Source organism: Canis lupus, chromosome X (genome assembly GCF_011100685.1).
Source record: "Canis lupus familiaris isolate Mischka breed German Shepherd chromosome X, alternate assembly UU_Cfam_GSD_1.0, whole genome shotgun sequence".
NCBI classification, from domain to species: domain Eukaryota; kingdom Metazoa; phylum Chordata; class Mammalia; order Carnivora; family Canidae; genus Canis; species Canis lupus.
The window spans coordinates 38,134,303-38,206,391 of NC_049260.1; the positions used below are offsets into that span (position 1 = coordinate 38,134,303).

At 42.5% G+C, this 72,089-nt stretch overlaps 1 protein-coding gene and 1 non-coding gene across 2 annotated transcripts; both read right to left on the minus strand.

Annotated features, from left to right (window-relative positions):
* Positions 1-5,686: 5,686 nt before the first annotated feature.
* Positions 5,687-5,793, minus strand: LOC119868604. The gene has a single exon (XR_005386594.1). It is a non-coding gene; the product is annotated as a U6 spliceosomal RNA (small nuclear RNA).
* A 16,929-nt stretch (positions 5,794-22,722) lies between these two features.
* NDP (norrin cystine knot growth factor NDP) lies at positions 22,723-48,823 on the minus strand. The gene is made up of 3 exons (XM_038586497.1): positions 48,430-48,823; positions 33,694-34,076; positions 22,723-23,993 (listed from the first exon to the last, which is right to left on the minus strand). Exons 2-3 carry the CDS (start codon positions 33,865-33,867, stop codon positions 23,766-23,768), a joined length of 402 nt encoding a protein of 133 aa, XP_038442425.1. The 5' UTR covers positions 33,868-34,076; positions 48,430-48,823; the 3' UTR covers positions 22,723-23,765.
* Positions 48,824-72,089: the final 23,266 nt, after the last annotated feature.

Below are 72,089 nucleotides of genomic sequence, written 5' to 3' on the forward strand. Positions count from 1 at the left end.
AACCATAAGTCACTTATCTAAATGATCTTCCACAATATATACTAAAGAACCAAGACACAGCTAGAGCTATATAGTAGCCAGACATTGGTGTTGGGTCCCTGGGTTCCCCCTCTTCTGCCAGAGTTGGAATGGTTCTTTCTAGGATGAGGTTAGATGGTCCTGGAGAGATTGCCACCATATGCATCTTATGTGTAGTAAGGGACCAAGTAGGGTAATCTGAGAATATCAAAGTATCCAATTAGTCCAAAAGCATCAATCACTAACAGGAGCATTAGAGCCACTTCTTTAGAGTTAACAAGAGGGAGACATTTGTCCCCAGGAGCACCACCCAATCCAAGTGCAACCAGACCAGCAGAAAACTCAACTTATAGCTCAGTTTTACCACCTGCCACCTTGCCAAGCACATTATGACCCTAAGAGTACTTACCATAACGTCTGCTGGCTGCTCTCCATACCTCTCATGGTGCTTTCATGTTGTTTCATAATGGTTTCTTCATTTCTATTTTCTTCTTTTCATTGGGAGTAGAAGCATGTCTTATTCACCCAACATCTGTTGAAGGATCACTCAAATGTAAATTTGGGGTGCAGATAGGACTATGGTAAGAGAGAGCAAATGTAGGCATAGGGGGCACATTCTTAAGAAGGTAGATCCTAGGGAGGTGTTGCTCGGGCCTGTTAATGGCAGCATGAAAACATCGCAGATCAAATGCAGCCTGTTCCATAGTTTGCTTGGAGGACAGATAATCATATTAACTGAGCGTCTGTCGTGGGCAGGCCCGCCTTAAATTCCCTCATTTAGTCTTCCTAAAACCCCTTTGGCAGATGTATCATTATGCCCATTCGACAGATCAGAAAACTGAGACTCAGAGCAGTTCAGTAAATTACCTAAGGCCACTCAGCTAGTACATGACAGAATCAGAATAGATACCTAAAGCATGGCCTGACAACTCCACTTGCATCCTTCAAGACTGGAAAAATAATGTGGGTGTTTCTTCCATTATGTTGTCTCATCGCTTTGAACAAAGAAGCATTCATTTTCCAAAGGTTTGATACCCAAGCTTTCCTTGGCCCTTGGCCTAATAAATTTCCCAATTATCCAGTGACTGTCAGAAACAACAGCAGTTTGGAGTTTGGGCCATGACACATGACCTACCCTCTACCCTGGGCTTGAACCTTGTCATCGTTTATCAGAATTAAGAGAGGTCCTAGGAAATCAGCCATTTTGCTTGGCCTTCACTTCAAGGCTGGGGAATGGCCTCAGTGTCTCTCAAATTTTCCACTGGAGGTCTCTTCCAGGCCTCTTAAAAGAAAAGACTTTATTTCTAATGAAGATCTAAAATGCCTGCAGTTTTAACTTAAATCTATTACTGTACTTCTGTCTTCTGAGAAAATAAAGAAAAATAACCCAATTCATCCCCATGAAAATCCTATTATATTTCAAGATAGTAACGATCCCTTTGGCTCCTCTTGGCCTCCTCTACCTTCCTTAATTAGTTTTTTTGGCATTCTTTGATCCTGATCATAATCATATCTGTCCTCATCTTTAGACATTCCTTCTTTATAAGGACCAGACTGACAATCATTATTCCACTTCGTAAGAGATGAGTCTTTGAACTTTATCATGTGAAGCAATAAAAAGCAAGAGCTTGAGAGTTAAATATTCTAGGTTCAAGCTTAGAAATTATTAGCTACAGGGATGCCTGGGTGGCTCAGCGGTTGAGTGGCTGCCTTTGGCTCAGGGCGTGATCCCGGAGTCCCGGGATTGAGTCCCACATCGGGCTCCCTGCGTGGAGCCTGCTTCACCCTCTGTCTCTGCCTCTCTCTGTCTCTCATGAATAAATAAAATCTTAAAAAAATTATTAGCCACAAATTATTAGCTTATCTACCTCTGAGCTACAATTTCCTCCTCCATCTTGCATTTTATTTGTATTTTCTTTTGGGGGAGGATATACTTTGAAACTTAGGAAGTTTTATGTTTTTATTGGAACCTAAGTATTGTGATAGGCAGAATAAGGGCCCCCCAAAGGTGCTCATGTCCTAATTCCTAGAACCTATGAATACACTTTATTATAGAGCAAAGGAGAATTAAGGTTGCAGATGGAATTAGGATTGTTAATCAGCTGATCCTAAGATAAGGAGATCAGGCTGGATTATCTGCATGGGCCTGATATCATCACAAGGATCCTTAAAAGTGGAGGGAGAGGGAAGACAGAAAAGAAGGAGACAGAAAAGTCAGAGTGAGAAGGATATTTGATAAAGGAACCAAGGTCCGAGTGATATGATGTGAAAGGCACTTGACTCCCTTTGTTGGCTTTAAAAATGCAGGAAGGAAGCCATGAGGCAAAGAATGCTGCGTTCTCTAGAATCTGGAAAGGCAAGAAAAATGAATTCTCCTCCAGCACCTCCAAAAATAATGCAGTCCTACCAACACCTAAATTTTACCCTGGTGAGACCCATTTCATACTTTGGACCTCCAGAAGTATAAGATAATAAATCTGTATTGTTTAAGCCATGATATTTGTGATAATTTCTTACAGAAGCAATAGGAAACTCATTTAGTTACCTATATACTAATGCCTCTGAACATACCTTAGTCCCTTTGTTTATACTGTCTACCATGAGCAATGTTGAAATTAGTTTGTAAACACTTGCTATTCCCCATCTCTTCCCTACTGCATAATTTTTAAGTAATATCCTTTTGATCCCAACATACGTAAGGCAGTGAGCAAATTTATCCTGCTTGGTATGTACCCCATCCTTTTTCATCCAATTTTTTGAATACTACATTTACATTGTCGGATATAACCATTACAAACTACTTTCTCCCTTCTTTTCTTTTAAAGATTTATTTATTAATTTGAGAGAAAGAAGGAGCATGTATGAGCAGTGGTGGGGTCAGAGGGAGAAGGAGAAAATCTCAAGCAGACTCTCCACTAAGCGTAGAGGATCTCACAACCCTGAGATCATGACCTGAGCAGAATCAAGAGTCTGACGCATAACCAACTGAGCCACTCAGGCACCCCTTCTTTCTCCCTTCTTACCACAATTTTAGTCTTAGATAATTTCTTCAATTGGTTTTCTGAAGCTTGTTGTCTAATAGATTTTTCAGAAAGGGCTCATGAGAATAATATTCCCTGAATTCTTGTGGATTCACAACAGTTTGCCTGTAGCTTCTATATTGAAAGGTCACCAAAAAGATTCCCATTAACACCACCAAACTTCCCAATCCTCACACAATCCTTGGGTTGAGGATGCACCACTTCCCATCCCCCGATCCTCTCCGATCTCTGCTTCCTTGGTTCCTTATTCCTTGGTCCCTCCCCAGCATCTCAGGCTGAAACCACTCAGATGTCTCCTTCCATTTCCTCTTTTCTACCTGTTCCTCATAGATGGATGTTCCCAGGGTCTCCTTTGAAGTTTGCTCATTCTTGTGGCTTCCACTTATCATTTCTGGGAAGAAGACTGCAATACAGGTGTCTATGTCTGGCCTTTATCTTGCCCAGCCCAGCCCCGCACAGCACTTATAAGGCCTAGCACCCCATGCCCCATGGAATGTGCAAGGCAACTCACAAACTGGCCACTCTAGCACGGCCCTCCACATTTAACCACCTCACTGCATCTGCAAGTCACATGTCCCTTATCTCTCTACTCTTCTTCCTACAGTGTCCTCATCTAACCTGAACTATAGCCTTGATCTTCAGATATGATCATGTGACTCCATTAGTAAGCATGAGGCCTTTGCTCAAATGCCTCCTTCTCATGAGGCTCCCCTGTCCGCCCTATTTCAAACTTCTCTCACATCCCCACCAGCATCCCAATGTTCCTTGCCTTACTCTACTTTTTCTTTTTCCCATAATACTTACCACCTTCTGACATACTATCCGATTAACTCATTCATCATGTGCATTGTTTGTTGTCTGTCTCCTTGTTCAAATTAAAGCTCTGCAAGGGCAGGAACCTCTGTCTGGTTTGTTGTGTGGTGTGTCCTCAGCACTTAGAACAGTGTCAGGCACACGGTGAGCCCTCAACAATTAGCCACTGCGTGAAGAATCGAATAAAACAACAGCAGAAGAACAACTCATAAGGCATGTGGGACTTAGAAAGAGAAAAAAGATGGATGACATGATGAGGCCAGAGGACAGGGTTCAATAGTCTACCCACATATAATGTCATAGGTTCCAATGTAGGGTATTGCTGGTGGTTATGCAAAAGGGAAATATAATCAGAGGATCCAAATAGGGCCCTGTCTGATATGATAGACGAATTATTTCAGACCAGAAATTCTATGCGATATTTATTACTAGAATCTGAAATTGGTGGCTTGGTATGACAGGTGATATGGCAGGCAAAAGCAGATACAAAATGGAGGCCCTCCCAACAACTGTCTGCTTCAGCCTTGGGTGGAAGTTTCAGGATATATTAATCAAGGTTTTTCATTTTATTTTTTTTATTTTTTTACAATAAATTTATTTTTTATTGGTGTTCAATTTACCAACATACAGAATAACACCCAGTGCTCATCCCGTCAAGTGCCCCCCTCAGTGCCCATCACCCATTCACCCCCACCCCCCGCCCTCCTCCCCTTCCACCACCCCTAGTTCGTTTCCCAGAGTTAGGAGTCTTTATGTTCTGTCTCCCTTTCTGATATTTCCCACACATTTCTTCTCCCTTCCCTTATATTCCCTTTCACTATTATTTATATTCCCCAAATGAATGAGAACATATAATGTTTGTCCTTCTCCTATTGACTTACTTCACTCAGCATAATACCCTCCAGTTCCATCCACATTGAAGCAAATGGTGGGTATTTGTCATTTCTAATGGCTGAGTAATATTCCATTGTGTACATAAACCACATCTTCTTTATCCATTCATCTTTCGATGGACACCGAGGCTCCTTCCACTGTTTGGCTATTGTGGCCATTGCTGCTATAAACATTGGGGTACAGGTGTCCCGGCATTTCACTGCATCTGTATCTTTGGGGTAAATCCCCAACAGTGCAATTGCTGGGTCGTAGGGCAGGTCTATTTTTAACTCTTTGAAGAACCTCCACACAGTTTTCCAAAGACAAACTCAAAATGGATGAAAGATCTAAATGTGAGACAAGATTCCATCAAAATCCTAGAGGAGAACACAGGCAACACCCTTTTTGAACTCGGCCACAGTAACTTCTTGCAAGATACATCCACGAAGGCAAAAGAAACAAAAGCAAAAATGAACTATTGGGACTTCACCAAGATAAGAAGCTTTTGCACAGCAAAGGATACAGTCAACAAAACTAAAAGACAACCTACAGAATGGGAGAAGATATTTGCAAATGACATATCAGATAAAGGGCTAGTTTCCAAGATCTATAAAGAACTTCTTAAACTCAACAGCAAAGAAACAAACAATCCAATCATGAAATGGGCAAAAGACATGAAGAGAAATCTCACAGAGGAAGACATAGACATGGCCAACATGCACATGAGAAAATGCTCCGCATCACTTGCCATCAGGGAAATACAAATCAAAACCACAATGAGATACCACCTCACACCAGTGAGAATGGGGAACATTAACAAGGCAGGAAACCACAAATGTTGGAGAGGATGCGGAGAAAAGGGAACCCTCTTACACTGTTGGTGGGAATGTGAACTGGTGCAGCCACTCATTTTATTTTTTTAAGGAAAAAAATGTTCATCTAAAAATATGGCATCCTTCATGAATCTGTGCGTCATCCCTGTGCAGGGATCACACTAATCTTCTCTATATTCTTCCAATTTTAGTACCTGTGCTGCCCAAACAAGTACTGTGTTTTTTATTTTCTCTACCTTATGGTGCTTTGACATCTTGGGGCATTGACGACTTGGGGAGGGCCTGCCTTTTCTAGAGTTAGCTAATTCCTAGAGATAGCAAACACTTTGCTGCAAACCAACCAGTCCTGAGTCTGTATCCACCATCCCCTTCCTTTTAACGGGCTCCTGCAGTCCAGAACACTGTCCCTTTGCCCTAAATCACCCCAGAGTCAGGTACCAGCCAACTAGGGTTTGCCCTTCTAGCCCAGGGCCCGCCCCAATTATTCAAACTATTCAATCCTAGGTCTGCCCTGTTTGCCTACCCTGCTTCGCCCATTCCTTCCTGTGAAAACCAAAATAAAAGCTCAGCCCACGTTTCTGCCTCAGTTCTTCTGCCTCCTGACTGACCCTGGTGATTCTGCATGTGGCCTTACATGGCTTGGAATGCCTCCTGATTCTAGAGAACTGTGGGTAAGAACTTAATCCTTCCTGGCAGTCATGTCCATGTCTGTGTATCTTACCATACCTTGAATGAAACAAATCCCGGGTACCTTTTATTTATTTTTTAAAGAATATTTTATTTATTTATTTAAGATAGAAAGTTTGAGAGAGCATGAGCAGGGCTGGGGGAGGGGCTGGGGGAGAGGGAGGAGCAGAGAACCAGACTTGGAGCTCCATTCCAGGACCCTCAGCACCCTGAGATCATGACCTGAGCCAAAGGCAGATGCTCAACTGACTGAGCCCCCCTGGTGCTCCCCAGGGTACCTTTTAAAACAAAATAGAAACAAAGAAACAAACGAAAAAATAGAACACTTGCCCTGTGAAACTTCTGGTCAGATTTTTACAGCCCAGAATTTCAGGTTTTTTAAAAGATTTTATTTATTTATTTTAGAGAGAAAGAGAGAGAGTGAGCAAGAGTGGGAGGGGCAGAGGGAGAGAGAATCACAAGCAGACTCTGCATTGAGTGCAGAACGGAACTCGATGTGGGACTTGATCCCACGACGCTGAGATCACAAATTGAGTCAAAACCAAGAGCTGGATGCTTGGTTGGGCTCCCTGCTCAGCGAGGAGCCTGCTCCTCCTTCTCCCTCTCTTCCTCTCCCCTGACCCAGGCACCCCTGACCCAGAATTTCTGACGGAAATCTCAGCTAAACTGATCTGGTAAATGCCTTCCCCTTGCTTGACTAAGTAACACAAGGAGAGTATTAAAAACAAGAACAAAGCACAAGGGCAGCCCCGGTGGCTCAGCAGTTTAGCGCCGCCTTCAGCCCAGGGCCTGATCCTGGAGACCCGGGATCGAGTCCCACGTCAGGCTCCCTGCATGGAGCCTGCTTCTCCCTCTGCCTGTGGCTCTGCCCCTCTCTCTCTCTCTCTCTCTCTCATGAATAAATAAATAAAATCTGTAAAAAAAAAAAAAAAGAACAATGCACGAACTGTGTTGGGTCAAGTATACTGACAAGTGTTGAAAACTTGCACTGATCCAAGTAAACGTCTCTTTTCTTTTTCCCAAAGATACTTGAAAAGCTTAAAAGAATTTCATTACTGAGTTTAGGCATATTTCTCACGTAAGATTTGTGAGTCTGCCTCTGTGAATGTGAGAGAATCAAATATATTACATTTGTAAACGTCGTTTAAAAAATCTAACGTGATTCGATTGATTAAAGATGGTCCTGGTGTTAAATATTCGGGAGAATATGATCTGTCAGATTTATGAAATAAGTGCACAGTAATTAAATAACCAATTAAGTTGAAAATTATTTTTCTCATGCAGAACATCGCCAGGCTTATAAATGTAACTTAAAAGTTGAGCTTAAAATCTTAAAAGTATAGGTTTTTATTTCTATAACATGGATAAATTAAATAGTAAGACACAAGTGACCGTAAGAATGTTTTTGTGCATGAAAGCTCTTTGGGCAGAAAAGTCACTAACACCAATTTTCAGAGGCTTCACAGTGAACCTAAAATCCAGTCTAAGATTCCTAGCACAGCACAGTCCCTAGAGAGGCAAATCAGTGCCTGCCTGGCTGCTCATGCCATTTTCAGGCTCCTCCCTCGGCCATCTCACTTCCCACACCTGGTCTCCATGGCTGCCTAGCACTGGTTGCCAGATCCTCCACCCCAGCATGCACGGGGGCCATCTTGCCCCTCCTCTCCACCTGTTTTCTCCTGCTTATCCTTTGAGTCTCAGTTCGAATGTCTTTTTTTTTTTTAAGATTTATTTATTTATTTATTTATTTATTTATTTATTTATTTATTTATTTGAGAGAGAGCACAAGCAGGGGAAAGGAAGAGAGAGAGAGGGGGAGGAGCAGCAGGCTCCTCGCTGAGCAGGGAGCCCAATGAGGGGCTCGATCCCAGGACCCTGGAATCATGACCTGAGCTGAAGGCAGACACTTAATCGACTGAGCCACCCAGGCACCCCTTGAGTGTCTCTTCTGACTAAGTTGGCCTGCACTCTGAAATGAACTCACATAGTATTCTATCTTTTTTGGGTTAAATCCACGTTGGAATCCAGCATAACTTCCCCTGAGTGGTAACTTATTTGGCCAGCCCACTGATGAGTGTTTTCTGAGGCAGCAAGCAAATCCTTTGTTATCTTCTGAAATTCAGCACAAAGTTCACAAGTGACACATCAGATCTCCAGGACTAATCCTCAACCACTGACGTTTAAGGCAAGGGAATGCCATCCCTCAGCCCCTCCAATGACCACGTCCTTCTAATGCAATGCCCTCTCTGCTCGGCTCTACATCTGGGTGCAACCCTTTGGCCCAATCTCTTCATCTATGAAATTATATCTGACGATAAGCAGAGGCCTAATGTTCTAAAGAAATGGAACTATAATAATATAGGGGGAAAATGTTAAAGAAACTCGACTCCTATTTCACTGCATTCACTAAAAATTTATTTCGGGTGTAATTTTTTAAGATTTTATTTTTAAGTGATCTCTCCACCCAACACAGCTCTTGAGCTCACAACCCTGAGATCAAGAGTCGCATGCTCTACTAACTGAGCCAGGCAGGTGCCCCTATTTGGAACGTATTATAAACCTAAACGCAAAACTTAGAATTGTAAAGCTTCCAGAAGACATAAGAGGAGATTTTCATGACTTTAGGACAGGCAAACTTCACCCACAGGACACAAAAAGCCTTAACTGGTTTTCGGTGATTAAGGTTATTTATTTAAATAGGTTATTTATCCCACCACATGCCCTGAGTTGGTAAGCAATATATTGATACACTTGCCAAGCTGATATTTGGAGTTTGACATATGGTACATCCCCTTTCATTTCTGAAAATCCTAAATCTTTTTTAAAGTTTTTATTTAAATTCCAGTTAGTTAACATACAATATAATACTATTTCAGGTGTATAATATAGTGATTCAACACTTCATACAACACCTGGTGCTCATCTCAGCAAGTGCCCTCCTTAATCCCCATGCCCTATTTAACACATCCCCCTCACCCACCTCCCCTCTGGTGACCATCAGTTTGTTCTCTATAATTGAGTCCATTTATTGGCTTGTCTCCATCTCTCTTTTTCCCCTCTCCCTTTGCTCATTTGTTTTGTTTCTTATATTCCACATATGAAGGAAATCATATGGTATTTGTCTTTCTCTGACTGACTTATCTCGCTTGGCATTATACTCTCCAGCTCCATCCATGTCACTGCAAATGGCAAGATTTCATTCTTCTTTATGGCTGAGCAATATTCCATTGTCCATTCTTCTTTATCCATTCATCAATCCATGGTCACTTGGGCTTTTTCCAAAATTGGCTATTGTAGATAATGCTGCAATAAACATCAGGGTGCATGTATCCCTTTGATTTAGTGTTTTTGGATCCTTTAGGTAATTACCTGGTAGTGTGATTGCTGGTAGTTCTATTTTTAACTTCTTGAGAATCCTCCATGTTTTCCAGAGTGACCCCACCAGTGTGCATTCCCACCAACAGTGCAAGAGGGTTCCCCTTCCTCCATATCCTCACCAACACCTGTTGTTTCTTGTGTTGTTGATTTTAGCCATTTGGACAGGCGTGATGTGATACCTCATTGTGGTTTTGATTTGCATTTCCCTGCAGATCAGTGATATTGAGCATCTTTTCATGTATCTATCTGTTGGCCATCTGGATGTCTTCTTTGGAAAAATGTCCACTCATGTCTTCTGCCCATTTTTTTAATTGGGCTATTCATTTTGGGGGGTGTTGAGTTTTATAACTTCTTTACATATTTTGGATACCAACCCTTTATCAGATATGTCTTTTGCAAATATCTTCTCCCATTACACAGTTTGCCTTTTAGTTTTGTTGATTATTTCCTTCGCTGTGCAGAAGCTTTTTATTTTGATGTAGTTTATTTTACTTTTATATCCTTGCCTCAGGGAACATATCTAGAAAGACGTTGCTACAGCTGATGTCATAGAGGTTACTGCCTGTGCTCTCTTCTAGAATTTTTGTGGTTTCAGGTCTCACATTTAGGTCTTTAATCCATTTTGAATTTATTTTTGTTTAAGGTATAAGAAAGTGGTCCCATTTCATTCTTTTGCATGTTGCTGTCCAGTTTTCCCCACACCACTTGTTGAAGAGACGTTCTTTTTTCCCATTGGATATTCTTTCCTGTTTTGCCAAAGATTCATTGACCATAGAACTGTGGGTTTGTTTCTGGGTTTTCTATTCTGTTCCATTGATCTATGTGTCTATTTTTGTGCCATTATCATACTGTTTTTGATCACTATAGCTTTGTAATATAGCTTAAAGTCTGTAACTGTGATGCCTCCAGCTTTGCTTTTCTTTGAAAATCCTAAATCTTAAAATGTTCATACTTAATAACATCACCAGTAATATATCTTAATGGACCCTGGATCAGAGGAAAAAATATTGTTATGAAGAACACCCTTGGAAGATTTGCTGAAATTTGAATATGGAGTGTATAATTTTATTCCAATTACAATATCCTTACTTTTTGGCATGATAAAATATTTAGGGATATATGGATATTATAATGCCATTTACTCACAAAATTTCCTGATATTCAGGAAAATATCAATACATATATGAGCAAAAGATACATGAATGAAATGTGGAAAATATTAACAACTGAAGAATCTAGGCAAACAGGATGTGAGCATTCTTTGCACTTCTCTTGCAATGCTTCTGTAAGTTAGAATCTTTGTTTTAATTTTAAAAACTAAAAAACGTTCTTGCTGCAACCTAATTGAAATCTATCTTCCAACAATTTCTATCTCTCTAGTTCTAATTCTGCTCCTTACATGATCTTTCTGGATAAATTGATTTTTCCCCACTATAATAGAATTTCAGACATTAGAATAATGATATCATGGCTCTCCCAAATTTGTTTCCACCAGATGATCTGGATGGGATCTTTACCCCTCAACTTTCACATCTTCCTGATCTCCAATCCTCCTGTACTCAAGATGGGCAAACACACACACACACGCACACAGATGCACGCACACACGCATCCATCAGCCCCACATGTGTATATATATATATACTAAGTGTGGAGTCTTATTTTGAAAACTTCTATCAGCTCCCACATGTGCAGAGCCATCCATGTGAATGGACAAGGAGTTACTTTCTTTCTGCATAGAAAACCTCAACAATGTCCAGAGCTTCTCAATGTGACTGTGACACAGCCTGTCACCCGCTGCTTTGACATAAGAAAACTAGATAGCAAAGCATCGTCTCTTTTGGTGATACTATGAGACACACAGAGCCTTCGGGACTCGCAGCATGTGAAAAAGAGAAGAAGTAAGACATGAAAGCCTGCTGTAGAAAGGTTGCTCTGGTGTGATGTGTTTTTCCCCCACCCTTCTTTTCAGAGCCAGGGGGGGAAAAATGATGGCTTCACCAGCCCTTTCTTAAGTGAATGAATGAGGGTTTCCTGATGAAAACCATCTCACAAAATGAATGGCTCCATCACCCAATCTAGTGGCACAATCAGACCTTATGAATCAAGATCGCCACAAGTTCTCATCAATGCACAAAAACACAGGACGAATCTGAATTCAGAGGATGTGTATTCACATTTGAAGTGCTGACTGATGGCAGGGACTGCATGAGACCTGCCTGAAGCAGTCTGGTACATTCAGCATTGCCAAGACCTTGCCATGGCAGTGAAAGCCTCAGAAATGTATTTGCATCAAGATACCTCCCAAAGTGTTTGTAAGTGTGTTTTCAGGGCCTGGCACAGGACGGGTGAAATACAGCTAGCCTCTTGAGCTCTCTTCCACTTCCTTGATTTCTGAGCATCCTGTGCTTGCAGACTGTGTTACAGTAGAACATTAGCGCCATCTAAAGGCTGCTTACCAAATGTCTTGCTGGCGCGAATGTTCCTCAGAAAGCTGTTTGCTGTGATGACATAGTTCTATGGAGGACTGATGCTGTGAAAAACTTTGCCTACCTAGAATGAGGCACTGGGCCACGTCGCAAGCTATGTGGTGGTGATCTTGGCATGCTTGGAGAGGTGCATATAGTCTGCAGCACTTGCCTAGTTTGAAAGAGCAGGCCCCGTTTCTCAGAAGCTGTGTTGGCTTGCTTTCTTATATAGGTTATCTGTCATTCTTTAGCTCTGGAAATGCACCCTGCCCCTAGGCCTAGTCTGACGTTGGTGTTGAGCAGGAGCGTGGCATGGCTGGGGAGGATGGGGTTAGGGAGAGGAGGATGGGGTAGTCATCCAGTAGCCATTAGCCTTGGTTGGAGACATGGGAGCTCCGGTCCCATGTTGCTGTTTGCTAAGTTTGTGACCTAAGTTTCTCTGAGCCTCTCATGCGTAAAACAAGGCCCTTCAACTAGATTCTCTCTAGGGTTCTCTCCTGTTCTACCATCAGTGTGGTTCTGGGGAGGTGATGTAAGATGGCCTCGTCCCATACTTCTACTTCATGTCATTGCAGTGAGCAAAATAAAATGATCTAGGCAGATTTCTGTTATGGAATTCTTTCTTTAAAAAAAAAGATTTTTTAAAATTTATTCATGAGAGACAGAGAGAGTGAGGCAAAGACACAGGCAGAGGGAGAAGCAGGCTCCCAGGGGCGAGCCGCATGCGGGACTCGATCCCCCAGGGTCACGACCTGAGCCAAAGGCAGACACTCAACCACTGAGCCACTCAGGCGGCCCTCTGTTACAGAATTCTGAAGCTCAGCTGAGTTTCACCCAAATCCTTCGGATTCAAGGCCAAGGAAATTCTGATCTGAAGTTTCCTTGGCCTGTTTACAGGGCCCCCAGGGGTTAGCCGGAGTCCCTGGATTCCCTAGAAGCTCCCAAGGACCTTTTAGGAATAGGGGCTGGTCTTAAAAGGACTTGAGTGGTAGGCGGTTTTGAGAATAGACTGATCTTTGATCCTGAACCTCTGATGAGTCATCCAGTGGGAATGTGTCTGGTCTGAAGGTCAAACTTAGGTGGGTGTGGGGGCAGAGGGTGGATGGAGCAAAAATAAAAAGACACTGAAGCTTAATAGGCAGACATCTGTGGTCAGTTGGCCTCGGCTCCTTGCTGCTCAGGAGACTCAGGGGCAAGTCATCCGAACTCTCTGAGTTTTGATTTCCCCATCTGTAAAATGTCACCAACAGCAAAGTCAGGGAGAGGATTAAATTAGAGACTGCACTCAGCGAGTCTAGCACAACGCTCAATGCGGAGTCAATATTCCATGAGTGACGTCACTGGCTTGTAATTCTGAAATCACTCTCCTGTTTGAGACAGCACAGTGCACAAAGCCAGGCGTAAGCTTCCTGCACATCAGCCCAGGCCCCAACGGTAGACACCCCATCTTCGACCTCACAAATGCTGGCCAGGTTCCTCTGACACATAACTCAGGTTCTTGCTTTTGTATTTTAAAACGTCCTCTCTGCTCAGTGCTTCCTGAGTCTCTGCTGTTGGCCCTGCCTTTTCCCTGCATGATCCTGTTTCTGCTTTTAGCACAGGTAGCTTTGCCGTCAGGGTATTTGAAGTTTTCCTTTGACGGGCCTGCAACTAAGCAACTTAATTATGAATGAGCACTCTGCCTAAAAGCCTGCATTGCTCTCTTGTTTCCTCAAATACCCTTGGCGTCTATCCAGGGCCTCGACACACAAAAGCAAAAGGATGGCTGACCCATCCACCCACTACCAAACGACCCCCGATCTCTTCCCATCCATCTGCTGCTTGCTGCCTTTGTCAGAAAGGAAGAGAAAGTGAGCTAGGAGGAAAAGAAAAGGAGATGTGTAATACATTTTTCATGAAATAGACCAGATTAAAAAAAACTTAATTCTCAAAATGAACGATTCACTATGTTCTGAGACTACTCAAAGCAATATTTTAATGAGCTCGCTCTCATTTTTAATCCTTTATATAAAACAGCACCCGGCACAAGTCTTGAAAAGAAGAAAAGGCAAAATGGAGAAACTTGATAAGCAAAAATATAAGTTTTTTTAGTGGCGAAAATACAACAGAAACAGATTTATTTTATTTTATATTTTTTAAAAAGTTATGTTTTATTTAAGAGAGAGAGAGACAGTGCAGAGAGGGACAAGCAGACTTCCAGCTGAGGAGGGAGCCTGAGGTGGGGCTCGATCTCAAAACCCTGAGATCATGACCTGAGCCAAAACCAAGAGTTGAATGTCCAACTGAGTGATTCCCCCAGGCATCCCCAGGAACAGATTTTTTTTAAAGGCTCCTTTAGATTGACAGTAGCTACATTTGTGGCGAGCATAGCACAACATATAGACTTGTCAAATGACTCTGTTGTACACCTGAAATTAATGCATTATGTATCAACTATAGTTCAATTTTTTTAAAGAAAATCTTCTTTACCTTCAGAATAAGTAAGTGTTAGAGCAGGGGTGTGTGTGAGTGTGTGCATGTGTGTGTGTGTGTGTGTGTGTGTGTGTAGCTAGAGTATTCATAATGTGGGAAGAGATTTTCATAATCTGGTATGAGAATATACGTGCTGCCGAAGTGAGCACACGATAATCTGGTATGAGAAAACCCAGTAGTGCCAAGCATAAGTGATACACTCTGGATCACATAGCTGGTTAGTGGTAGAGCCAGGAGCACATTCAGGTTTCTTGACTCCTAGAGCACTGTTGAGTGAAGCCACACTGACAATAAAGTCTCTGAAATGTCCAAGCAACTGCTTTTTTAAAAAAGATGTTTTTAATTTATTCATTTTTTAATTTTTTTATCTTTTTTATTGGAGTTCAATTTGCCAACATATAGCATAACACCCAGTGCTCATCCTGTCAAGTGCCCCCCTCAGTGCCCGTCACCCAGTCACCCCCACCCCCCGGCCACCTCCCTTTCCACCACCCCTTGTTCGTTTCCCAGAGTTAGGAGTCTCTCATGTTCTCTCACCCTCTCTGATATTTCCCACTCATTTTCTCTCCTTTCCCCTTTATTCCCTTTCACCATTTTTTTATATTCCCCAAATGAATGAGACTATATAATGTTTGTCCTTCTCTGATTGACTTATTTCACTCAGCATAATACCCTCCAGTTCCATCCACGTCGAAGCAAATGGTGGGTATTTCATGAGAGACACAGAGAGAGGCAGGCAGAGACATAGGCAGAGGGAGAAGTAGGCTCCCTGAGGGGACCCCGATGTGGGACTCGATTCCAGGACCCCGGGATCATGACCTGAGCCACCCAGGTGTCCCTAAGTAATAATTTCTTGCCAGGTTCCAAGATGGCTCATTCATAATTTGAAGGCTCATCCTCGCTGCTTATGTTCTTAGACTTGCCCAGCATATCTGCCATTTTCCTCAGGGATTTCAGTACATCCATGAAATCTCAAAAATAATATATAGTTTGAATTGTCATGCACTGTGAGTGTAAAATAAACACCCAATTTTAAAGACTTGGTATAAAAAATAATGTAAAATATCTCATTAATAGGTCTTCCTATTGATTATATGACAAGATTATAATATTCAGGATATATTGGATTAAGTAAAATATGTTGTCAAAATCAATTTTATATATATATAGCTACTACAAAATTTAAAATAATTTATGTGGCTCACATTAAATTTCTATTAGGCAGTATGGATTTAGGTAATATAGACTTGTAATGTCCCAATTTTATTTTACTTTAAAGATTTTATTTATTTATTTGAGAGAGAGGGAGCCTGAATGGGGAGTGGGGCATGGGGAGAAGCAGGCTCCCCGCTGAGGAAGGAGCCGAACACCCGGCTCGATCCCAGGACCTGGGAGCATGACCTGAGCTGAAGGCAGCTGTTTAACCGACTGAGCCACCCAGGCGCCCCTACAATTTTCCAATTTTAATATGATATTCTACTCTTTGTTCAAATCCAAGACTTGCTACAAAGGTGTCTGGCTCTGGGTGAAAGGCTGCTATTTTAGAAAAATAGAAATTAACGTAAGGAATAGATGCCCGAATTTGTACTATTTACTACAGTCCTTCCTGACTTGGAATGGAACATGTAGACCGTGACTCTCTGGTGTTCCCAAATTTAAATTTAATGAAAAACGTGTCTTTCTGCGGCTCTTTCAGCAAGTCAGCACTCAGAGCACACTTTAGACAAGGCTTGTTAGCTGGAGCTGTAAGGGGAATTGTCAAGGGGGGTGGGGAGTAGAGGGAAGAAGGGAGAGAGGACAGTGTTTCTGAGAATAATTGGATAATTGGAGGATAAGAAGGCCATACACTTCTTTCAGAGCAAATTAATTTCCCAGAAGAAGTCTTGAGAAACTTGCACATTTCACTGCTTTGGTTGTTTCCATATAAGCCTGACTCAGGCTCATAGGAGGGCAAATAAAATGATCTAATAGTTTAAGCTAAAACTTCAGCGATAAAATTACAACCAGCTCTGATTTCTTTCTATCAATGTAGTACCATAACTTTACAGAAAATAAAACCTTTTTATTGTACAGTCATATAACAAGGAATCTTAAGAATGCGTACTTGTTGCTGGGGAAAGATATGGTCAAGAATAATGTCGAGCTTGGGATGCCTGGGTGGCTCAGTGGTTGAGCGTCTGCCTTCGGCTCAGGTCGTGATCCCAGGGTCCTGAGATTGAGTCCCGCATCAGGCTCCACACAGGGAGCCTGCTTCTCCCTCTGCCTGTGTCTCTGCCTATGTCTCTGCCTCTCTCATGAATAAATAAATAAAATCTAAAAAAAAAAAAAAAAAAAGAGGGGATCCCTGGGTGGCTCAGCGGTTTAGTGCCTGCCTTTGGGCCAGGGCGCGATCCTGGAGTCCCGGGATCAAGTCCCAAGTCAGGCTCCCAGCATGGAGCCTGCTTCTCCCTCCTCCTGTGTCTCTGCCTCTCTCTCTCTCTCTCTCTCTCTCTCTCTCTCTTTCTTTCTCTATGTCTATCAAGAATAAATAAATAAATCTTTTTTAAAAAGTAAATAAATAAAAATAAAAATAAAAATAATAATGTTGAGCTTAAGCAAAGCCATGTTTGAGAAGTTATGACTTGCTTGAACTATGAATGGTTCTAGGTTTCTCCACATCATCCACTAACTCATTTACTCCTCATAATGATATCATGGAATTTATACATACTTACAGAGGCCAAGGAATCCAAGGCACAAAAAGGCCAAATAACTTGCTTGAAAGTCACAAACAGCAGATCAGGGATGTGAACTCGGGCAGTCTGGCCCCAGAGTTCATGCTCTTAACATGCAACAGTGTGTGTGCCAAGCACTATGAATTAGTCAGTGAAAGTGGGCAAACAGTCAAACAAAATCTTAGGATGTGAGTTTCAACGCAACATTGGCGAGTGCTTTTGCGTTGTTCACGAGAAACTGTCTTTCCAGAAGAATCGGGAACATAGTATTAGCCAATGGCATGAGCCCTGGTTGAGAAGTCAGAAGACACGGAATCAAAAACCTCTATAAAGCGAGAGTTGAACTTCATGCCTTCCGTGTTCCTTCTCAGACTGGTGTTGATGTTAGCACTCTTGTTTCTCATGGCCTCTTCCAACAACAGGTACCTAAAAAGTCATGAATCACAAATGGAACTGTGGAATCAAATAAGGACAAGGGAATGAGATTGTCCCAATGCGAAAAAGGAAATAATTGGATGTTAGGATTATGGGAAAACACATTGCTGGTGTAGACCAAAATAGAAGAGAACGCATTGTGAAGAATTTGGTTATTTAAAACCATAAGCAGGGTTTTAGAATGCCAGCTCTTACAAGGAGAGAACTTACCTCTTGAAATGTATTTCCACAGCACATATGCATGTACAGATACTGGATATACGCTTTGCGATGATGACGACAATGTTACTTTTGGTGATGATTTTGAAGATAATAAAGAACTCTGGGATGCCAGAAAAAAGTGTGAGTGATTCAAAACCACAGCACTTATTCCTACCAACTGTAAAGTAAGGGTAATATTAACCTCAAGGTCAGGTGGGAGGATTAAATGAGATAAAGTAGAGAAAATGCTAATCACGATGTCTGCTTCATTATACGCTGTTATTCAAGGTTGACAACAATGGTGACAAAAAGATGATGATGGTGATGACACAAGTCAAACTGCTCCTAGGGAGCCCTGTCCAACTCTCAACAATTTTAAAATAGAACATTCAAGCTAACATGTTCGTCTAACACTGGAACATTGAAGCTACTCAAAAGATTATAGCCAGGGACGCCTGGGTGGCTCAGCGTTTGAGTGTCTGCCTTTGGCCCAGGGTGTGATCCCAGGGTCTGGGGATCGAGTCAGGCTCCCGGTGAGAAGCCTGCTTCTCCCTCTGCCTGTGTCTCTGCCTCTCTCTGTGCATCTCTCATGAATAAATAAATACAATCTTAAAAAAAAAATTACAGCCAAATGTGATACGATTTTAAAGTCATAAGCACAGCTTTGGCCTCATGTAATTTAATTTGGAACGTACTTATTTTCCCCAGATGTTTATATTAGAATAGTATATTCTCTGAAGTTCTACTGGGTCAAGGTCCTGTGCGCTCTGTGTACGTTCTGGAATCACAGTTTGCTAATGAGAACTGACGTGTTCTGACACAAAGTGGTTTGGAGCATCTTTCCTTCTGCCCACATGCTTTTGAAAAAAGAAAAAGGAGGCGTTTAGAAATGGCAAAGAAAGCACAAGACTTTAAGGTCAAAAGTCAACTTCCGGTTTCTTATCTGTACGATTTTTGTAATAATTAACTTATTCCATAAGGATATTCTGAAAGCCAGATGACATCCTATCTGTGCAAATGCTGTACAAATGCCGATGTTGTATCTAAAGTCACGTTTCTCCTTACTTCCAAGATGGCTGCCTTAAAGCCAAGCACACAAGACTATCTGCTCGGTTGATTATCACTTATAGTTAGCTCTCCGTCTCTCTGGCCTGGGTACCTATTAAAAGCAAGGCTATGGCTCTTTTTTTTTTTTAACCTCAGTTTCTCCAGCTCTTGGCATTCTAGCTGACGCACGGTGGGTGCTGGCATATATGTTTAAACTATGCTTTCAGAGGAAGCACAAACATTGATGTGAACCCCACGTATTATGGACCACGCATGTAATGAGATTAGATGGCTTAAACACACTTGTCTCCTTTTTTATAGGCCACTAAAAGAAGTAAGAATTACTGCCGTAGGCTTGGTTCCCAAGAGTCAGATGCTAAGGTGGAGCTTGTGGCGCAGGTATTGGCGCAGGTCAGCACCTGTGGGAGCAAGGGGTCCGGGGTGGGGGCAAGCTTGGGCCCAAAGACACATGGAGGTGGCATGCCTCAGTCAACCCAGCCTCTGGAGCTAGAACTGCCTGCTAACGTTGTCTTTCATCGAGCCAGGATGGCCAGGGTCTTAGACCCCCCAACTTCCATCAGTTTCTGGATCCGAGCCACCTCTAGAAGAACATGCCCTTGGGCAAGGTGACCCTGTAGCTGAAGCAGCTCCTGAAGGGATTGACGGCTAGAGCAACAAATCCTTCCTTGGCTCATGTCCACATTCACCGTAGTCACCAAATTTAAAAAGTTCTGTCTGCCAAGTGAGAAGATGGTATTTTTTTTTAAAGATTTTATTTATTTATTCATGAGAGACACACAGAGACAGAGAGAGGCAGAGACACAGGCAGAGGGAGAAGCAGGCTCCACGCAGGGAGCCCGATGTGGGACTTGATCCCAGGACCCCGGGATCACGCCCTGAGCTGAAGGCAGACGCTCAACCACTGAGCCACCCAGGTGCCCCCGAGAAGATGGTATTAATATCAGAGGGCACACAACGGCTCTAATCAATGAGAAATTTGAAGTGACGCTCATAATTGAATTAAAGAAAAGGCCAATGCTCTTACACATTTATGGCAGATTATACCCAAACGTTTCATTAATATAGTGAAGACTGGAGGAAAACCCTGATTTGTTGGCACGTGTTGTTCTCTCAAGAAATATCCTCCTTCTGCAAGTAGTTGCTGGACACCAGTTTGCACACTGAAACAGGCATGACTAAGCGAATGCTCCTCCCAATGTGTAATGCTACAGCCATGCACAGAACCTCTCTTTCCAGAACCAAGCCTCTCCACTGTTCTAGGTCCCGAAGGGAATGGCCATGTCTGTCCTCCACAATGTAACAGTGCCCTGGCGTCATGAAGGGAGCAGCATCAGCAGGATATGACTTGCCTCTCTGATTGATATAAGCCTCCCCAATGGCCTGACCCCCATGCATTTGGTGTTCCATATTGGGCAGCCGTCTTGCTCATGTGTGTATGTTGCAGCAGGACCTGAAGAAGTGGCCCAAAGCATGTCTGTACCGTAATTCCTCCCATGTCACAAAGAAGAAATGACATACTCGAACAGATCCCCAGATTGGTCTGGGAAACTCAAGAAAATCAATTCAGTCCGTAATCCCCTCTATCTTCCAGTGCAGTGTTAACCCATCATTATTAAATGCTTATAAATGATGAGGGTAAAATCAGTTAACAAGAGGCTTGCCCTCCACCATCATGGATTATCCTACAGAATTTGAAGATGTAAGCTACTAAGATTATAACGCATTTTCGTCTCCCTTTATTCATGCATAGCAAATGGGGAAGATGGGTGAACATTCCTCAGGCATTCCAGGAGTAGTGCTTTTAACTGATCAATGTTTTCATTTTGGTTCTCTCTCAATCCTTCGGGGTAGACATTAAAATAAGGCTAAATATGTTTAATTTTTCAAAGACATAATACAAATTCCATAGTAACTCAATATCCAATAATGTCTAAATTCTCTCCGTTCCCAGGGCTATTTTGAGGTCTTTAGGGAAAATATAATTCTTTTTCCTCTTTCTCAGCCTTGATATGCCCCCATTAAACTTTATTCTGTCTCTCTCACTCTTTTCCAGCCCATTCACTGTATTCAGGATCCAAGAGCCTGAAAAGACTGAGAATCTGTTCGCTGGTGGGGGAAGGGGAGCACCCATAGCTGTGGAGCAGGAGGCCTGGGTTCTAGTTCCAAATCCAAGACTAGGTGTGTGACTGTGGGCAAGCTCCTGGGTTTCTGCAGGTCTCCATTTGCTCATCTGCTTAGGGAGAGAAGAGGACGGGTGCTTTCTAATGACTCTCCCAATGCCACTGTTCTATGATTCTCTAGTTTTCCAAGCATATTCTCCTCATTTCTATGGGAGAAGCTTTGACAATAGATTGTAATGTATGTAATGGGATTTGAAGGAAATATTTTTTATGGTTTCCAGGGAATTTGGAAAATATGAGTCATATTAAGTGCCCCCCTCTAGTCCCAAATTGGTAATAAGGAAATAAAGACTGGAGTTTGGGGCATATGACTCTCAAAGCAAATTGGATTTTCAATGCCAGGAAGAGATATTTTAAGGCTAGAAGTATTATTTTCACTCTTTGATTAGTGACATGAAAGAATAGCTATAAATGTGACCAGCAGTTAATGCTTTCATTATCTGTTAAGGATTATAACCATTTAACTTTAGGTATTAAATTTAATTCTTTTTTATGACAAAATTTCTCTTTATGTCATGACCAAATTACCGCTTCACATTTGCCTTCAAAATGGGGAGACCTCTAATCAGTGAACTGGCTGGCTCTGTCACCATGAAGGTTAAGATCAAGGTCAAGGTTTAATAGCACTAGTTGTATTCTGTTCCAAAGTCACAAATACAAATTTAACCCTGCTGACTTTCTTTTTAAAAAACGTGTGAAAGCTATATGCTGGAGAGTGTACAAAACCATCATCTCTACAGGAAAAGTAATTCACAGGTCAACTATACGAACAGTGGGGTGCACTGTCATCTCTGGTAAACCAAGACAGCATGGTGTCAAGGTTGCCCTAGAAACTGAGTCGCCAATCTGGGGTAGTGTTGCGGTGCCTAAAGTGGGCATGGCACTATGCCAACACCATGATTATTTTTGTAATGCTCAGGAGTGTCCTATCATTGGACCTGGAGCACTAGACAGTCAATCATACAGAAACCATGGTTGGTGAATTCTTTGTCCTCCTGGTCCTTCAGACTTCACTTACGGATACTTATTCTTTTCTAAGAAAAGTGAAGAGATGACATCTATTTCATTCCATAGTGCCTAAGGAAGCCAGAATGCATCAGATCTTATGCTCATTTGATAAACTAATTTCTGAAACTAAAGATAAAATTTCCGGGGCGCCTGGGTGGCTCAGTTGGTTGAGTATTTGCCTTCAGCTCAGGTCCTGATCCCAGGGTCCTGGGATGGAGCCCCATGTCTGGCTCCCTGCTCAGTGGGGAGTCTACTTCTCCCTCTCCCTGCTCATGCTCTCTCTCACTATCTCTCTCAGTGTCTCAAATAAATACATAAAATATTTTTAAAAATAAAATAAAACAAAAAATAAGAACCAAATGTCCTAAGGCCCCTTCACCCTAGTCTACTGATTTCAAACAATGTCTTTCCCATGCATTCTAGAACCTCATCTCCCTCTTTTCCTGGAACACACACACACACACACACACACCATAGGGGATGCATTATCATAAAATATTTAGTAGGAGAAAGCAATACTTACACAGTCAAAATTTTGAAGATACTGTCTTTTTATTTCACAACATGGGAATAAGTCAAATTTTGAGTCTCAAGGACCAAAATATAGATGAGCCAAATGTTCAGAAGATGAGCCAGGCTACCATTTTGGCAGCAAGCTTCATATGGACAAGTGGATGGTAGAGAATGATGCCCGCGACATGGCTAAAGCTATAGTACACCCACAAATAGATTCATACTCGGTTGTCTAATTTGCATGCATGAGTATAGTGCGTTTTCCATGCCACTAGTACATATATGCCTTTTTCAAAGTCAGTGTAGGATCCGTATTTGTGCGGGTCTTTAAAAGTCTGCTCCCTTACAAAAATTTACCATAATTTACCTGCAAGAGCCTTCAGATGACAAATTCTTTATGCCACCTTAACTTCCCAAAAGTCATTTCTCAATAATAATTACCACTATCAGGAGTTCCAGCATCATGTAAGAGAATCCATTTGTTAGTTATTAATGTCAGTTAGCTGGCTGTGAGTGAGCCTCGCTATACATATCCACATGCTTGGTGCCTGGAATTTTGAAATTGGTAACCTTTAGCAGTGATGGCAACCTTTGGCCAAATGACAAGATCAAAACCAAACCAACCCAACCCAGAAGGTACCGCAGAAAGAGTTGGGCTTTCCTGCTTTCCAAAGTGACTGTTTCCCTAGTCTGCACCGAACAGTGACAGCCTGCCTCACTCTTGCATGGGGGCCCATTTTCCCCACTAATGCTGAATTGTTGGAAATGCAAAGAGCATTCAGCGCCAAGAGGGGACATGCCTGAATCTGAAAAGGAACCAAAAGAAATTGTACCAGGGAAAGGGGACAGGGATGGAAAACAAGTTCCCAGAGCATCTCTCAGTGTCAACAAGCATGGAGAGTCTTTATTACTAGAATATGCAAAATCCCGTGGGAATTGCTGCTTCGTTGTTGATGGTTTTTTTTTTTTCCTTGATTTTTCTTGCCAGTCCTTCCCTGACTGGTTGAACTGCCTCGGTGAGAAAAGAAGGTTGTCCCATTCAGAAGCCACTCAGCCACGGGCCTCAGGAGCTGCACTCCTCACAGTGACAGGAGAGGATGTACCGGTAGGTGGCGGTGAGCCTCATGCCCCCCGAACAGCGCAGCCGAAGTGCCTTCAGCTTGGAGGTCTGGGGCCGGCAGCAGTGACAGGAAGAGCGGAAAGGCTGCTTGAGGACAGTGCTGAAGGACACCAAGGGCTCAGAGCGTGATGCCTGGCTGCAGTGCCCCTCGCACCTGGCCAGAAGCACCATCTGGGGAGAGAAGAGATGAGGTTACCCTTGGGGATGCCAGAACCACAGCCAGGTCCCACAGCGTCCTAACACTCTTTGGCAATTGCCACTGGATTAGACCAGGGGCTCTCAACCCTGGTTGCACATTAGAATCTCCTGGAGAACTTGTTTTAAAATGTCAGCCCCCAGGGGTGCTCAGTCAGTTGAGCAACGGACTCTTGGTTTTGGCTCAGGTCACGATCGCAGAGTAGTGAGATCGAGCCCCTCATTGGGCTCTGTGCTGAGCGTGGAGAATGTTTGAGAGTCTCTGTGTCTCTTTCCCTTTGCCCATCCTCCTGCTGACACTGTCTGTCTGTCTGTCTGTCTCTGTCTCTGTCTCTCCCTCTCTCTCAAATAAAAAATTAAAATTAAAAAGAATAAGATGTCAGCATCCAGGTGCCATCTCAAACCAATGGAATTAAAATCCTTGGGGATAGAGCCCGAGCTTTCGTGGCTCTTCAGGTGATTCCAAAGAGCGCTCAGGGTGTAGAACCACTACATGAGGCCCCCCCACCATGATGTGCAAATAAAAACCAAAGAACAGGGGATACCTGGGTGGCTCAGTGGTTTAGCACCTGCCTTCGGCCCAGGGCATAATCCTGAAGTCCTGGGATCAAGTCCTGCCTCAAGCTCTTTGCATGGAGCCTGCTTCTCCCTCTGCCTGTGTCTCTGCCTCTCTGTGTGTCTCTCATGAATAAATAAATAAAATCTTTAAAAAAACCAAAGAACAAAAGCAATTTCTCGGGACAGGTGATATCCACCACCATTGGACCAATGTCAATTCGACCAGTCTCGAGATGCAGAAAGTCATTCTGAATTGAAATCAGAAGTAAATGAGGAAGGACTACAGAAAAAAGGAATTTGTTATGTGTAAGGAATTGCTCAAGAAAATGAATACAGTTCCTGAAGAAGAAAAAGAGGGTAACCTGAGTGATCAGGAAGAAATACTCTGGACACTACAACTTGAAATGAGAGGATGAAATACATCAGGGTTATACACTGAAAGAGCCTGAGATTTGTGCAGTTGAATCTTAGAGTCATTCATTCTGACCATCTCCATTTCTTTTTTTTTTTTTTTTCAATCTCCATTTCCAAAGGTAGGTTAGGATGATACTAAAGCTTGGGTTGGGAGCTCTTGGGTGGCTCAGTCGGTTAAGCATCTGACTCTTGATTTTGGCTCAGGTCCTGATCTCAGGGTTGTGAGATCCAGCCCCGAGTTGGGCTCTGCGCTCAGTGGCAAACCTGCTTGAGATTCTCTCTCCCTCTCCCTTTGCCCTTCCCCTTTGCTCGTGTTCTCTCTCTCTCTCTCTCTCTCAAATAAACAAATATTTTTTTAAAAAGTAAAGTTTGGGCTGCACTAACAGAGGCTATGTGCTTTATAGTGGCTCTTAATTTGGCTTTAGTAAACACTCTTCTTTAAGAATCCAATGCAAACTACCCAGGTTATCCCCAGAACAATGGACATAGGCACACGCTCAGTATTTTGAGTCCAGCTTAAGGGGACAGAGCAGAGGCTCATTTATGTCTCCCATACATTCATCCCAGTGTTCTTATGTACACTCAGGGACAGATAGTGGTAGGGTAGGGTAGGGTGGGCAGCTTGATTCATTAAGAATTAAAAGAAGGAAATGGCCTGTTCATCTTTCTAAAGGAAAGACAAGTTGACTTCTGGTCATTATAGGTTATTAACATCATTATCGAAGAAGATGCTGGGATGAATCCAACAATAGGATCTGAGATACTGGGGAGCAACTGGTAGGGCTTTGTGAAGTTGGAGTAGGACCTACTGATTTATTTTCTCTGAAAGATCATGGAGGCAGAGAGAAAATGGCAGCCTTAAGCCATCTTGAATTTATGAAAGCTTCAGTGCCATCCCACCTGTTCTTCGTGTTGTTAGGCAAAGGAAACATGATCTGAAATAGGTTTTGAAGATTATACCATAGATCAGCAGTCCACGGGCCAGTCCTTGGCACCCACCTCATCCCTCTGAGGAGGAGCCCAACATCTTCCCCAGTGCCTTCTCCCCACACCTGAGGGTTTGGGGGAAGAGATCCCTGGCAGCTCACTTTAGAGTAGTGTTAAATGTGCTCGTCTCTAAGGTGGGTCATCTCTTATGCAGATCAAGCAATATTCAGAGATCATCTCCCCAAATGGAGTCTTTTGAGCTCTAATTGCAGTCCAGATGAATACAGTGAACCTGTGTCAACAGAGCTAATTCAAAGGGGCATAGACATAGCAGTGCCTCTCGCCTGATGCACATGCAGGTGAGCCAGATGTAGATCTGGAATGATCCAGCAGTTAGCTGTCCATCAAACGACCAAATCAGCAGCGTTGGGCCATTTGTAGAAGCACTGACCCGATCCTGACTTCACTAAACGTTTTCAAGGTCTCAAGTACCTCCTTCAGCTCTTTCTGAAGGACAAGAACTCCAGCACTGAGGACCCTGGGTCCCTCTATCTCACGACCTGGACTTTCTGGACAAGGAGAATACATGGGCATGTACAGTCAATAAACACGTTCAGCGTCAGCATGCTGCCTTTGGCATAATGTCCAAAATCCTGAACTGGTATTAAGATCCTCCATGACCTGGATTTCACATCTTTCCCGTCTTACTTATAACTGTTCTCATTTTTGTCACTCACTCCCTTACAACTGTTCTATTTCTCGTTGCTCACTCCCTATTCCAATCGAGCTTAATCACTTAGAAGTTCATGGAATAACCCGGAATTTCCCTGCCTCTTGCCTTTGCTCATGTCTTTCCCCTTCCAGGAATGCCCTTGCCTCCTAGCTCTGCTTAATGAAATCCCAACTGTCCTCCATGGCCAACTTCAAATGCCCTCTCCTCTAAGAAGACCCTATGAAATAATTATTGGGCCCTTGACGTTCTCAACACACATATGCAAATCTCCTGTCTGGGAGATTTCTGGTATATAGACCCCATCTCGAAACTGGAAGTGGTATAAAAATCTAGCTCCAGTTTGTGAATGTGTGTTGGAGGGCTATAGCAGGGAGTTTGGAAGATAAAATCTAGAAATGAGTGTCATTAAGGAATGGAAAGGATAAATATCTGCTTTACAGGTTCACTCCTGATGTTTTATCTCTGCCATGCCTCACCTGTCTTATAGATTTAATGAACATCTTCTCACCTCTTCTAGACCAGAGCTTCTCAAACTATAACATGCATGTAAATAAGCTGGAGATCTTGTTAAAATGCAGATTGTGAGGCCAGAGATTCTGCATTTGACTCAATACTCTGGTTGATGTCAGTACCGCTAACATCCACACTTTGAGTAGCAAGGCTCTTGAACCTGTTAAAGTCTGAAGGGTTCCATTCTAGGCTGATCACTAGATAGCGATCATTAGCTAATAATAATAATGGCAGTTAACATTTATTGAGGGCTTACAACATTTAATCTCATTTAATCCTCATAACAATCTGATGGTAAAGGCACTCTTATTATCTGTACCATTATTACAGATGAGGAAGCTGAGGCTTTAGAGAGTTGAAGTAACTTGCCCAAACTCACATATCTGATAAAAGGTAGAGCTGGAATCAAACCCAGGTCGGTTCAAAACAAAGCCTCTGATCTAAATCACTATTATATCCTGTCTTCTGATATTAAAGTGTTTTCCTGAAGCATGAACTCACATCCTTCTCCAATCTACTTTGACTGGCTTCTGGGAGCCCCAACCAAATCATAACCATGCAAGCGTGTCCTTCTACTTATGAAATTCTTGGGATACATCATCACCACCTCCAAGCTTATGCAGAGCTGAATCTTGAAAGAGCACTCCTAAATGAAATCTCCACTGTCAAGACCCTCCCCCAGTGATCTGGGGACTCCCAGAGACGCCCAGAATTTCCTTGGATGGTACCACACGGGGTCTAACTCCTTAATGAATTCACCAAACACCACTTCACCTTCAAAGTTAAATTCACCTGCCAAAACCCAGTTTGTGGTCAATGCACATTCTTCGTGCCTGGGTGACTTGGCCATGCTTTACTAACGGGATGACTCCTCTACATTTTACACTGCACTTAACTGCTCTTATTTTTTAAAAAAATATTTTATTTATTTATTCATGAGAGATGCACAGAGAGAAAGAGAGAGAGGCAGAGAGAGAAGCAGGCTCCATGCAGGGAGCCCAACGTGGGACTCGATCCCGGGTTTCCAGGATCACACCCTGGGCTGAAGGCGGCGCTAAACCGCTGAGCCACCCGGGCTGCCCTTAACTGCTCTTAATAGGGAGCATCTGCACTGCTTCATTATGAAATCATACAATGAATATCTTTTGACAAAGAACCCACATGGGGCTCCATCGTCAAAGGAGCAGGTTCAACAGTTGGTTGTTACTCATTGACCTATTGACTTCTCACAGCTTAGGTGGGTGACAGATGCATGCATGTTATCTGCTTTTGATCCAGTTTAATTTTTGCTCTCTGATGTTCCCCCAAGCAATTGGCCTGATGCTAGGAAGCTAGGCAACTTCTCCAGCGGTTCCTTTGTATCCCCCCAACCTTAGAGTCACTTGGCTCCAGCTGGCTGTGAAAGTCAGCTTCTTCTAATATGAACAGAGCTGCAAGGTTCACAGAGTTTGCTCAGGGATGGGCTCCTTCATGTTCTAATCTGATTTCCACGTGCTGAGGCTAAGAATAATGAAAGGTCCTTAGGTAATAATAAAAGAATAGTAATGATGATATATAACATGTATTGAACATTTACTAGGCTACAGGCTCTGTGCCAAGCCCTTCATATGCAACCTGATTCTTAACTGCCATTTCAAAAGGTAAACTTGCCCCATTTTACAAATGAAGAAACGAAAAGGCGGAGGATGAGTCACTAGCCTGATATCACATCACTGTACAATGGAAGGCCAGAATTCTGGACTGAGGCAGCTTGACTCCTGAGCCTTCTGCCCTAACCATGACAAGTCAGCCTATCAAACCCTGGAATTTCCTAAGTTGCTCAAGCTGGTCACAGGCAAGTTCAGGCTACATTGTGAGGGTTATAGCCAGCTGTGATTCCTGGGTCCTGACCAAGGATTACACCCGGAGACCCCAGGCCCCTGCTCTCTCTGGTGACCTACCATACTTCTTAGGCAGTTATGTCTTCTGCTGCAATATACAACTATCTTCTGAGTGAGAGAAAACCCAAACACAGATGGTTTTCATCACGCCTTGTTGAAAGATTCTTACCATTGCCAGAGCCACTTTTCCTCCTCTGTCATGGGGGACCTCTGTGAATTCCTGGCTCAGGCCATGACTGACTAGATGTCTTCATCAGTATCAGAATAAAGACTCTGGCTCAGAACATCCTATCCTAGAACAGGAGTTTGGCTAATTTGCCTCATTTAAATGAGAAACTTTTTTGTTAAGCCTTTTTTCTTGGCAGTGAACACTACATACCCCTTATCCCATGGCACCTCTTGGGGCACCCATTTCTTCCCTCCCCAGCACCCTCAACAAATGACTAGTTCATCTCATCTCCAGGCACCCAGGTCAACAAAGGGTCTGTGCCGGGCCAAAAGCATCAGCAAAATTGCAACCTGAGGAATGAAGCAGCATGGGGTATGATGGAATCTGGTCCCTTCTGTCTGGTCACAACTCAAACTGACACAAAGCCTTTGTACACAGAACATTTCCTTTCCCTCTATCTCCCATTTACTTATAAGCACTATGAGGGTAAAAACATTCTCGTTTCCCTCCTATTTTTGTGCTTCCATTGCCTGCCACCATGCCTACACACAGTAGGCATTCAGTATAAATTCATTCCTTTTTTTTTTTTTAAAAAAAGGTCATATCTCCCAGTAGTTGTGTTATAAATTCATTATTCCTGAATCTCCCTATTTCTTCTCCAAATACTGTGGGCTGCGTCAGCAGCACTAGGAGAGGCTTGGGGACCTTAACAGCTTCCCGTCTCATTTCCTCTGGGAATTTCTCCAGGCTTTGTCCTCTGAACTGTCCTTAGTTGCTGCCCCTGTGGGCCTTCAGAGTTCAGACAACCCTATGCACTGGTTCCTTGTCTTTGCAAGGTACACCTATTCCTCACCCAACTCAGGCTTCACAGCCTGCCCTACTGGCTCACCTTCCCAGCCTCAGCTCCTAAAAACCCATCCCTGGCTCAAATCTAGAACTTGTCCCCTCCGCTCCCTGCTTCTTCTGCTTACCTGGGAAGGGACGTCAGACAGCAGGATCTGTTTCTCTTCTACTTTTATTCCCACTCTTAACACCCAGCACGATGGCTTACATCTACTTTGCTTTTCTGCATGCTCCCTCCACCCCTGCCAGGTTTCTGTGTTTAACAAGAATCACGATGAGGTTCACTCTCCTAATCCCTTCAGGCTATCTGAGATCCCAATGGTTATTGAGGTCTCAATAGTGACTGAAATAGAAAGTGAGTCTCAACACCTGTCCAATTTATAACTTCATCATCAAGATCATAGTATCATTTATTAATGTCTGCTATGTGCCAGACACCAGGCTGAATGCCTTACAAATATCATCACCAAGACCTATACCCCCACCTTTAGATAGATAGCATTAGCCCCATTTTACACGGGAATAAATTGAGGCACTAAGGAATTGTTTCTCTTCTCCCAAAATCACCCACTTTGCACACTGTGGAGCTGGAATGTGAAACCAGATTTCCTGTTATGTCAAAGTCTGAGATGCCTCAGTTCCCTTAAAGATTCTCCAGACAGCTCATGTTCACTAGCCACTGACCTTTTGGCTGTTTGCTCTATAGCCTTTACTCACTCAGAATTTCAGGGAAGATTGTCAATGAACCTGCCACTCCCAAGATCCTTTGTAACCAGTCCTAGGAGGTGTCACCACTGAAAGCTACCAGGCACATCATAATCTGTGCTCACACGGATCTCCTTGGTAGACCACCATGGCCAGTCTTTTCTGCCTGACTCTGTCTCAGCCCTTTCCTGGATTAGTAGGCAATGGGTGACAAGGCTCAGGGCTAGGGGCAACAAACAGCGTCACGGAAGGCTCCACAGAACTTTCACTACTATCCCTATTTTCTGGAAACATTGTGGAGTATCCATCATTATTTCGGATAATGAAATAGTCTGAAATAGTGGCCAATAGTCTAAATAGTGGCTTCTATGATCTACCGGCATTTCTTCAATATAAAGATCCAAGTCATTGAAAGAAAAATCATCTGAGGCAGACATTGCTCCTCCTGGACTAAATGAGCAATCTACTGAATACCTTTTTAGGGTTTCAGTTTTCCCTCCTGGTAAATTGGGATTAGTGGTGTCTTCCAACACAGGTTTGTTGGCAGTGATTACATCATATATTATGAGATGCCTGAAACACATCAGGTATTCAAGCAGATGCTCTCCGTCCCCTGACCCTGGGTCACAGCTCCTGGTCATCTGTCTTCCCAGGGCCAGACACTGGAGAAATGTAAGTCGGGAAGCATTAGCAATTGACAGGCAAATGATAGGCACGTGTCTAGTAAATAATGGCCTTTGAACATCATGTGGAGGGAAACTTTGCAGAGAGGAAAGATTTACCCGAGTCTCCTCGTTGTAAAAACCCACATTGGCTGTTTTCTAGACACAGGCTAAATGTTTTATCTCAAGTGTGTAAAGAACAATTTCGTTAATGAGACTCATTAGAGAGAAGACCAGCCTGAGTCTGGGAGAGTCAAGAATTAGAGATTATTTAAATATGAAAACAAGTTTTTGTTCTTGGATACCTAGGGAAAATCTAATCCAGAAAAGGTCTGAGTAGTTGAGATCCTGCCAGACATATTTTAAGGCCAAGAAAGAAAGGTTTATAATTACAAGCACCATTTACATACAGCTATTACTATATTTGAGATGGTTTGAGATGTTTGAAAACAGATCGTTCCCATGAAATTACAAACATTTCTGCTCCTATCACAATTTTGCGCTATTTGCCATGGCATTCTGGAAGAAACTGATGTGAACGGAGGTAGACTAAGGTCTGTTTCCAGGAGTCATGCTCAAGCACCATGAGTTTGTTGGACTCAAGTTAACGACATCTCTTTTTTGACCTTCTCTTAACTAATTTGATCATTGCCAAGATGCTTTTCTATCATTTCACCAGATCTTTCCAGATTGTTTTTAGAGACGCTCCTATTTCTCCGTTCCTTCCTATCATCACATTGACCTTTCCTTCAAAATAATTTTAATTACCCCCACTTTCTTTAAAGAATCATGATTATGGAGAACAGCTCAATAGAGGGAGAACCCATCCATGGAATAAGAACCACCAAATACTAGTGCTGTTGGGGGAGGGGAGGAGGAGCTAATAATTGCTCAGGCCCACGATTTCTGAGCAATCACAGTTGTAAAAACATGTCCTGTCTTTTTTTTTTTCTTCTCCCTTTGCTTTAGCTTTTTTTGCCTAAGAAGGGATTGCAGTCTTGCAAAAATTTAAGTTTATCTATTTACTCCTTTTTTTAGTTCTACAAGTACAAATAAGAGCCAGAAAGTTTTTAAGTGGAAAGTCTCTATTTTTTCCCACAGTCCTAGATCTTATTAATATAATGGTTAAAATGATTTAACTCAAATTCTGATTCCCCCAAACTAAAACAAGCCATTAACACTGAGTTGTAATCAGAGAAGTGATGGAAATTTTAAAGGCAGACAGAAGTCATGATGTTTTGAAATGGAGGGTAGAGACATTAACTTATATGGTCTTCATTCTAGTGGTTGATATTACAAAAACGTCCTAATTACACTGGTAATTTAAAAAATACTTGCCATATGAGAATGCTTAAGTGGTTTTGGTCTCAGGGCTACAGTGAAAATCTCTGAGGCTGGGCTAAACAAATTCTTATTTACCAAATGTGGGCAAATTTCATTCATGTGACTGGGGGCAGTGATGGTCGTGAGATTCTCATTCTGAGTCTGTCCTTTGCCTACCATGCACCTCCCTTCTGGGTGGTCCAGGTGGCCGGCCACTCTCAGTGGCCTTTGGAGTGTGGTATTCCTTCGCACGCCCTGTCCCAACCTGACACATCACTCGCCTAGGTTGCCTGCGCAAAAAACACACAACCTAGTCCAAACAAGAATGATTTGGATAATCCGTGTAAAAATGATAAATGATCCAATTGCCATTTCTCTTTTGAAATCATTTTAGCATAAGCATGTCAGGTGGATGAAGGCTTGGACCACGAAGCCAGTGAGCACCTATTCCCTCAGGAATCTCTTTGAAGAGCCCCACCACCACCCCCAGAAGTACGTTTTACTGCTCAATCATATTTCTTGAGTCCGCGTCCTCTTTATTGCTGGTGGAGGTAGGAGGAGTGACGATAACCTAGAGACTCTACTCTTCTTTCTTGATAAAGAGCACTACCGTTCATACATTTCACAGCTGGGGACGAAACACACCTCTCTCACCTTGTGTCGAGCAATGATTTTATTGTGAGAACCTTCCAGCCTTTCCTATTGACTTCGAGCAGCCTGGAAAGAGAGAAGCTGTCTGGGTGTGTACGTGGTCCCTCAGGCAGCTTTACCGACAAGGGTTCAAAGCTTGCTGGGAAACCCTAAGAGCTTGACTCTCCCCCAAGCCCCGTGGGCCAGCCAAGGAGCTCAGGTGTGGGCTATAGTCAGCGTTCTCCGTACCCTGGACAAAGGAATACGGCTCCTCTCCTGTCTCTGGGAAGTAACGCTACCTTCACAGAGATCTGGATCTTACCTTTGAGCTACACTTGTACAATGGGTGACTGATAGAATCGACATAGTGATGCCTCATGCAGCGCAGAGGGTCCGAGTCCATCATGAAGGAGCTGTCCGTTTTGCTGTCCGTATCTCCCATTAGCGCCAGCAGGGAGAGCATAGAGAAGGATGCAGCTAGTACATGATTTCTCATTGTTGTAAGGAAAACTTCTGAGAAGGAACAGCAGAGGGAGGCAGAGGACTAAAAATTGGAAATGCCTTCGCCTCCCCCTAGGCTCCAGTTCCTTTCAAGCAAAGGGCAGGATCTGGCTGAAGCTTTCTGGTTGTCATTGTCCTTTGTATACTCGAGTTTTGTCTTACTCTTTCCACTTGCAATCCATCATCACAGTATCCGCTGCACAGCTGGAATGAAAACAGAAATTATTTTCCCCAGAAACATTTACCCAGAAAAACGAATGGAACCCAGGAGGTACTGGGTAGAATTTTTCCGCGTCATGTTGAGTGAGGAATATTGGTTTCTAGAGTGCCATTAGCATAGGCTGTCATCCAGTCTACCGGCTCCCTCCCCGTAGCTCATGCTACATATTTATAACCATTTGGAGGTGGACACAATGGTCTAATGGAAGCACATGTTGACTTTAATTGCCGGATCCCATGTCTCTAGGAGCAAGAATAGTTTGAACTCATGGTAAAGATTAAACATGTGGTTCTGGCCACAGCATAACTGAATTGGGTGGTCTCATCCTCATCCCTGGCTGGTGGGGGCGGGAGGGTCTATTCAGTTTCTCCGTAAGCTTTGGTGTCAACGTCAGCTCCCAGGGCTAGAAAGGAGGCAGGTCAGCACTAATGAACACAGGCCACGTCCCACGGGAAAGAAGTACATTTTCCATTTCCAAGTCCATACCCACCCACCCACCTAGTTTTCCATTTAGGGCTCATCCTGCTCCGGGCTCATCCTGTTTTTGCTTTAAGCCCCGTGCCACCCAGCATCAATGACAAACTGCATCTGAAATACACATTATGCTAACTGGCCTCAACGCATGCGTACTTGCCAAAGGGTCACACATTTCTGCAGAGCCTCTGTTGTCTGAGCATATGCTACAGTTTGAAAAAGTGTCGTCAGAGCAGAGACTTGCCATTAAAATGGGATCAGGGTATATCGGTTTTCTTGAAATTTGCTTTGTTCTTTTAACCATATTATTCTTGGACAAAGCAGAGAGCTCCCCTTATCACCTGACTAACCCTCCTCGGCATGGCCAACATGGGGGCTTTTTATCACACCAGAAAACGGAGTATCAAAAATATTTTTCAAACATTTAGGACAATTGGGGAGGCCTGTCATTACATCCCAAACAAAAGGAACATGATAATTAAAGCTTCAGAAAAACTTTCAAAGGTATTTCAGGTAAGACTGTGATTATTTTGTTCATTGTACAACATTTTTTTACTTTCTACTCGTGGAGAGTCCAAATAAACAGGGCAAAGTATTAATAAGATCAAGATTAGAAGTTCCAGTCCAGGGGCGCCTGGGTGGCTCAGTCAGTTAAGCGTCTGCCTTCGGCTCAGGTCATGATCTCAGGGTCCTGGAATCAAGTCCTGTGTCAGCTCCCTGCTCAGCAGGGAGTCTGCTTGTCCCTCTCCCTCTGCCCCCCCCCACCCCTCGCTCATGCTCTCTCTAGCTCACTCTCTCTCAAATAAATAAAATCTTAAAAAATATAGAAGTTCAAGTCCATATAAGTCAATTAGTTTTGCTTGGATAGAACAGCCCCAGTCCCACTTAACCTCAGTTGTGAGTGTGGGGTGGGGGATCCCAGGCTGAAAAGGGTGTGTGCCAAAGGGCCATTTCAGAGACGAGCTTCCCTGGCAATGGCAAAATCTCAGCGTGTCTGTGTCAGAGAAATCCTATAAATCGCAGGAACGGCTGGGGCCAGTAATGAGGAGACCCACCTGGGCTCGAGCCCTGCCACTGAGTAGCTGGGAGACCTTGCACAGGGCATCTAAACTGGTCTGGCCCCAGTTTTCTGATCTGTAGACTACGAGAATTGGAAAAGATGGCATCTGTAGTTCCCTCTTGCTCTAAAATGGCACCACCTGATATTTAGGGATTCAGACACCACCGTCTCCATATGGGAGATGGAAGATAATCCTGAAGTTAAGACCATATTTTCATACAGCTTTGCACCACTTTCTCTCTTGAGCATGCTAATGGCAACATCTCATTAAAATTGATCAAACCTGAGCATAAGTCTCCAAATTGGCAAGGGATGCCAAAGAGCATTTTTTGTTTTCTTTTCAGCGGCACATCACAATGAACCTCATCAGGTTTTCAACTCAAAGGGCCAGAGCTTTCTTGGGTTCAATGTTCAGAGTCTGCAACATTACTGACCATTTCCTGAGTTTCAAAATGACTGTATTATCCCAAGTGGTTATCCATCTCTTTGAAGCCTTAATTAGTCTCAGAAAAAGGAATTTATTAGATTTCTTCTTTCACCACTCCAGTCTATAGATATTTCCCCCAGGAGCCAATGGTAAAGGACGAAGGGAAAAGTAGACATTCCAGTCCTGGCTCTCCCCCTCCCCACTGCCGGCAACTTCTTTTCAGAGCCATGGCCAGGAGGTATGGTTAAATGAAAGAAGCAAATAGAAGAAAAACATATAGCCCAATGGCAAAAACAAGCAATAAGGGTCAATAACAAGACCCTATATATGTGAATGTTTACACCCAGCTAGTCCATTTCCAAGAATTATCCTACATGTGTGCTCACACAAGCATATGGTTATTCACTTCAGCATTGGTTGTCATGGCATAAAATTGGAAACTGCACAAGATATCCATCACTAGAGGACTGGTTAAATACATTATGCCACATTCATGCAGTGGAATACTATGCAACTATATAAAGAAGGATGCAGAAACTCTACTGATTTGTGTTAACCATGGAAGGATAAGAATACATATTTGTGTTCATTTGTATTTACACAGAGAAGCTCTGGAAGGGTGTTCAAGAAGCTATTCAATTAGTTATGGACAGATAGGGGAGAAAGACTTTTCACTATATATATATATATATATATATATATATACACTTTTATTCATATACTTCTGAACTTGTAAATGTATTACTTATCCAAACCTTCATTTTAAAAAATTATACTTTCTCTTTTCAAAATTTGGCTTAAAAATAGTGATTAAGCTAATGGATGTTTAATGTTTGTGCCAGTTTCACTATTTTAGTAGTATTACATTTTTACTTCTTACAAATATCAGAAGACATGCTAGTCTCTTGGTCAAATAGTCTTCCTGGTGGGTCATTTAGTTCTTAAGCACTACTGCCACCTAGTAGTGACATCCTGAATTGCAAGCACAGTCGAAAAAATTTTTTTCCTGAAAGGGGAGTAATATACTTTTGCAAGCAAATATTGTGACGCATCTAATGATAAAGAGATAGTTAATGTCACACAAAATGTAACTTTATTATCTGATTTTCTCTTTAAAGATGATAAGCAGAATCCAGAAGTAGTAATAAAGAATTTAAAAATGACAGAGAAAATGTTGCTTTACTGCTAATAAGAAATGTATTTTTCAGTTTCACAAACTCACAAAGCATGGTGTTTTCTGCTCAGTTTTTATATTAAACTCTGAAATAAGAATTCAAGCAACAATTTAAATATGCCAGAGAACTCACAGAACTCTCAAAACACAAAAAGTAAGAGTTTTGCTACTTAACACTGGGATTTTTGCCTTAAGTATTCAAATCGAATGAACCAACACTATTGTGTTGAAGCAGAAATAAGCATCATGCTCAAAAAACGAGTGACATGAAGTCAAGTTGTCTTAACGTGGTGTTGGTCAGAGTGTGCACGGAGGAGAAGTGCCAAGGAAAGCAGTCATAAAGAGGAAAATCAAAATGAAGAAAATTCACATCACTCACCATCCCTGATTTATGGCAGCCAAGGGGTATCAATGTAGGAGCTACTGTCATTTTGCTCAAAATTAAATTAATTCCAATTTGCTTCTTTCTTTCTTTTCTTTTTCTTTCTTTCTTTCTTTCTTTCTTTCTTTTCTTTCTTTCTTTCTTTCTCTTTCTTTCTTTCTTTCTTTTTTTCTTTCTTTCTTTCTTTTTCTTTCTTTCTTTCCTTCCTTTCTTCTTTCTTTCTTTTTTAAAGCCATGGAGCATAAAATCAAGTGCTGCCCATCAAGACTTAGAAACTCAGCCCAGCCCATGATGGATTGAGTGAGAAAGTGACTCTTTTGCTGAACTGGGTAGCTCCGGGGTGGCTCCGTGCTCTGGGTCCAGTCTCTGAGACTTGGACTTGGCGGAGGTACAGAGCCCACATTCTCATAGCTCCAACGTGGAGCCTCTGCCGGCAGGAGAGGCACGTAGGCCCAGCGTGCCCGACTTTGGAGCTACCCTCCAAACGATACCAGTGGAAAAGAACAACTGGTGCCCAGATTTCCCCACCTGTCATCCTCAGGGAAATAATATAGCAGAGCTTACAGCGGGCCCAGCCTCCTGGGTGAGAGATGGTGTTGTGTCCACAGATCAGCTCACTCTTGGGCTGACCTTCTGCCTGGCAGAGGGTAGAGTGCTGGTTTCACGCACATTATTCCAACAACAGGCTAAGATAAGTGGCATGTGCCAAGAATGGCCTTTTGCTTGCCGCGCTTGCCAGGCAAGGGAGGGTGGTGCTTTGGCATCCATATTCCCACCCTGGGCTGTTTTCAGGACTAATATATGCACATAATGCCTCCTGTGGCTTCTTTCTGCAAATATTTATTTATTTATTTATTTATTTATTTATTTATTTATTTATTTAGATGTTATTTATTTATTCATGAGAGACACACAGAGACAGAGAGAGGCAGAGACACAGGCAGAGGGAGAAGCAGGCTCCCTGCGGGGAGCCCAATGTGGGACTCGATCCCAGGACCCCGGGATCACGCCCTGAGCCGAAGGCAGACGCTCAACCACTGAGCCACCCAGGCGCCCCTCTGTAAATATTTATTTAACACATATTTATTAGGCACCTACTCTGTGTCTCCTTTTGCTTTAGCAGATGACCGTGAAGGATTAGGGGGAAAAAATAGGTCGTATTCTAGTGCCTTTTTCCAGCTCACTGCATCCACAAGCAAAGAGTCTTGGCTTGTTGTTTCCCGGGTAACTTTCTAGACACAAGGACAAACTCCCTTAACATCTAATTCACATCCAACATGCATTGCATCATTTCTAGAAAGATCAAGTAAAGCAGATAAAATACCATGACTTTGGAATGGTGTCAGCATAACAGACAGAAGGATTTGATATTTACCATCATTTAGGACAATCATATCAGGCATGAGTAAGGTAAAGACAGCAGAACATAGAGCCTCTCTCAATGGAATCGCCAAAAATTTAAAAAAAAAAAATCAAAGATGTAAGTGTGGAAGGGAGCTTGCGACTAGATAACGCTTCATACGAGGCTTAGGAAAGAAAAATTCTAGGTCTAATCAGAGAGTGTGAAGTGCTAAGTAGCCCCTTCTCAGGAACTCAAAGAATTCCAATTGGATTCAGTCAACTAGATGCCTTGGAGAATAAGTCAGATGCCTCTTCCCAGGGCACTTAATTTATAAACTGTAAACAGCATGTTGGATTTTATAAAGCATCCCATGCGCCCAACGAATGGTTTTTGATATTCTTCTTATCTGGAGGCACATCAGGAGCAGCCAAGTAGCCAGGCCTGGGCTGACCCAGAAGCAGCAGGGTACCAAGGCTGGGCAACCACAAGGTCACTGGGGAGGATATGGCTTCTGCCTCTGTCATCTCACAGTGTGTCCAGTCTCCAATGAGGTGGAAGCGTGTGTGGGGCCATGCCTGTCCCCCTAGTGCCACCGTAGAAGGGAGGGTGACATCTTTGCAATTCAACAGTGGTCCTCCAGTCTGGGACAGGACTCTGCACTTCCCCAACCTGCACTACTAGCCAAGCATGGCCAAACTCAACAGTGGCAGTGATGGAGGAAGAGAAGCCATAGGGGAAGCAGGAGGGCGGGAGAAATACAGCCTGCGAGAGAAGCAATAAATCACGGCTCTGGAGTAAATAAGAGTGAGGAAAAGAAGAACTGGGAATAGAAGGAACTTCTGAGAATGAGCCAACTGTCAAGTGGCCCCTCCCGTGTGTGTGTCCTTGGATTAAATAGTTTTACTGTCTGGGGAGGGACTGGTGTGGGAGGACTTGACCTTGAGACTTGACTGAAACTTAAAAGTCATGATTTTTGGGACATCCAGAGGAACTTCTTGTTGTTATTCAACGCCACCACCCCCCATCTCCAGCTTTTACCTCTTCATCTCCAAACCCATATCCCACCACTGTTAAGTGTCGTGTGTCCTCGTGTTTTGCACTCATTTGCCAGAAATATTAGATAATTATTCTACTGCATCCTGAAACCCGAAGGCATTTTATTGTCGCCTGCTCTACTAGAAGGATGGTTGATCTGAGGGGCCTCAAGCTCTGATCCTACCCGTCTCATCATTGGCTGTGCCATCTTGAGCAAGTCCTTTGCCTTCTCTGGGACTCTGTTTCCCCGTCTACGAGATTGAATGGACTGGTCCAGGTGCTTGTGTGGTTCTCCCCATTTCTAACATTCTCTAACCTGAGCCTACCTTCTCAGAGCACGGCACCTGCTTTGAGGCTTCATTTTCCCCAAAGCAATACTCCAGAAAGGGTTCCTTTCTTACGCAAGAGGACAAGTCATAAGGTGGTGCCTGAAGCAAAACTGAAGGTCAAACCATAAGAATTTGCCCTTTTCATGAGGCCATATTGGTGCCCTGAAATAAAAAGAGCCCTTAATAACCAATTGACTCAGTGCCTGAATATATCAAATATAGTTATAAATTAATATGTTGTTGATAATAAGAAGTGGCGAGTGAGGCTATTTACCCATTCCCTAGGTCCCTTTTAGTGCTGTCTAAAAATTCGTAGTGTTTCTTTCCAATCTTCACTAAATGGGGAAAGGACAGAGGCTAATAGTAAGCAGTCATGGTAGGAGTAGACTGCTTTCTTTTGATGATGGTGATAAAAGCTGAGTTCAACCCTCCTGCATCTTTCTTATGAGTGAACTTATTCCTAAACCAAGCTTGAGCCACAGGTCCTCATCCCCTCGCAGGGCCATTTCTGACACCCTGGTTCAGGATAGAAGAGGAAGATTGGTTAGAAGAGCTGTTCACTCTGCAGATATAGAACAAATAGGGTCTTAGCAGTCAAGAGCAAGGCATTCTGCTTGGTAAAGCATCTACAGAACCTTTGTGCTAAGGGAGGCACATGCCTGGAGCTCCAGGTGGGGACTTGGGCCCAAAAGAGTTGCCTGTTGGTTACGGCTTTTGGATCTAGTGCTGGGCTTCTGTGGCCTTCTATAGTTTTTTTCTATGGAAAGACTCCTTGTGAGTTCTTAATGGTTAATGTAGCTAACTGAATTTTAGAGTACAAAACCTTCCATATTGGAAGTGATGAAGTCTGATGACCTGTGTGCTGAAAAGCATGATATGGTTGAAGTCTTTTCCTTTGGGAGTTTGGATTATTTCTGTAAATCTACCACTCCCCTAAAAGCTGTCACTGCTTTGCTGATGAGCTGTCAGAAAATGCTTAGGGGTGGCCTTTCTGCGGTGCCATGAATTAACCATAGCCCTAAACAGGGAGTCCCTTTCCATCCTTCCATCAACAGAGAATGAAAATATGAAGAGAGGAGGCCATAAAAAAATAGCGGAGGAGAAAGAAGAAGGATTTGTTTATGTTCAAAATCTGCCACTGCCTTTTCAATGATTTCAAATAGCCCAATTTCAGAAAGGGAAGGCTCCCTTCATTTCCCCCACTCCTCCCCAGGAAGGGGATTTCACATCAGGGGTGAGACACACTCCTACCACTTACCTTTGGAAAGGAAACAGAAGGATTTGGAGATACCCACCCAGCCCAGGGACTCAGTCCCGCCGAAGCATGAATGTATGCTCTCCCTATGGAAAAGAAAAGGCGGCCATGTATTCTGGGGACCTGGTTGCTGAAGCAATTTGACACTTGCTCTGCTACTGGACTGCTGGCCCTGATATGGCCTTAGGAGAAGGGAGGTAATCAGTGTCAGCTCAGGGTATAGGCCTCCTTTTACCCTGGAGCCAAATGAGTATGTTGGCTTTTCTTCAAAGTGTCCAGCAAAGTGTTTCCAAAGCTGCATTCGAATATCCTCAGCTGCAACAGCGTTTTGGAATGGTGGGTAGTGATCTCGCCTGATAGCTGTAGAGCCCTTAGTTAGAAATGGGGCGTAAACAATGAAACCAACTCAGCCTCCGTTCAATTTGTCTATTCTGCCCAACAGAGGGATTTGAATACTGAACTCAATCCCACTGCAATCCAGAACACCCGTGAATGCAGACTTAATGTCAATGGGGCAAGGTTAAAATAAAAGCATGTACACATACGTTTTTCTATATTGCTCATAATTCTGAATGTACTGGGGCTGTTGGTTCCTTGCTGGTCTTTTTGCTTCGCTTAAACTCCGCACACTACAGCTGCATCGTTGGACTGTTGGTTCTCCTTTGACAATTCTGTTCTGCTGCCTTTGGATTTCAAACCTCAAAAGAAATATTTAAATCCTGACAAGGAGCAATTTCCCATAGTTTGAAGGAAAAATCGCAGAAACGCATCAAGTCCTAAAATATCGCCTGGTGTTTAAAAAAGAAATTGGACTTTAATTCTTCACGTCCATTTTAGGCATGTATATGCCTTCATTTTACTTAGAACTGAGGATGGGGGATGTTTTTTCCCTGGAGGAGTTGACCTCCTTTTCTGCCGCCAAGTAAAGAAGGCAACTTTAGAGGTCAAACCCTTCTCCCCCAGAGGGAGTAGGTAAAATTAAGGGAAGCTTCCCTTTCCCAAAGTGTGCTATTTGAAAATCTGTGGCAGCAGATTTGGAACATCAAAAATAGTCCTCCCTCCTTCTCTTTTGTTACTTCTCCCCTGACCTGCTTTCTCCCTATCTGTCTTCCCTATTGGTGGCAGGATGGAAGGGGACTCCATGTTTAGGGCAATTGTTGGTTTGTGGCGCCGCAGAAACGTCACCCCTGAGCATTTTCTGACAGCTCATCAACTGTCTAGAATGTGTTAACCTGTTGCCCTTTCATTTTTAAAGGATACTGCAACTGGTTGGATCATAGCTTCAAAGGAGACGTTGGGATTGAGCCAGGCCTTGGAAGAGAGAAAATTGTCCGAAAAATTCTGAGCTTTTGCAGAAAAAAAAAAATAGAAAAGAAAAAGAAAAATACATTGACTGCAAATCTTACAGAACCAAGTTTAAAGCTACGAGTCAACGTTCACGTGCAGATTTTGACATGAGGGTGAAAAGGACCCCAACTGGATGAATTCCTGATTGTAAGCACTGGGGATATATTGTCGACTGAAGTTACCCATTCTTTGAATGTTCTGAGTCAGCACTCTTTCGAACAAGAAAGTAGTTGTCCCAGACTGTGAACCCCATCCAGGGTGTTGTTACGTTCTGACTGTTGAGAATGGGTCTAGGGGGTGGGACTCTCAGCCTTGTAGGCTTACCCATCAGCCCCTGAGACCCTCTGATGAAGGGGACAGTGAGCACGAACGGCAGCAAGCAAACTGTCGCCAGACACACAAGAAGAAAGCTTTGCAGATGTGAGGGCAGCTGGCGTCAGAAATAATGCCCTCGGCACAATCTTCCTCAAAAACTCGAATGTGTGGGTGTGTGAATTTGCGGCACGCAACCTGCACAGCCAAGCCAGTGCTCATTTCTATACCAGCCTCTCCCACCCCGCTGCACACACATGGGGGCTTTGGGAGGAGTCCCCACCCTTTGCATTCTGCTGGAATCAAACACAAAAATTCGTGGTTGCTGATCTGACGGGTGAGGAGTGGGTACCTACCAGCTGGAACTCTGCCACTGGCAGGGGCAGACAGGAAAATAGGAATGCTCTTAATGTCCTCCCAAAGAAAACCTTTGATGGACAAAAGAGTGGTTGTATTTTTACCCTCTCCCTTCATGCTGCCAGGCGTCTTTAAATAGATCCTCTAGCCTAGGGACTTGTATGGAATAATTCATATTAAAACCCAAGAAGTGGCAGAGGAGGGGAGTTGGTTCTTTCTTCTCTTTCTTTCCTTTCGATCCACCCCCCACCCTTGTCAAGTGAACAGGAAAAGACTCATTTTAATTCAGCTGTGTTAAATTTCTCCTTCTGGGTCTTTTAATGAACTTTAGCTAATTCGGAAAAGACGACGAAAACCCCCAGGAAAAGAAAAGGAATAGGAAGCTGCATTGTAGATTGCTCTTTGATACCTTTTGGTCCCAAGGACATTAGCAGCATCTTTTAAGGATGCTGCGCAGAGGGGGTTACATGAGGCTCTTAAATGGGAATGTCTAATTGAGAAGTCCAGTGCCTTCCATTTGCAACTCATAAACCAATCGGTTGTTCTGCTGTTGAGAGCAAGGAGAAAAAAAAAGGAAGAAAAAGTCCTCCCCAGCTCCCCAGCCCCATGCATTTTTAGCTCGGCTCCAGCTAGGATCCACTCCTCCCCTCTCGCTTTCACCAAATGGGCTTCCCAAAGACATTCAGGCCCGTGCTAGCCAAATTAAAAACCCTGTCTGTCCTTCTTTTTCCTTGGGAAGGAAAGGATGTGGGAAGAACGGAGGGGGGGGGAGGAGCAGGGGCCCGAGGATCCGGGGAGCTTTGTTTCGAGCCACTTGTCTCTCCCCCTGAAACAGAGAATAACCACATTTCTCTTAATGTAGGCCGAAGTGCATCCAGGCGTTCCCAGAGCTCTGCTACCCCCAGCCCTACGCCGGAGATGCGCGGGTCACTGTGATGGTATGCTCGTCGCTGCCAACCCGGGTCACCCCAGCCCTGCTCTCCACCGCCTGAAGGGCAGCCGAGCCATGGGGCTCCTCCTCTCTGCCAGTGGGTTCAGGCGCAGGGCTCCAGAAAGCCCCCCAATCCCCGCAGCCCGGCAGAGCCGCTGCCAAGAATGACATCCTGAGAATACTATGAAGATGGGGAGACCTCACGGGCCCGCTCTCCCCGGATGGAGCAGGACCCAGGCTGTCTGGAAAACAGACAGAGCAAAGAGCAAGCTCACAATGGAAGGAGCTCAGGCGCAGGGAAAAGGGGGCGGGGTGGGAGTGGTGGAGAGCAAAAGAAAATAAAAGCCACATGCCACCCAGGAAGATTCCAGGGCGGGCGGGAAGGAGGTGGCGGAGGAAGGACTTGCAGGGGACAAGTACCCAGACATGGCACTGCCAGTCTAGCTGGATTCTTTTCTGAATTAGATTATGCGAAAGAAAGCGGGGAAATATATAGCCTGCCAGCTGTTCAAAGGCTTACAACCTTGCTTTTATTGTCCGGGTAAGTTGGTGAGGTGGGGCATCAGAGGAATTCCAAACATACCATCCCAGAGAAATTTTAATATGTTCCCCAGTGTCATACACGAAGAGGAAATGACAGCTGATCACAGCCAGGGCAGGCCACAGCAATCTGGGCCCGGGAGCTCACCCACCCTCACTTGGCCCTGCTACCCGCCTTTGCTTTAGCAGTTCTGTCCTTCCACCTGCCTCCCCATCCCTTCTGCCCCTACTGGCCCAGCCGGAGGTTGGGCGGTGGGGAGGCGGTTACTGGATAAAGTAGCAGGAGCTGACGTTCATGGGAAGAGGTGAGGTCGGCCTTCAAGGCCGCTGGCCAAGAAGCTGAGGCTGGCTAGGGTGAGTCAGGCACCCCAGGGAGTCAGAGGCATTTTAATCCAACCATGGGGGGATTATCTGCTGATAAGGACCAAATCAAGGACTGTAGTGATGCTGTCTTCAAGGGTGGTTGTTGGTTTTGTTCCCCCACCCCCCCCACCCCTGTAACCTACCCAAGCCAGCAAACACAAGATTGTATTATCCGAAAGCCATTCTGTATGTGGCTCCGATGGGGACCCGGGTTTGGGGAACTACTTCCGGCAACTTCTTCCCAGGGGCCCCTTGAACTTAGGCCAGACCCAGAGGTCATTGGTTTGGATCCTGGGGGCGGGACATGTAAGGGGTGGGAGCCAGTGATAGCATCTTGCTCCGTGCATGTTTCTCATTCAGTGATTCATCAAGTGGCCCTGATGTCAGCTGCTGAGTAGGTGACTCACAGCCATCCCTGATAGAGACAGCACGTGGTCCTTTCCAGAGTGTGCTCAAGGGAGCAGAGAAAGGATAAACTGCCCTTTTTCCAGGCTTCCTCTACCCAGGCGGGAAAGATCCGGGCCACATTAGCTGTGAGTGACGCGTACCCAAGATCCGGTGATAAAGGCCTCAGGGGAACCCCTTCATCATTGATGGAAAGAAAACCCATTGATAAGCGACAATCACTTCAAGCAAATCTGGGGATCAGCAGATATTTGAAATGGTCCTTTGTAACAAGGAAGTCATTGACCCGTTTAGCCATTGGCGAAGTCCATTTCAGTCCCCAAACCTAACTGGAGACAGCACACAGACTGAGAATTAGGGCATGGGACAATGTCTCGTTCACCTTTGCATCCAGCAGGGCTAGCATAATTTCTTAAGAGAAGGAAGGAATGAATAATTAACCAATAAGAATAACAGCGCTTGAATGAATCGCAAGTCCTTAAAATACAGTAGAAATTGCCGGCCACCATCCGTGCCTACGATTCCGAGAAACTCCCATTTTTCAAGGGCCCGGGAAAATAAATGAGTTGGAAATTGTTAAATGTATTGAAAAATGATTTATTTTCCCCTTGACAGTGTCATTGGAACTCAAATTAAGATTGAAACCTCCACAGGCATGTTTCCATCTGTGGGTGTCAGCTGCTTGGTACACAGTCGGTCAAGAAAGCCTCCATCAGCTCTCCCTTTACCTGAACCAAATGTATCTCAAAGTAAATGATGCAAAACTTTGCATTTTGTGTTCAGGCATTCTCCTGTAAGGGTCTGAGTAACAGTACAAGAATATTGTTTCCACTCAGCTCGCTGCTTTGTTAACAGCAGGAGGGTTTTTTTGTGTGTGTGTGTTTTCTTGTGTTCTGCTTTTTGTTTTTTGGGTTTTATTTTTAAATCACTGAAAAATTGCCAAGCAATAGAACCCATAGTATCTTTTCAGGCTTTCTCAAATCGAGAATATCCCCAGGTTGTAAATTACCTCATTCAAAAGCTGGATTTTCACTCAACAATGCTCAGTAGGCTAGTTACTGGAGGAGATCAGGAAAGTTCCCCCATAAACCCCGTTCCCACCCCACAGTGAAATCTGGTCCAGGAGACCCTCAAGTTTAATTTCGGAAGCCAGGCTGGTGCGGAGAAAATGGGCACATACTCGCATTTGGTCTAAAGGCACCCTGGAGAAGCATTCTGCGCCCCCCCCCCCCCCCCCCCCCCCCCCCCCCCCCCCCGTATTCGGCTGACACCCACAGCCCACACTGCCTTTGGGGCGGCTCTAGGTTTTCAGACGCACCGGGGATTTAGTGTTTCTGTGTTGGAGCAGTTTGCCGATGCCGGCTCCTTGTAATTAAAACACGCTCCTGCTAGAAATGAAGAGGCGTTTCGCAGCATCCATATCCGTTACTAACGCCAGTTGCAAAGAACAGAAAGTGGGACTCCGGTCTGGCCACGGAGTTTCCTGGTCCGCACCTGAATCTCGGTGGGGCCGGGAGCCTGCACCTCCACCACCTCCACGCAGGTTTATCTGGGCTCGTGAATTACAATGAGCCTCAGTTACAGGGCGTTCTGAGTCATTAACATTCTGTACACAAACTTCCCGTCCCCCAAGAAAGAGTTATGCCCGGGCCTCCTACAGCCCAATTGTTCATTTAAAGTGAGAACTTGCATTCAGGAGCGTGAAAGAACCCCCCTCGAATATTCCTCAGGTGTTTACAGGAGCCATTCCTACAGGTCCTCGTCCCTGCGCTGGTGGGAGCATCCTTTCTCGGTCACCGCTTGGACAGCGTAGCATCGGTGGAGCTGCAGGGACAAGCTGACTACTAAAAATAACCCTCTGCAGTAAGGCCAAGGCAAACAGCATGCATTTCCTCGGACTTTTTGCCCAATCAAAATCCTATAGTAAACCCATCCTCCTCTCTCCCCAGTGCTCCTGACTGCGTCTATGGAAGCGAAGTCCTTGCACGTTGGGAGGAGAGTGCAAAGGAACAGGATTCCTGCAAAGCGTGACACAGAAAGCTAGAAATAAATGTTGCCTATTGTTTGAAGTCATTCTAAGCACTCCGGCGGAGCCCTGGCAGGAGATCAACAGCATACAGAAGTAGTAATAAAAGTAAACAGTGCGCTTTAAACTCGCAGGCTCGCCCGCCTTCATAGTGCCCCCATTGTAACAGGGATGAGGGCGGTGGGGAAGATACTGGGGCTTCAGGAATCCACGTCGTCCAATGCTGCTTCCCAGTCTCCTTTCACCGGGTCAAATATAAGAACCATCACAAAGTTACATCGAACTACTACGCAGAGAGTTTGAAAATAAAATCCCTTTCGGTCAAACCCGGAGGGATTTTTCCATCCAGCCTCTCGGAGAGGCTCCCCTCCTCTGTCACAGACTTCAAAGACCCGTTCATTTAAAAAAAAAAAAAAAAAACACACAATGCTAGCATGCTACCGATTAATGCAAATTCAATTAATGCAAATTTAAGTGGTATTTAAAGGTTGTCTCTTTGTCTGAGAGGAGGATGAAATGCTCGGTTTGGAGAGAAGTAATTTCCTAGGCAAGCCGTCAGCGCTTGTTTTCCTGCTTACCTTGGGGGAAACGCAGGGCTCCTTTCTTCTCAGACTTTTCTGAGAGCTAGAAAGAGGTCCTGTTACTTCCAAATGCTTTTGTTCTTCTGTCCCTCTGTCACATGGCTTGCCTTTTATATTTGCAACACACAAAAGTTAGGACTGTTGTTTAAGCGACACAGGGAGAGAGAGAGAGAGAGGGAGAGGGAGAGGGAGAGAGAGAGAGAGAATGTCAAATGGAAAAGTGCCATTGCAGTCATATATCAATCAGGCGTGCGGCCGCAGCAGCGCTCTAGCAAATGGGAATGCCACGGAAATGTGAGGCGCTCCTTATCGGGGACTCAGCCACTGCCCACCGCTCGGCTCCCTTCCACGGAGCATCTTAAGGCTGCGGACAGCATAGAGGAACAGGGCAAGGGCGAGCAAGTCCCCTCTCTTCCTTCCTTCCTTCCTTTCCTTTTCTTTTTTTTTTTTCCTTTTCTTTTCTTTCTTTTTTTGAGGGGGGATAATAACAGGCTAAATGAGTAATCTGGGACTAATGCTTTGGCAAGCATGCCATCGAGATGGGCAGTCCGCAGCGCGGATCCAGAGTTTGGGAAATGCAGAGCCGGTGGCATTCTGCTTAACGATTCAGCAGCTGCCTGAGATGAAGTTGAAATTCTAAGTAAAGTGGGGGGGGGGGGGGGGCGGGGGGAGAAAGATGGGAATCAGAACCACTTCTCAGGCGATAGGGTTGAAGCAAGTGCAAAACGCTGCTGCCCTGCTCTCTCACAACGCGTGTGCGTGGCGAGAGCTCTTTTTGGGGTTGTTCATCCATTACGCGAGTTTTAGCGGCGGATCCACGGTGAAATCCACAATGGCACTTTAATAAGCGCCCTCATCTGCATCATTTAGAATAAAACTCTCGGGAGGGCTTAGGAACAATGGGAAAGTGTAGTTGCTGACTCCTTGGGATATCCGAGTGTGAAACTAACAGGTAAGGCCAACCGGCCGCAAAACAGCTCCTTTTGTGGAAAAGTGGCAAAGGTCACTATGGGGGGGGGGGGGGAAGCGGGGGCTAAGTGCTCGCTAGCTGGATAATGCCGTTATGAGCTGTGAAAATACAAAGGGAAATATTTCCTGCAAGAGCTGAAAATTGAGACCGAAAACCATCGAGCAATTTTGGTGGACGACACAAAGAACCATTGGGTCATTTGTAAATTAGTTTATGGCAGGCGGACCCAGCCCCAGCACAATTTTTTTTTTTTTAAATTAACACTGGTGAAGAATTAAGCTGAGAATATTAAAAAAAAAAAAAAAAAAGGCACTTCGCGGAAGAGTAAATCTATCCTAAAACCGAAGAAGAAATTTCTCTTGGGAGCTCCATAGAATTGTTGATGCCGGAACTGTCATGTTCAGCTGTAGGAAATCATTTATTATTCATTAATAAATTGATAATCACATCATTGCTTTGCCACAGAACTTTTAGTCCAAACAGTCCCTGATGTTTACAAGAGGGATCCCCGGATTTCCAGTTTTACCTCCACCTTTTCAGAAGAAGCCTTTTCTTTTCCTCTGCCAGCAAAAACCCTGCCTACCTGGGACCAGCCAGTTACAAACAGAATCCACCTACAAGGATAAAGGATAAATGACAAGTTCAAAGCCTTGCAAGAAAACCTGGCACGAGGCCGATGATGATATTGGCTGATGTCTTAAAAGCAGAAGATCAAACAGCAAATGGAAATTGGGCCTTAAAATGGAAATAATCTGAAAGGGGAAATGACTTGTAGCTGACTAAGAGCCAGGGAAACAGTCATGAACACATTTTCTGGCTCAATTCTGTGGGTCAGATTGGGAGGGAGGATTGACTCTTCGGCCACCAACATTTTCAAAGAGCAGAGCCTGATGCCCATCTACCTTTCCATTTCTCTTAATAAACAATGTGTGGCTTTCCCTGCAGATGTTCACTGCTCCACCCTACCCTCTTCTGCCTTGGGGTTCTTGGAGCTGCTCTGTCTCTTCCGTACGAATGTGAAGAGGTACGGTTCTTCCTGGTTGCATTTTTCCAGCTTTCTGCCATCTGCCCTTCTGCAAGAGCACCACGGAAAGTGTAAAGATTGCAAACACATTGACTGCTTGGCCACAGAAGACAGGCTCCCTCCCAGATGGAGAGCCCCGCTGCTTCCTCCAGCCGTTATCTTGTTAGGGGTGGCGAAGAATACCATCTGCTGCCCCTTCTGAGAGAAAGGCTTTGCCTCCGCCCATTGGGCTCCAGAAGACCTGTTTCTAAGCCTACCAATAGGTATCTGGCAACAGCCACTCTTTTGATCCCATCATTGTGCTTTTCCGAACGGTCACTGTGTAGAGAGGGAGATGTCCATCAACTGGATGGGAAATCTTTCAAGGGATCACTTCTGAGCCTTTCATTTCTGGTACTGCTTTCAGGTTGTCTCTTTCTTGGTAGCACTAGTGGCTATTTATGGGAGTCACCCAGCATCCAAACACCCGTGAAGGGATGGGTAATCCCAAGACGGCTCTGGCTTCCTCCCCATAGAACCGCAAGGGAGCAGGTATGTCCTCTCTCCTCTTTGAGCAGCTGGGGAGCCAGGTGCAACCAAGCCTGGCTCACCAGATGTGCCATTCAGGAGGAGTGGCCAAGGCATGCAGACATCCAAAGCTTATTCTCTCTGGTTGCACGGGAATGGAGAGCCCAGGGGACACGACAGGCAATGTCGGGGGGCAACAGAACCCAGCCACATGATGATGGCTGTCTTTGGGACACAGGGTCCAAGGAGGCACCCTCAGCAGCCTGCTCTTTTGGGCAAGCCTGGATCTCCAGCTTTCCTGGTGATTCTGTGAACTGCTCCTCATCATCATACCCACAAAGATCCCAACAATAAATTCCTTTCTGCTTTAATTAGCCAGAGACAGTTTTTGAGGTTGGTAACCTAGAGTCCTGACCTGAACATAACATTTTCCAAATTTAGGTGAACCAACATCATTAGCATACAAATGGAAATATAGCCTTTACTTCTTCCCAGCTACTTTCCCAAATAAACAAATGTTTCCAGAGTCATTGTCAGTCTGCTATAGTCGCTGTTATAAAATTTCAGAGGTAGAAAATTCCTATGTGGACATCTCACAAGACCCATAGCTCTTATATATAAATACTTATCAAGGTACCCACTGAAAACCAAGAACATTTGATATCATATCAACATGGATAAAGATAAGTGTGTGTGTGTGTGTGTGTGTGTGTGTTTGTGTAAAATCCCAACATACCAGCATAATCTGCTAGGTGTGGTTTACAATTATCTACTTGAATACTAATCTTTACCATCCTCATGAATTTCATAGTATTAGTTCAAAAATACCTATCAATAATAATAATAACTCTTTAATGGATGTTTACTCTCTGCTGGGCTTTGAGCCAAATATTCTATATGTATCATCTCTTTTAGAGAGATACACAACAATCCTATAAGGTAAATACTATTATTCTCTTTTATAAATGAAGTGACCAAAGCTCTGTGAGGTTAGGTGACTTCCCTATGGTTGACACAGCAAGCAAATGGCAGATAAGGGCTCTAGCTTTCTTGTCCTCAAAAGGCCATGGTTTAGCCACTATGCCATGCTTCCCCTTGCCATTCAACAAAAATTCACTGAGCAAAGCTTTTATAGCTATGAGTTGCTATTTGTAAGGGGTACAAATAAAAACAGGAAATGGATCCAGTTCTTTGGGTATTCGTGATACTACAGGGAAAAGAGAAATGCTTGTTTATGAAAACACTGCAAGGTAGAATGTGACCAGGGCTACAAGAAAAACAAAAGGTGCAATAAGATTGGAGGTGGTATGTCCAGGAGAAGTCCATTGGGTCTGGGCTTTGAAGGCACCAGGTGGGAACGAGAGGACAAAAGTGAGCTTGTAGAACAAACAGACAAAGTTTCTATGGTAATGGCAGAGAAATATGTCAGTAAAGACACTTTCAAGGCAAATAACAAAAAAAACTTGAGTACAGTGGCTTAAAACATAAGGACATTTATGGTCCTTAATCAAGAAGCAAGTAGTTCTAGGGTTGGCACAGTGGCCATGGTATCATCAGACACTCAAGCTCTCTCCACTCTTATGCTCAGCATTGTTGGCTTCTGTTCTCTGTCAGGTTAATTCATGAACACAAGATAGCCAGTGGAACTATAGAAATCCCATCTAAATTCAGGAATCAAGAGGAAAGGAGAAAAGAGCCTGCTCTTTTCCTGCTTCTTCAATCAGAAGGAAAAATCTTTCCAGAAACCCCAGGGGCTTCCCCTTGCATCTCATTGACCAGACCGTGGCCACATTCCCACCCCAATAGTAATGTCTGCAAAGGGAAGCACAGTTGCTATGACTGGCCTGGCTTATCCTGATCCGTGACCTGAGCTGGGTGCATGGCCCACTAAACATAGTCAGATTCTTAGTGATAAAAGAGGATAAACACTGGTTGGGTAGATAACCAGTAGTATCTGCCACAGCGAGAGAGACCGTATGTACACCAGGTGACTTCAGAGTGTGACATATGCTATGAGTGATGAAATAGAGAGTAACTGAAGTAGCACAAAAAGAGGGCTGAGTTAATAGGGTGACGAGAGTTGGTCTCTCTGGGGGATGGAGCGGTGATATTTGAATTTAAATGTTAAGAGTAAACTTCGTAAGCAGAAATGCCGAAGTGTGCAAGTGGTAGATGTGTCAGAGATGAAAGCAGGAGCTGTATATATCACAAAGTTTTATTGGCCAGTGTAGAGAGTTTGGGTTTTGTTATTGGTTGAATTGTGTCCCCTTCATAAAAGATATATTGAAATCCTAACCTCCAGTACCTCAGAATGCAACCTTATTTAGAAATAGGGTCTTTACAGAGACAATCAGATTAAGCTTGTACTAAGGTTGACGTAGAGCACGTGGAGTGAAGTGGGGTAAATTTTGAGGGTAAATCATACAGGACATGCTTCTGAATTAAATGTGGAAGGTGACAAAGAGAAAAATCCAGAACCATTCCTGTCCCATGGTGGCCTGAGGGAAGCACAGGCTTGGTGAGGGGCAGGGCTGGAATCATTAAATTCAGTTTGAAACAGATTCAGTTTGACATTCTCAAAACATCCAAGCTAAAACGTAGAGAAGATGATGCCACATACAAGCCTGAATTCCAGGGGGCAATTTCAGAGCTGGTGCTATACACAATTGCTATACACAATTACCAACCTGTGGAAGGTATTTAACGCAATGTGTCTGATTGAGATCACCAGCTAAAGATTAGGAACCTGGGGGCGCCTGAGCGGTTCAGTCAGTTAAGCGTCTGCTTTTGGCTCAAGTCCTGTTCCTGGGGTCCTGGGATCGAGTCCCTCATCAGGCTCCCTCCAGGGAGTCTGCTTCTCCCTCTGCCTATGCCTTTGGTTCTCTTTGTGTCTCTTATGAATAAACAAAATCTTTAAAAAAAGATTAGGACCTAGGATGGAGCTATAAGCTCAGCTACATTAAGTGTGATTGAAAAGAAGTCAGAGAGGTAAGAGAGACACCAGGAGAGTAGGTTGTCACCAGAAATAATTAATAATAGTTTTATTTTTGCTTCTGAAACACAGAAAGCTATTGCTTAAGACTAAAGAAAGGAAACTATGGCATTAGACCTGTGCTTCTCAACTTCAGAATAGACAAGAGCTTTAAAAATGCTAACGCCCAGGCCTCAGTTGGGCTAATTAAAACAGACTTTTTAGGAGTGGAGACTGGGTATTTGGGATTTTAAAAAGCTCTCCTTGGTTTCTCAAAATGTATAAATAGAATTACTGTCTGATCCAACAATTCCACTCCTGGGTACATATCTAAAGGAAATGAAAACAGGATATTAAGAGGCATCTGCACCCCCCATGTTCATTGTAGCATTATTCACCATAGCCAAGATACGGAAACAACCTAAGTGTCTGTCAACAAATGAATAGATAAAGAAGATGTCACACACACACACACACACACACACACACACACACAGGAACATTATTCGGCCATGAAAAAGGAGGAAATCCTGCTGTTTGCAACAACTTGGATGGACCATGAACGCATTACGCTAAGTGGAATGAGTCAAACAGAGAAAGACAAATACCATATGCTCTCCCTCACATGTGGAATCTAAAAAAGCTGAGCCCTTATAAACAGAAAGTAGAGGTGGTTACCAGGAGCTGGGGATGAGGAAAATGGGGAGATGTTGGTCAAAAGGTACAAAATTTCAGTTAGGAGATGAATAATTATGTGACCTGATGGAAATGTTAGCTAAGACTATGGTGGTGATCCTTTTGCAATATATCTGCAGCAAATCAACACATTGAACACCTTAAATGTATACAACATTATATGTCAATTATATCTCAATAAAGCTAGAGAAGAAAGAAAAAGAAGACAAGGAATAAAAATAAATTAATTAAAATAAAGTTTCTCTTATAACACCAAAGGCACAATCCATTACATAATTAACTGGTCAGCTGGACTTCATTAAAATGAAAACCTTTGCTCTGCAAAAGACAACAGTAAGAGAATGAAAAGAAAAGCCGCAGAATGGGAGAAAACATTTGCAAAAGACTCATCAGATAAAGGGCTGGTATCCAAAATACACAAAGAAGCCTTAAACTCAAAAATAAGAAAACAAACAATCTGATTAAAAAATGGGCAAAAGACCTGAACAGACACCTCACCCAAGAAGGTATGCAGATGGCAGATAAGCATACGAAGAGATGCTCTACATCATATGTCATTGGGGAATTGCAAATTAAAACAACGGTGATCTACCACTACATGCCTATTAGAATGTCCAAAATCCAGAACACTGACAACCCCAAATACCAGCGAGGATGTGGAGTGACGGGATCTCTCATTTATTGTGAGTAGAAGTGCAAAATAGTATATAGCCACTTTGGAAGACAATTTGGTGATTTCTTGCAAAACTGAACATACTCAAACCATATGATCCAGCAATTGCATTCCTTGGTATTTACTCAAAAGAGTTGAAAACTACATCCACATGAAAACCTGCACGTGGGTATTTATAGCAGCTTTATTCATAATTGCCAAAACTTGAAGACGGACAAGATGTTTTCAGTAGGTGAACAGATAAATAAACCATCATCCAGACACTGAACTCAGTGCTCACAGGAAACGAGCTATCAAGCTATATTGCATATTACTTTACAATGTTATATGTAATTTATATGTAAATTTTATATGTACATAAATTATTTATTTACAAATACATATAAATTTTAATTTTATATGTAAATTTATATGGCTGATGTTAAGCATATCAATGCATAATACTTTACAATTTTATATGTCAATATAGGCCTTAATAAGGCTTATACTTTAAAAAAACGCATATTACTAAATAAAGGAGTGAATCTGAACAACTACATACTATATGATTAAAACTCTATGGCATTCTTGAAAAGGCAAAACTATGGAAACAGTAAAATGATCAGTGTTTGCCAGGGGTTGATGTGGGTCAAGCATAGAGACTTTTTGGGAGAGTGGATAGATGTCATTATACATCTGTCCAAACCCATAGAATGCCCAGCACCAAGAGTGAACCTTATTGTAAACTATGGACTTTGGGTAACAATGATGTCAATGTAGGTTCATCAGCTGTAACAAATGTACCTCTCTGGTGTACAACGGTGATATGGAGGGAGGCTGGGCCCGTATGGGGGGGAGGGAAATATGGGAGTTCTCTGTACTTTACACTCAATTCTTCTGTGAACATAAATCTACTCTAAAAAATAAAGTCTACTCAAAAAAATAACAACATGGCACATCCCCCACCCCCTCAAATATTACCTAAGTAAGCAGAGGAAAAAATAAACCTCCCTAGGCGATTCTAAAGCACAATTAGAGTTAGGAACTAGTTCTTAGCCATTTAAAAAGTATCCAGTCAATCAATTCAATAAACAATTTCACGATGTAAATTCAAGCTCACAAACCACTGGATATGTACTCATTTTAGTGAATAATCTCTTTTGGCATCTTTTTCACCATTTTATGAGCATCTTCAAAGCACTGAGAGGATATCTTTTTCTTACAACATACTGTACATCTCATCAAAGGCATAAATCAGGACAATGTTCGGTGTATAAAAAGACGGCGAAAGAAAAAAGACTCTCAGCCCTAAATTTAAGCACCTTTTGAACTTTATAAAAAGCACTTTAAGAGCAACATTGCTAATGCACTAAGAAAACTAAGATTTTTATCTAGTCCTTTTTAAATACATTCTATCTGTGAGTTGTTCCATAAAGATAATGAAAAATTATTTTATACACAAAATTAGAAATGCAAAGATTCAACGCAGTCCGGAGAACATTCGGAAAAAAAGAAAAAAGGACATATTTAGTGAGGAAACAAATCCTCTAACAAAATGTGTCATCTTGCTTCATTATGGTTCTAAAATTAGTTCTTCCTTATTTAGGTGAGAAAGAGAGCTAAAACCATCACTTAGTACTCTGCCACTCGGCTGGGCGTCAGAGGCTCCACGCTAGAGGTAAAGACCCTGCTATCCATTTTGTTTCAAAGGTCTTATTCTTCACCCCACAGGAGCCCTCAATAGTGTCTGATGAAAATGAGCAACTCTTAACATTTTTCTTCCCTTGGTCTTCATCGTGTTACACGATCCACTCCTACCCTGGCACACTTTTCCTGCATGGCTGCAATGCTTTTCACTAACACCCACCTGAATGATTTTAGTTCCTGCTTCCAATGTTACCTTGAGGTCAGTTTTTGTTCTTAGTCTCATTTCTGAACTTCAAAACAAGAATTTCCACTCATTCCTGAGAAATTGCCATTGAAATGTACCATTGGCACCCTTCACCGTGGTATCCAATGCAACTGATTATCCTCTAAGACCGCACCATTATTTGCACCCTTTTAAAAAAGATTTTATTTATTTATTCATAAGAGAGACACAGAGAAAGGCAGAGACATAGGCAGAGGGAGAAGCAAGGTCCCCTGCGGGGAACCCAATGTGGGACTCAATCCCAGGACCCCAGGACTACGACCTGAGCCAAATGAAGATGCTCAACCACTGAGCCACCCAGGTGTCCCCATTATTTGCACCCTTAACTCAACTGCACCACAGATACCCCAGCCTGGAAAATCTCATTAGCTCAGTAGTTTGGGGAGTCATTAACAACCTCAGTTACTTCATCTGTTTTATGGGTAAAGAAAACCAATTTAAGAGGCTTGGTGTCAAGGTTACATGACACATTGAACTGACATGCTTTTGAAGATTATCACGGGGTGTTGTGTTGTTGCCTTGCTGGAGAACCCCAAAGGAAGTGGTGAACTCAGCCCCAGCTAGAAACAGGCCCAAGGTCTTTGACTCCCATATTACAATTCCTATGAAACTACTGGCAGGCTAGGAAGTAATAACTTTCTCAACAGAATGAAATCAAACTGCTCCGATCCTATTTGAACTTCAACTTCTTTTGTTCTTACTATATAATAATAGATTCTGCTGTCAAATCTGATTTTCTCAAATTCTCAAATTTCACAGTATTAAGAATGATTCACTTTCTTTAATATCAACATTCATTTGGAAATGTATTTTTAATTAATTTTGCACATCTTGGTGATCAAATACCAACTACATTCAGTAGTAGCCCAACAAATTCATGTCAGGTAAGTTTTAATCTTACTTAAGGTCAATTTCACACAGAAAGAGTTATTGTCAGAGTTTTTACTGACAGCTTCTAATTAATGTATACTTTTAGAAGGATGAATAATCATCAATGGGATGTTCAAAGAAAGATTGTGTTTCTTGATCATCCCCCCCACACACAAAATGATACCACTTATCATATTTGACATTTCTTCTTTATTTTTCCCCAAAGAATTTTTTCACATATTGAACAAGTTCCCCACATTTAAGGCTTTTTCAATTAAGACTTAATTTCGAAAAACATACTTGGTGGTTTGAGTCAAGAAAAAAATAACAGGCAGAGAGGTTTTCCCTAGCTGTTCCGTGTGATGAATAAAGGCAGCTTCATTTTGTCCATTTATTTATTCAATCTGTATTTATCAAGCACCTCTTAAGTGCAGAAGACCTTGCCTTTCTTTACTGAATCAATGAATAGCTCTATTTTTAGAAATTTCTTCTGATTTTCCTAGATCTCGGTGAAATTATTTTGAGACCTCTTTTTCAGACCCACTCATTCATTTATTCAACAGATCATTCTTGAGCAGTGCCATGCCCTCTTTTAGGCCTTGGAGACAGAGAAGCAAACAAGACAGACAAGGTTCCAGGTCCCATGGAGCTGAAGTCCCATTAGGTAGACCGACAACAAGCTCATAAACAAATATACAATATACTTTCAGGTGACAGTAAGTACAATGATGAAAATCAACCAAAACAATAATAAGGAGATCCAGAGTGAAGAGGACAACTATTTTAGACTGGGCAACCAGGAAATGCACTCAGGAGGAAGTGGTATCTCTGAACAGAGATAAGGGTGAAGTTAGGAGAGAATAATGTTGGGAGAGGATCATTCCAGGCAGAGGGAACAGGGCAAGAGTAGAAGAACATGAGGCAAGAGCTAAATCGTGTAGAGCCTTGTAGTCGTGATAAGGCATTTGAGTGTATTCTAAATGTGATGGGAAGTCACTGGGGGGTTTTGAGCTTGAAGGTGACATGGCCCAATTGGGTTTATAAAAAATGACCCTGGGTCTTTTGTGGAAATAGACAGTCTGATCAGGAGGCCAATGCAAGGAAACATGGTTAAATGCTGACAGTATTTCGAAAGTAGAGCTCTTGCAGAACTTGCTGAAGGACTGAATTTATGGTTTAGATGAAGAAGAGGAATTGACAATGATGCTTAGGTTTTTGCTATGAACAACTGGTAATTAGTTAGTGTTCTCATTTAATTGAAACAGGGGAGATTAGAGAATAGGTACAGTGGATGAGGGAGGCAGAACCAGGAACTGGGATTTGGATATAATAGAACATCTGTTGTGCAACAAAGAAAAATGTTCTGCTGGACACAGAGACTACAACTGTAAGAACATCAGTCATTGGAAGAAAACTGAAGAAGACGGGATCAAGACAGATGTGTGAGTTTACCATTGTCCTTCCCACTCTGGGGTAACTTCACCCCAGATACCAGGTGTGGGAGAGGGGCATGACTTTTGGGATATGGGGCTTTTAAGCTGAATGGTTAGGGAAGAACCAGGCTCTCTTCCAACATGATGAGGGACGAGGATGTAATAGCAATATGATCCAGTAGAATCATGCTCCTTCCCTATCTTGCCAGTCCATCCTCTGACGTGAATCAGGGACCAATACATAATAATAATAATAAGATATAGCAGAACCTTGTTCCATCCCTATCCTGCCCGCTCCTCTTTGAGTGTTCGGGAAGTGAATGAGGGATCCAAACTATGTGTTGCAGCTGTAGGACAAAGAAAGCTAGCAGCAGGATTTGCCACACTAATACTCATGATTAAAGAAGCACCAGCTCCCATCTGGGCATGTTTGGAGGGCTGTGGTCCAAGTCTCATGGTTGACCAGGATTGATGGCCGTAAGCACTAGCCTTGGCCAGTTTCTATGGAGACTTGCAAGAGGCCAATTTCCTCTCTACAGGGGATAATTCATGGACAAATTAATACTTATCTCTTAGTAAAAAACTTGGATTAAGTTGGTAGTGGTGGAGTGATGAAATGTGCTTGGATTCTGGGAACAATCTGAATGTAGATTTCCTTATAAAAAACAAAAAAAAAATAAAAAATAAAACCAAAACAAAACAAAACAAAAAGCCCAAACAAACAAATAAACAAACAAACAAAACCCTTACTAACGGTTGATCTTATGAGCTGAGCGGGAAAAGAGGTATCAAGGAGTATGTAGAGTTTTCTGTCCTGAACAACTGATTTAATCACGTCACTGACTGAAATAAGGAAAGTTAGGGAAGTGTGTAGTGAGGGTGGAGGTGGAGTCAAGGAGGTTCTGATCTGGAAATGGCTGATAGACACCCACATAGAGAGGTGGACAGCTCCTGGAGTTTAACGGAGAGATCTGGGCAGGGGCTACAATTTTTGGAGTCATCAGCATGAAAATGCCTCCTAAAGCCATGGGACTGGGTCATCTTAGGAACAAATATAAAAGTGAAAAGGGCCAACAAATTGAACCCTGCTTGGGTTATGTTAATATTTAGATGTCTAGAGTAGACCTAATGTCCACTTCTCCTAATGCCCACTAGACTCTTGATTGCCTTCACCAAGAAAAGAGGGAACATTCGAGCACAGTGTAATCTCACAACAATATCTGCAATTTACAGCATAAGGCAGGCCTGAGATAGATCAGGAGCATCATGTTCCAAGGCAATGAGGGAATATTTACAAACACAGATACAAAACATGATGAGTGTACAGATATTAAACGACAGCTTTCTCTCTGCTCCTCCAAGGAGAATTACCTGCCAGCTCAACAGAAAATTGACAAAATACATACTCTGCCTACTCTTTCAGGGATTTCAATGAGAATGATATAATTACGTCAGTTTTTTGAGGAAAATCTGTTTTGCTTTGAATGCAGCATTTTATCCTATTTTTAACGGGGGCCGTATTTTACTCTCCTCCTGTAAAACTACAGAACTATTTAATTATTAGACATTCCCTTCACTTGATATGTCTCTTCTCTGTTTCGAGACTAGGTCTTTCAGGCCAATGTTTCAGTTACAGAGCGTTGATATTTCATACATGGTTATTCTGCTACAGATCATGCCTCTATTCTTTAATACTCTAAGGAGAAATCATCAAGGAAATTTGAAAATGCCATCATCCTTCCCTCCACTTCCGGATTTACAGCCAGGAATGGGTTGTGGCCTAAGCCAAATGAAGTAGACATTAAATCATGATTCGTAATACTTAATCAGGAACCGAAAGAGTCTTGGTTGGTAGGAATGGAGCAACACATAAAACATCCAACAGTATAAAATAGGGAACTATTCCATTCTCTTTTTATTTTAGCTTATTTCCTCCCTCTCAAACAAAAAGATCTGGGTTTTTTTAACAGTTACAGTGCAACATTTGGGATTCTAAAATTTGTCAGGTACAATCTATGTGTGAGAATAACCAAGACATTTCTGGGGAAAATAAACAGTAAGTTATGAAGGGTGTGGCAAAAACATCTACTGCTCACCCAAAATCTGTTTTTTTTGTTTTGTTTTGTTCTACATTTCTCAGCTTCCTAGTTGTTAATGGGATGATGCGATCTGGTTCTGGCCAATGTGTCAGAAAAGGTGTTATTACTTCTGGGTCAAGCCATTTAATATTCTGGGCCACATTTCTTTCTTCCCATACTTTGGTGAGCTGAAGGCCATGTATTAAGATTATAGCATCATACATGGAAGTAGCTTGTGTCATTGAATCTCTGCATGGAAGACAACTGGCCTGGAGCATTACCTGATCCATGGTGGAGTTTGGGTGAATGTGAAATAAGTGTTTGTTGTATTAAACTACAGAGATTTGGGGGTTCATGTTTTCCCATAGTATATATGTATATATTGACACAAAAAGAGATGCTCCTCAACAGATACTACCAAACAGATCAAGGAAATATAAAATCATTCATAAATAGACCCATGTCTACTTGAAAGTTTAGTATATGACAATGAGGTTTTAGACCAGGGAGGAAATGTGGATTACTGGTGCATGCCTAAGTTAACAAATTAACCCCAAATTCGGTGTTACAAAATAACAATAATCATTTATTGGCTCTCATAGATTAGTGGTTCAGGAATTCAGACAGAACATCATGGAAACAGCTTATCTCCACACCCTGTACACTATCTAGAGCCTCAGCGAGGGCAGCTCAAAGGCTGAGGGCTGGATTTTTCTGAAGCCTCATTTACTCACATGTCTAAGGCTGGTGCTGGTCATTGGCTTGTGGCCTAGTTGGGACTGTCAGCTGGGGCAACAACATGTGGCCTCTCTGCGTTGCCTGGACAGCCTCACAGCATGGTGGCTGGGTTTTAAGGGTGAATATAGCAAGAAAAAGATATATATATATATCTTTTTCAGAAATATACTGTCATAAAAATACAATCTGCCAGAGTGATAATGGGTAATATGTTTGTTAAGGATCCAGTACCACTTATGTCTTCCTACTGCATGCCCTCCTACTATAGAGATGAGAATAACAAACATTTTCTTATACACAGATTTGGTTTGAACAGGTTACTGAAATTGTAGCTATAATTGTATGAAAGAAGAGATGCAGCAGATAAGATTTTCTAGAATTAAAGATGCTTTGGTAGATCTTCCTCAAATTACAAACTAGTACATAGGTTAAATTTCCATCTACATTATTTCATTTAGTTATCTCATATTTTTGGAAACAATTTGGGTTATTTGCTGAGATATTTTTAACATTCAAAGCCTTGAAAAATTCCAGGCCAGAGATATTTTTGTTATATTATGTGAAGTAGAGTTACAGGCTTTTGTTTCCTATGTGTCTATGTACTATAGTAAATGAAAAAACAATTTTCAAGGAGAATCTTAGCCTTGCCCACGGTTTTCCCATGTCTTACCTTAAAGCAGAGGTAATATGGCTCCTGATTCAGTCATATACCCTTATTAAGTAGTTCCTAGCTTTCCACAAAAGGATGTCAATCCTACTTCCCAGGTGATCGATTGTCTGCAAAAGTATTCCAACGTAGAAAAGGCTGACTGTTGGAACTCATAAGAGTGCAATCTCAAACCCTCTGTTGCTCTATTTTTTATTTAGCGTTTGTCTGATATAAAAAAATATCTAGGGAAGGGACGCCTGGGTGGCTCAACGGTTGGGCGTCCGCCTTTGGCTCAGGGTGTGATCCCGGAGTCCCAGGATCGAGTCCTGCATCAGGCTCCCTGCGTGGAGCCTGCTTCTCCTTCTGCCTATGTCTCTGCCTCTGTCTGTATGTCTCTCATGAATAAATAAATAAAGTCTTTAAAAAAATATATCTAGGGAAGAATATCTGAGGGATATAGAATCATTTCTGTAGCCAACACTGTCATTGCTCTGCCCCGATCCCCTAGGATCCCTTTTTATCAGTGTGTGTTCCTCCCACAGCTTCTGCAACTCTTTTGGGGAAGACTGACCTCAAGGCACTGGAGCCACTTTGCCCACAGGCACTAGAGCAGGAAGTACCAGGGACTTTACATCACCCCAACCCACACCCCTAGATTCCCTTTTATGGATGACTGATGGGTGCAGGAGAACAAAGCCCAGTTCCTTCGCCCCAAGCCAGAACAGACCCTGAGTTGTAATTTCTCCTCCAGAGCTCCGTGCAGAATCAGGTTGAGGCTGGCACATCACTGGAACTCACACCCTTGCTCAGCTTCTCACCCTCTTCCATCTTGTCCCCCTAACTCCCTTGCCAGTTTCCCCTGGGAAAACTTTTTAAATAAATCACATTTTGGGTGCACAAATTTGGGTCTTCAAGTTAGGGTCTGCTTCTGAAGAATAAGACCTAAGTGCTATTCATCTCCTTAGCTATTCTACTATCTTTGTGAATAGGGTTGATCACTAGAGAGTGGGCTACATGGTATAGTTCTAAAGAATCAGAATCTACATGCCGATGAGATCCCTCGGAGACCTGTGTGTACATTAATGTTCCAGAAGCACTTTTCTGAGAAAGAGTTTTATGAACTGGTTCAAGAAGAAGTAAGACATTGGAGTAGACCAGAAATAGAAATGGAATAGACCAGAGTAGACCAGAAATAGACCGTGGAAGAAATCACAAACCTTGTCAAAAATGAATTATTGAGTTATTTTCATTTTTCTAATATTCCAATGCTATTTAAATAATTCCAAAGTAGAGAAAGTGATGGAAAGCTTCCAACTCATTTTATGAAGCCAGCAAAACCACGATATTAAAACCTGATAAAGATTAAACACTCCAAGAGAAAGCTTATTTAAATAGTCCAGTGAATACATAGAAACAAAAATCCTAAATCCAGCATGAAAAGAAAAGAATAGTACACCATAATGAAAAAGAGTTTGTACTAGGAATGCAAGGTTACTTAATATTTAAAAATCCACCCACATAATTTATCACATCAAGGGAGAAAAGTCAAAATTTCAATACATATCCCAAATTAATTAATCGATGATAAAATTAAATATTCCCTAATTACAAATATGGGTACTAAACTGGGACTAGAAGAACACTTTGCCAACATGGTAAATAAATATTTTGCAAACCAACAATTTACATTATTCTGACAGGCTTTTCAACTGAAGAGAAGAATAACACAAGGCTTCTTAACATCATCACTATTCTTTTTCCATTCGTTATAAGTTCCAAAAAACATAACAAAACAAGAAAAGAAATAGAAGGTATAAATATTGGATAGAGAACAAAACTAATGGTATTTTCAAATTTTTTCTTGAAACCTCAAGAAAATCATCCATGAAAATGTTATAACTACTAGGCAGTGATGGATAACAATGTAAATACACAAGTAAGATAACTTTTCACATATTAAAAATATTATTTCATTCACAAAATGACCAAAAATATGATGTATTTACAAATGGTCTTAACAAGAAATGTGTAATGCTGTGTAAGGAAAACAAACAAACAAACAAAAAAACACTGAAAAGAAGAGTTTATGATGCACAAAGGACACTGTATTTCTGGCTAAGAAAATCCATTATTATTAAAGTGTTAATTCTTCCCAGTTTGCTTTATAAATGTGATACATTTCTGATCTAATCCAACACCAACTTAACATTCTTGCAACTTGACAAAAATGCTTTTCGAGTTTATCCAGAAGAATAAACACACAGGAATAACCAAGAAAATTTTAAAAAGAAAAATGAGAAGGGACTTGAAACCAAATGTTGAAATATATTATAAAGCCACAATAATTTGAACAATCTGGTACGGATGCAGGACTAGCCAAACAATTCAAGGTAACAAAAATAGACGGTCCAGAACAGACACAGGAATGTTTGAGAATTTAGCATACTATGATTGCAGTCTCATTTAAGAACCATATTTATTATATAACTTGACTAAATATTTGTGGAAAAATTCATTTAACTTCATCATATTCCAGAAGAGATTACAGTTGGGCTAAACATGTAAACTTTTAAGAAAAAAAAAAAATGTGAATGTCCCAGAAGACAAAACAGATATACATTTATGTAACTTTTGGGGTGCAGTAAGTTTTTCTAATCACAACACTGAAAGCAACATCAGAAAAAAATACTATTTGACAATATAAAAACATTAATACATAAAAGAAACAACAATATATGTTAAAAACTCAGGCCTATTGTGCTCCTGTGTTGGAATACACAAACGGAATTGGGAAAACATCATTACTACATATGAACTAAAAACATAAATATACACAGTAAAGTGCTTTCACAAATAAAAAAAAAAAGTGAAGTTAAAACTGGCAAAGACCATGGAAAGGATAATTCACCAAACTGCAGAGCCCAAGGCTTTATTTTTAGGAAAAGTTTAGCTTCTTTAAGAACAAAGTGCAAATCAAAATAACAGTGAATGTATCAAACTGACAAGAATTCAATAAAATTATATTCCACAAAGTCTTGGTAAGTGGGCCAGCAACCGGTATTCTCAAATACAGCTGGCCAGAGTGTAAATTTTTGTAACATTCTATATAGAAAAGTGGTCATTTATATACTTAAAAAAAACTCAAATTTTGACCATTGGGCTTCTAGGAATTTGTCCTTAAGGAAATACTTATAAATTTTTGTGATGATTTATCTATAAGTATGTCCACAGCATCATTTCTTATAGTATCTGATCTTGGAAAACAACTCACTATTTTACAATAAAGGATTAGTTCAATAAATAAATGCCTTTATCTAATGAAATACATAGAAGCTATTAAACATATTTTTAAAGACTATTTAATGACTTGGGAAAATGTGCATGATATACAGTTTAATTAAAAACAGATTGCAAAATAATATGCAGTTTGGACCTCTTGTTAAAAATCATATCCATGCATAATATAAGACAGGAAAAATACACGCCAGAATGTTAACAATGCTTTTTTCCTAGATGCTGGGATTTCAGGTTATTTTTAACATCTTTTTTCTGCTTACCTGTTTCAGATTTTCTTCGATGAACATGCCTTCTTCTATAATCAGAAACTATAAATACATTAAAATTAACTTTTAAAAAGGCAAAAAAAAAAGAGAAACAAGCAGTCTTGTGGACCTCTTGGTGTGTCCTGTGGAAAGTATGTTATCAGTATGCATTTGTCATGATATGCAGTGCCTCCTTCGGGGGAATACCCAGGAGAAATGCTTGTCCATTCTTGACATGAACAACCAATGACAGTTGCTCTTATCCTGAGCAGTTGACCTGTTTTTATCTGATGGACCCTATGAACCATGTAAACCAGAAAGCTTGGAGACAACCTATGTTCACCTCTGTAAACAAGGGTATGAATCTATGTGACATATAATTGTTCCACTTAGGAACATTGTCATCTCTATTTTATGTATTCTGAAAAGTTAGCTTAAGTCTTCTCCAGGAAAGACACAGAATTTGTATAAAGTAGTAAGTACACCCATTAAGGGCTCTGAAGCAGTAAGAGAATTTCCCAGCATGCAAGAACCATAGAGCACAGCAGAGGTGAATCAGTACTAGACCCACTAAAGAACTCATTCCTGGTGTGCCTGGGTGGCTCAGTTGGTTAAGCATCTGCCTTAGGCTCAGATCATGATTCCGGGGTCTTGGGATCCAGCCCTGCATCAGGCTTCCTGCTCAGCGGAGAGTCTGCTTCTCCCTCTCTGTCTCCCCGTCTGCCCTTCCCACCTACTCATGCATTCTCTCCCTCTCTCTCTCTCCCCTCTCTCAAATAAATAAATAAAATCTTTTTTTAAAAAAAAAGAACTCATTTTTTAAGCAACTGAGAAGAGTAAGTCATTCATTCACTCAACTAAAGTTAATTAGCTGAGGGTCTCTGATATGCCAGATACCGTTCTAGGTATAAGATCATTAATGAGGATATTGCATAATTCCTATTATTAGGGACTGAATTGTGCCCTTCCCCATTCATATGTTGAAGTCTTAGCCCTCAGCCCCTTGACTTTGGACTTCTGGCCTCCATAACCTTGAGACAATAAATTTTTGTTGCTTATGTCATCCAGTCTATGATACTTTGTCATGGCAGCCCTAGGAAATGAAGCCACCTACCATTGAGAGGATAAGGAACAAATAAGTAAACAGACAAACAAATATATGACCAGGAGATGTGAACTGTCTCGATTGAATACGCAGGAAGGATTGTCATGGGAAAGTGCAGTTTAAGCTATGAACTGAAGGATGAGAAGGAAGTGGCCCATGAATGAGGGAAATCATCCCAAGTAGAGGAGCAGCACACATGCAGGTCCAGGGCAGGGAAGAAGTGAGGTGGCTCCAGAATCTAAGAGTCAGTCAAGCTAGACTGGGTCCTAGGGGAGGCACTGGAGACAGACATCGGGACCCACTCGGATTCTTCTGTCACTTGTTGTCATCTTTTTTTTTTTTAAGATTTTATTTATTTATTTGAGAGACAGAGTGAGTGAGAGAGAACACACATGAGCAGGTGCAGAGGGAGAGAGAGAAGCAGACTCCCTTGCTGAGCAGGAAGCCTGATGCAGGGCTCAAATCCAGGATCCTGGGATCATGACCTGAGTCAAAGTCAGATGCTTAACTGACTGAGCCACCCAGGCACCTATTTTCTGTCACTTGTGTTGGAGCAGATGTGGTGAAGTGTAATGAGTCCTCAATACCCAGCGTGGGCTCTATCATTCATTACTAACATTACTAACTTGGTTTTGGGATCAAGCTCTTTGTTATAAAAAGTATCTTCGATCACAGATACATGAATCCAGAAAGTCTGGTGAGGGGAACAGGAAAACTTTCTTTCACAATTCATTCTTTTTTTCTTATTCTTCCTTATTTGGGGGGAGGGTTCTTTCTATTTTATTTATTTATTTTTAAAAACTTCCAGTATAATAAACAGTGTTCTATTAGTTTCAGGTATACAATATAGTGATTCAACAATTCCATACATTACTCAGTGCTCATCACAAGTGTACTCTTAATTTTGGTAAAGATGCGGTTCATGATACTCTCTGCACTTCGTAAACTCTTTTCCCTTTCCTAAGACTTCCTTGTGCCTCTAGAATTTCTAGGTCACTGCCTGATTCCTGGAAAAATGTATGAAAAGGTGGTGGCCACCAAGGGAGGTCTTAGTAAGTAGAAAAACTGTGACCCCATGGTCACGTGTGGATGAAGGTCCAGCACTGGAAGTTTCTCTAAATAAATTTCATTCTCTTCACACCCTCACAGTCACTCATCAACCACCTAAGTTCACTCATTCGATTACACCCCCACCCCACACCCTGCCGTCACTGAAGGGTAACCTCATTTTACTTTGAGGGCTAACTCCCAATTAGCCTTGGAGCTGTTACCTACTAGTGTCCTCTATTGATTCTGAGCAAGATTTTACTTTTATGACCAAGTCCCCAAAATGCTTATTCCGCTAATAGCAAATGTTCACCATGTAGTTACTCCAAAATTGATGTTATTTAAGGTTCCAACGCATATCAAACTGATCGTTCAGTAAGTACATTAAAATAGATCGGGCCCTTTAAAGCTATAGATTTTTTTTTGACTTGTCATCCTGAGCAGATTTCTGTATTCACTTTATACACAGCACAAAGACAGGATTAAAATGGCTTCAAGACACTCATTCTAGTTAAGCCAAAGCACATTTTTAAAAATAATCGAATAAAAGCCATCTTCTTTTTTTTTTCAAATAAGTTGAACAGAAAGGAATTCTTTAAAACGAAAAAAAAAGAGATCCAAGAATATTATGAATATGCTCTACAACTTAAAATTTAATACTGCAGATTGATTCTCCACTAACTTTTTTGTGCATTTCTAATATAGACATATGGCTTTGGGAGCCCATCTAGAAGAGTAACCAATAAGTAATGGTTGAGCACAGCTGAATGCCCACTTATACGTGTAGATGAGTATAAGGCTGATTTTGAACACATTCCCTTGCCAGTTTGTTATAGGATGCTAATATTATTACCCCTTACTTTTCATTTGCATGCTTATGAAAGACCAAATAGCCCCCACCCCCAGTATGTTGTCATGGGTACGGAGCCCTGGGGACCAGTACCTACAGGAGGTGGAAGTGTTCTGTGGCAGTTTTCTGGGTCAGTGAACAGTTTCCAACATGAATCCAACAGGTCTTGCCTTTCTTTGCCCACTCCTACAGTCTCCATTGTACTATATGTTGTGCTCCGTTGAGAAGTCACTAACTTTGAAATATCAGGGAATGCTGGATGCTTTCCCAACGGCAACACGTGGGAACTTTCCAACTAACACAATAGCCTTTTCTCAATAGGTATTTGCTTTTACTTCCTTATAGCTTTTAATACAGTTGGCCATTTCCTCCTTGAAATCCTCTCCGCCTCCAGCTTCAGTAATGCCACACTATTGCAATAATCCTCCTGCAGCTATGAACGTGCCCTCTGTAGCCATGCCTTGTGTATCCTCATGTCTGTGGTTCAGTGTGGACTCCACTAGATGTTTCTTTTCCACAATTTGCAAATGACAAAAAAAAAAATCAACGCCCCTGTCGTCTTTGAAAACTCCGAAGACCATCCCATAGTGACTTGACCTGTCACTGGTTGCACACTATTTATATCATTTTGGACAATAATCACATACAGCCCTGGGACATCTCCTGTAATGTAACCTGATATTTTCATAAGTTTTTTACCTTCTTCTTAGAAAAAAACACATTCTCCTCAGGGGCAGAGAGAGGGAGTTAGCAATTTGACATGTAACCCATTGGTCCTCCCCATTCCTGTCATAGGGATCGGGGGGGGGGGGGGAGAATTGTTAGAGCAGAGTAAACGGGGAAAAGGTACTTGGTTTTGGGTTTTGAAATTTTTTAAAAGATTTTATTTGTTTATTCACGAGAGACACAAAGAGAGAGGCAGAGGCAGAGAGAGAAGCAGGCTCCCTATGGAGCCCCGATATGGGACTCGACCCCAGGATCCCAGGATCACAACCTGAGCCAAAGGCAAACACTCAATCACTGAGCCACCCAAGCATCCCTGGGTTTTTGAATTTAGGCTTTTGGAAATGGTGGCAAAACCAGTAGCTTGATAGCAAAGGATTGAGTTCTAAGAGTATATAGTCTTTTATAATTGTAAAAGCCAATGATACTCAGGAGTCATCGACTGCTAAAGAAAGGCATGGAGCTTTTGCAGGGAGTGGGAGATGAGAATGGAAACCTGTGTTCTCAATATCATTTTTTTTTTACATTTTCGGTTTTCCTTCAAAGCATCTAGAAGACCTGAGGGTGACAGACAAATAATCATAGAATGAGTGAAAGATCAATTAATTAATTTGAAACTCTAACTTAGTAGCCATCTTCAGATTGAAACACAAGGGCCTAAAGTTTTACATTTCACCCAAAGATTGAGAGAACTATATTCAAAAACCAGACACTCCCCCTTCTTCCTACAACTCATCCATTATTCTGCTCAAGAAATAGACTTCTCGTTTCAGAGAGGTGGGCAGATGTAAGGTGTCCTTAGCAATGCCTCCTACTTCCACAGAAGCCATAATGCCAATCTTGGAGAGATGAGAGGACTCAAGTCCAAAGGGTTATCTGAAAATATCTTTGCAGTTCGTCATCACAGTCATGCAGAAAAATGTGATGATGCAGATGAGAAAAAAAAGCTCATGGAGACATCATTTAGGGGATAGAGGACAATAGCATTGAAAGCGGAACTATAGAAGAATTCTGTTGAGATATGCCATGTATATCTGCTCATGTAAAATAGCTGAGTTATGAAAGCAAAGTTTTAAAGAACCATTACAAATGTCCAATTAAAAGCCAACATATGATTATAAAAAATGTACCACTCCAGTGCAGGATGCTGATCGTGGGGGAGGCTGTGCACGTGTGGGGGCAAAGGGGTATTGGGAACTCTCTGTAACTTCTTTTTTTTTAAGATTTTATTTATTTGAGAGAGAGAGTGAGAGCGCGAGCAAGTGCATGAGCAGGGAGGAGGTGCAGAGGGAGAGGGAGAAGCAGACTCTCCCCTGAGCAGGGAGCCCGACTCAGGGCTTGATCCGAGGACTCTGAGATCATGACCTGAGTGAAAGGCAGATGCTTAGCCAACTGAGCCACCCAGGCCACCCCTAGAACTCTTTGTAAATTCTGCTCAGTTTTGCTGTTAGCCTAAAACTGCTCTAAAAAATGAAGTCTTTTATAAAAAAAAAAGCCACCATACTAAATCTGTAGAGACAGAAGATTAGGGGTCGCCAGAGGTTTGGGGGAGGCCAGAATAGGGAATGGTTGCTTAATGGGTAGGGAGTTTTCTTTTGGGAGGATGAAAACTATTTGAACTAGATAGACGTGGTATTTACACTGCAACATGAATGTACAAAATGCCACATAAAGGGTTTATTTTATGTTATGTGAATTTCCCCTCAATTTCTTAAGAAGTCACCATAGAATAGAGGAGCTTTTTCAAAAATACTTCACCTGGAATTGTAATCTCCCAACACAGTTCTCTAAAAAGGACTTCTGTGATCCAATTTATTCTGAAGCAGTGCACATGTATCCTCTTCTTGGATATACGTACTCTGCTTTAGTGTA

Excerpts from the sequence above, each read along its gene's own strand:
- NDP (XM_038586497.1), bottom strand. The coding sequence starts at position 33,867 with ATGAGAAATCATGTACTAGCTGCATCCTTCTCTATGCTCTCCCTGCTG. Across the intron at positions 23,994-33,693 it reads TGTACAAGTGTAGCTCAAAG|ATGGTGCTTCTGGCCAGGTG; the intron begins GTAAGATCCAGA and ends TTCTCTCCCCAG.